Source organism: Panthera uncia, chromosome C2 (assembly GCF_023721935.1).
Source record: "Panthera uncia isolate 11264 chromosome C2, Puncia_PCG_1.0, whole genome shotgun sequence".
NCBI lineage: Eukaryota > Metazoa > Chordata > Mammalia > Carnivora > Felidae > Panthera > Panthera uncia.
The window spans coordinates 49,031,719-49,103,807 of NC_064810.1; the positions used below are offsets into that span (position 1 = coordinate 49,031,719).

Consider the following 72,089-nt stretch of genomic DNA (forward strand, 5'->3'; position numbering starts at 1 on the left):
TAAATTTAAAGAAAAGAAACTGATGATAAATATCAGCCAAAATAACACCTTTTTTTTTTTTTTAAATAACAGATGATATTTAGGTAGTGTGTATAGCAAATGTTAGCAGAAATACCCGTTGAATTCTGGGTTCCCCAATTGTTTTCCATGGCACTTAACCTCCCTGAGACTTATTCATCTTTCTCTGTACATGGAGTAATAATTCCAATCTCATCCAATATGAATGGGAGACAATAGGCAAGTGACCTGGCACACAGTGCCTTGTTTGTGCATAGTGTCCTCTCAGTAAGTGTTTTTTTTTTCTCCTGTGAAAGAATATAAAAGCTAGACAGCATTTCAGAATAAAAATAACTCATCAGTGAAAATTCCCCACTCTGTGAATCACTATGCATGAAAGGTATTTCTAGCTTGGAAGACAATGATGTGAGTCTAGAGTCTCCAATGCCTCATGGGAATCAACGGGACCCAGCATGAGAAGGGTATGGCAGAGCATCTACTAGGTGTGTGTGTGGTGGGATGTACTGCTCAGAAACAAGCTGCTCTCTTTCCTACCAGTATTCCAAAATCTCCAAGAGATCAAGGCTTTCTTGTTTATTTGAGGTGTCTTGAGGAGCTAGATGATGACACGGTGCAAATGTGGCCAAGAGAGCCTGGATCAGATATTTGTGTGAACTTTTTGTTTACTGAATGTCCTAGAGAATCAGAAACAACTAGACATGTGGCTGTTCTCCCAAAAGTCATGAGGTTCGTGCCAGAGTAGCATGTTATAATGCTGAAGGAAGTTCCTGTTGAATTAATATTTTTCAGTCTATTTTTAAGAGTAAACTCATGCCTTCCTTTCCCACATCCTTACCAAAGTGACTTTGTTCACCATAAACTTGTTACACTAAAATGATGGCTCAAAAGCAAGATGTATTTCCTTCCTTTTGCTAAACACTTGATTAATCATGTAAGGAAAGATCTTTAAGGGCAGCTAAAATACCATAACCCCTTCCCCAAACCCCAAGCTTTTAAAATGCACTAAATTATTTGAGTAAACCATTTATAATTTTATTTTCTTTTTGCTTTTCACACACAGACCAAAACCACCAACCCAAAAGATTTTTTTTTCAGTGCACAAACTATGCTCTGAGAATAAGTTGGGTGCTTCTGGAAGATGGTTTCACTCTATCTGGCCAAAAAAGGGTATCCAGGGGATAAAATATTAAACACCAGACTGACTGGTATTTAATTTTCAAAGTCAATTTATATTTATTTGTTCAACACACAATGACAACTTAAAAAATCACTTTCCATTACTTTCTCCTAGGAATTCAAGGTGTTCATTTATATGTATTAGTCCTATTTATTCACCAATGAAGAGTTATTGGATTCATGATGTCAGTCTACACATAGTATTTTTCTGTTCTTCCTTTTGCTTTAGTCCTGTGTTTCCTGAAAAAAAAAAAATGATACACAAACCACTGATTTTGAGAAGTAGCAATAGTCTGGAATTCCTTTGTTGAGGGGAAATTTTTCCTGACATTATTTAGTCATTAAGAATATTGAGAATCCTCTGAGAATCAAGTACTGAGTGTTGAATCCCTTTTACTTCATGAATATTGGTGTTTTAAAGTATAGAGTTGTCTCTACATTGATTGGTTGTCTAAGTACATTGTTTTAATCTGTGAAATATTTGGTTTGACTTCTTCCTATTTATAATACATTTTCTTTTTCAAACTTTATGACTATTATATATCTTCGTTCTTTCACTACAAAAGCCTGGATTTGTCACCCTTAGCAAACTGACGCCAAAGAGTAGAAATAATTTTCAAATATTGTAACCAAAATTTCTGCATTGTTGCTGATAATTATTTCTCAGAATCCTTAGTCCCTAAATGAGCTTTGCCTGTACGTATATAGACTGCCAGCCTATCCAACAGTGAGCTCATATCAGCCTCAATCTTTTCAGTAAGTAAGAGTGAAGGCTGATGGTGTCCACATGATAAATAACTCTTTTCCAGGTTTTGCAATGGAACGAATATGGTTGCTGTCGCTTCTAACAAGTAGAGTGCTTCTGGGGTCTGCTCAGTTTAATGGCTACAACTGTGACGCCAACCTCCACAGTAGATTTCCTGGTAAGTCTGAACCTAATCTTTTCTCTAATTATATCTTGAAAGAGTGATTATATTTGAATAGTAAGCCCTTAAATACATATGGAAAATGGAGGGGGGTGGATATCCATCTACATTAAGTGGATATTAACAAATGGCAAATGACAAAAGACATTTTTCTGGAGTTGTAATTTATATCCACATTAACATACAAAGTGTTCATCATAGTTAATATTATTATAATGGCTGCTCACAAATGTGAAAAATATTGGTTATTGGGTGATAGAATCGGGAGAGGCTAATTTCATCAAAATTTGCCTAATTGATGCCTTTTTCTTCCTTGTAAGTTAATTCAGACTTTCAAAACTGCCCTTATATGCTAATAGATTTACTTAGGAATAATACTTAAGAAAATGTGAAATATAGTACATTACTCAAAAATATTATTTCAGTGCAATGACGGTCATTACCAAAATACACAGGCCAACTTCAGTATGCATAACACAGCAACCATCAATATTGTGACAGATATGAGATTTTTGACTATATTGATGGACACGTCCCACAGGTTTCTAAAATCTACACTCAGTGAGAAGATTAATTACTGAATTATCAGTGTTTCATTTAAGTATTCATCATTTTTATATCAGCTAAAGTTAGAGAATCACAGTTAAACACTTACAAAATAAAGACTAGAGAGTCTGAAATCACTTTTCCAAGTTTGCCATGCAAATTGAAATGCTTTCTGTCATGTTTTATATTTCTCAAACCTGCCAGTACTCCTGTGTTCAGAGCATGCCTGAGCAACAGCATACTTGGATATAGCAATCAGTAGGTAGTTATCTAGTTGACATGGGATTTCTAATTTTTATGAAGAGAGGTAATCTGGATTGCTCTCGAACAAGAGCCAGAGTGTGCAGGAATGTCTTCAGGAGCCCAGACTTAGTATGCAAGTGCTGGGCAGGTTAAGAACGACCTGGAGTTCAGGGTGGGGAATATCTGAAGGTAAGTCTAGCAAGGTATTCTAAGGCAGGGTTGTTAGTGATTTTGAGTACCATGCAGGAGGGTTTTTTAAAAAATGTTTTTTTGTAATGGAAAATTCAAACATATACAAAAGTCAAGATTAGTAAAACAAGTAATTGTACTGACCATCCAATTTCATCAATTATCAACACATAAATTTTGCTTCATCTCTCTCTCCTTCTTACCATTCCCATCCCTGGAATATTTTAAAGTGAATTCATTATTCATGTTTCAGAATGTATATGTGATGGAAAGGAACTCAAACAAAATCTTCACCCTTTTGTATATGTCTAATAAACTTAACGATAATCCCTTAACATATCATCTAATACTCAGCTAAGTTGCCTTTAAAACATCCACACAGTGTATTTGTTGACATGTGTCTTTAGTCTATTTTAATTGATAACAGTTTCTCTCTGTCATTTGCTTTTCTAAAATGCTGCTTATCTCTTCAAGTAATGTGGAATTCTGACTTTGGATCTGGTTGATGCAGCTTCAATGTGTTTGTTATTTAACATTCTCCCCTTTTTCCGTATAGCCTATAAACTAATTACAGCTAGAGATGAGTAAATTCAGGTTCAGTTGTTTGGACAAGAAGACTTTGTGCGTTATTTGTGGACAGTATTTTGTCTTTATTTTCTTGGTGATGAAGACACATTAAGTCCTTTTAAACACATTTTTTTAAGGATCTTACATGGTCATGTTTTGTTTTATTTTTGTTTTATTTTTGTTTATTTTTTATTTTTTATTTTTTATTTTTTAATATATGAAATTTACTGTCTTGTTTTAGAAAGCCAACCTTGGGAGAAGCAAAAGATAGAATCAAGTTGGAAGAAACTAGAGGCAGAGAGAAATGTCACGAAGGCTGTGTCAGTGGAAACAGCAGCAGGAGACAGCTCTTAAGAGATATTTTTGTGTTGGACTTAACAGAGTTTGAGAACGGGTTCAATTGGGGAGGTGAAAGAGAAGATGATGATGATGTCTTAGATGATGTTATGAACTTGGATAACTGCATGTTGATACTGCTGACACCAAAAGTTTAGGGCATTTGCATGTTTTAGAAAGGAAGTTTAGTCTGGGAAATAATGAGTTTGAGGAGCTTCTAGAATTTATAATGACAGCTTCTATCCAATAGTAGAAAATATGGACCTGGGTCTGAAGACAGAGGTTGCTCCAAAAGATAACTGTGTGGTATCTGAGTCCCTGTGCAGTGAGTGAGTAATGAGCGGGAAACAGGAAACTGAAAGGTAGGAAAATAGACTACTCTTTAGATAACATTGGTGGTGAAGGAAAGAGAGGAGTGACCTGAGCCAGCAGTTTAGGATTTAGGGATTAGAGGACTAGAAGCAATTTAGTATACACGAGTAAAGGAAAAGTATTCAGAGATCAGGATTACCAATAAGAAAATAATTGATGTAATGAGGAAAGAAAATATGGAAAAGAGCAAAGATACAGGTGGAGGAGTTGACATTGGGAAACTGGTAATTGTTTCTTTGATTTAGGAGAGAAGGAAAAATAAAAGACATGGGCAGGGAAGTTGAAGAATACTAATCGTGATGTGGAAGGCAGAGGCCCTCAGGAGAGTGAGGGCCCAGAGAGTGAGGTCAGGACCTGGGGAAAGTGGTCAAGCCTTACCCTGTTATGCATGAAAAGAAGGCCAAAAGGTAAAAAGATTTCCAGGCAGAGAGGATCCAGCTGATGTTGTACTTAGATACTTGTAAACAAAAGATGTAAATGAGCCAGAAGTGAGTAGGACAGCATAGGGAAATACATTACATTTAAAAATGATGTTAAAACATTCAATTACAGTGGTGCCCACTGACCACCTGCATCAAAATTACCTGGGATGGTTATTAAAAGTGTTTTAGCCCCAAAGTGTTTACTCCACTGTTTTACACCAAATATAGTGTCCAAATCTCTGATTGTGGTGCTGGGAATCTATCTGTATTTTAAACCCTGCAGATGAGTCTAATATGCATTCATGGTTAAAAACAACTGACATAGTATATACTATTAGTTTCTTTAGTCCATTTTTCTAATTAAAAGCACAGGTCTGTGTTAGGAAATAAAATTAAAGATAAAATCTTCCCCCAATCCAGAAATGCTCTCTGCAAGGCAGTAGAGATGAAAACACTTATCATTGAGCGAGCATTAACCAGAATGTGATGCTCATTGTAAGCAATCCATCAAGAGATTGCACAGAGAGAAATCTTGGTCTTTTATATAGCCAAGCAGATGCAACCCATTACATATATTTTCAAGATAAACCATAACTAGTCCTCAAATAAGAGGACTTGACAGAACCATTTGTCACGTATAGTTCATTCTAAATATACCTGGTGATTGGGATGACCATCTGTGTTAGCATATTGGCTTTATCTAGAGGAAAAGTAAACTTGTATCTTCCCAAAAGGAAGTACTTTTGTAATTTTGAGCCATGTTTTCTCTTGGTTTAGGATCTCGCACTCCCATAGAAACTGTGAGGTAGGAGTGTTATTTTCCTGGATGTTTGTATTTTCAAAAGATGGTTCCCAGATCCTTGAAAAAGATTCTCAGGTCATAAAGCTGACAGAGGCCTTTCTAGTCTTCCTAGGATTCAAGGAAAGGCGAAAGTATTTAGAATTATAAGTTGTCTGATGTAAATGGTTTAAGAAAAGGGAGGGAGAAGTTCCTTCCCTTATTTTAAACAGGGAGAATTAAACCTCTTATTTTTAATTTGTATATGACCTTATACATGTTAGCACTTTTAGTACTGTTCCACTTAGACAGAAAATACCCAGACTTACCAAATGCACACGCACATGCATGCATACACACATACACACACACACACACACACACACATGCGTGCGCGCGTGCACGCGTGTGTGCAATTTATTTATTGCAATATAAAATCTGTATTTAAAAAATCTAAGATCCAGATAACTCCAAAGTCCCAGGAGAGGCTTTAAGTTTATATGGATATTATTTTCAAGTGAGCCCACTTTTGCAGGTTGTTTGCAGAAGAAGACCAGAATGAGCAAATAAAGCATAAAGGTTAATTGCTTACTCCCCTCTTGACTTGTGGCTTCTCTTCCACATCAGGATCACCCTTGATATCATCAGGAGCTCCACAAGCTGCTCAGATACTAAGCAATGGGATAGAATGAGAATGAGTCTGGCAAAGGAGAGGGGCTATCTAAATGCAAAGTAATGCTAATAATGATGAAAGTAATCATCTCACCCTATCTGACCTTTGCTGTTTTATGACATTAGAACTATTTTCTTTCATTTCCATGGCATTTATCCTTGGGCCAAGGGAACTGCCATGGTCTAATTCATTTTAAATTTAAAGGGATACCATTTTATTTTAAAGGTAGTTAACTCTTGGCTATCTAAGCCAATAGCAGGGAACAGACCTATACTCCACTGGCATTATGGTAGTGCTCTTCCCAGAATAAAATTCAAACCACAGTTTACTTTTAGAGTACCACAGAATTATTTGGCCTAAATTAAATATATGGATAAATGCATTTGGCCTCTATGACTGACACACACCTTCTGGAACTATCTCCTTTTTTTGGAAGATGGTAGCATATAAGGGTTAGCCTTAGCTTCTAAGAAGTCTTTAATGACCATCAAGGAAAGATTAGGTTTGTGGCACCAGAAATTTGGTGGCCTGACACCATAAGAATGGTGAACTAACCACTCATGGGAAACTGAATATAAGTCAGTGTTACATAACTTGTCATTTTGTATTCTATTTAAACTATTCATATTCTATTTAAACACTAATAAGGAAGAAACCAATGGGTTCAATGTATTGAGTGATATACACATTACTAATTCTTTCTTGTATTCCTTAGATAAACCTATAAAATCTTTTAAAATCATTTTACAATGGGGAAATGGAGGATTAGCGTTTGTTTAATGATGCAAAGCTAGAAATTGACAGAGATGTAAAACTAAGACTCTTGCCATCAAACCATGATGCCTTAAAGTGAATTCTGAATACTAAGTTTAACAGAATCACAATGGGAATTACCACAGTAATGAATCTGAAAAATCATATAGTAGGAGAATTTGTTTAGCCTTTTTAGTGCCTACTTGACTAAGGAAATCTTTTTTCCCTAATACCTATTAATATTTCAATAAACACCAATGTTCCAAAGGAAATAAAATTAAGCATCACAAATTTCACAGAATTTAGGGGTGGGTCAAACAAAATGAACTCTCTATTCTTGTGTTAGGCTTTGCTTAATTAACCATTGCATTTCTCTGTGCCCAAAGATGAAGTCAGAGTGGATAATGGACTAATTATTCAAGGGAACATGTTTTGGCCTTTCTATGATAAGAAAGACGAATTCTCCTGCCTTTCTACATAGTAGTAGTGTTTTGGTCTCCAAGTTGTCCGGACAATGCCTGCCTTCTGCTTTGCACCTGTGATTGCAATTACTAGACCAGATGAGGCAGAAGAAGTGATCCAGGCAGGGACCACTAATCACTTCCTGATTAATCTAAATGATAAAATGCAGTGGCAAGCAAGTCCAGTAACTGAATATTTCAGAGTCCATCCCCTTTTTTATTTCAATAAAGAAGTTTTTTATTGCATGAGTTTTTCGCTTCCTCTGCTTGTATAAGTAAAACCCATATGCTTTCTCCTGCCTGAAAAAGATGACCAATCTCTTCTGGTTCCAGAGAATGTAGAGGAGCTAGTGCAAATATAAGCCTGCAAAATTTGCCTCAAACTGCGTATGAATTTCCTGAGGCACTAGACACGACAGCTTGTATTTGCTAACGAGAAACAGATGTGAAAAACCAAGGTGGCAAGAAACCCATTTGGTGTAGAGAGGAAACTTGAGTTCCTAATCCACCTTAAATTCTTCATCAGCTGCTGGTATTTTGTGTAGATGAAAATCAATACCCCTTTAGGAGTTCTTGCTCTTTTAGCTCCAAAACCTCAATATCGTATAAACTCTTGTCAAGGGTAAAAGTATCTTTAAAAAATGAGTTAAAACAATGAACATAGCATCTGTTCTCTGAGCAGTTTTAAGTTTATATATTGCCAAATATTACTCCTCTCATTTTAGAGAGATAGAAGTGGAAGTGATATGTAAGTTACTCTTATAATCTGCAAGGATGGTATAAATTAGTTTTGGAATGTCTATTGGAGTTCAGGAAGTAAATTATTTGCAGGTTAGATTTTCTTTTTTTTTTTTTTTAAGAGAGCACCAATTTATTTATTTATTTATTTATTTTAATATATGAAATTTATTGTCAAATTGGTTTCCATACAACACCCAGTGCTCATCCCAAAAGGTGCCCTCCTCAATACCCATCACCCACCCTTCCCTCCCTCCCACCCCCCATCAACCCTCAGTTTGTTCTCAGTTTTTAACAGTCTCTTATGCTTTGGCTCTCTCCCACTCTAACTGCAGGTTAGATTTTCTATGGCACTACAAAGCAGTGTACTCTTCAGTATACAGAACAGACTCCTCCTATTACATTGAATAGGTTTTGGTTCATACTATCAGTTTCAATGCAATGCTACTTTTAAGTGCATACAAACCAGTCCATGAATAGAGATACAATTCTAGTCACAGGAGTACCTGCGTCTGACCTGCACAGAGCCTCCACCTGCTCACAACAGACCCCCACCCCCACTCCGTGTGTCCTTCATTTGTTCTGGCGAGTGCCCACAGCATGGTTGACATTTGAGGTGCTCCTCCGGTTATTAAACTGCTATGGTTTACGGAATGGGGTAGAAGTGGGGGCAGAATACTGATCCTATTCCCAACTTTGTTTCACACACAGCCACCTGAGCACTAAAATAAATTTGTTTGGACTCAGGCTCACAAAGCTTTTTACGAACCCTCTTTCACTGAGATTCAAAACCAGTTCGGCAAACCTGGTGGCTCAGTCGGTTAGGTGTCCAACTCTTGATTTCAGCTCAGGTCATGATCTTGCTGTTCATGAGATTGATCCTCATGTCAGGCTCTGTGCTGCCATGGGATTCTCTCTCTCCTCTCTCTCTGCCCCTCCCCCACTCTCTCTTAAAAATAAACAAACTTAACAAAAAAAGTTCCTCACACAAGGAAAGGAATTTTCTCCTTCATGATTCCTCCTCCCCTCTCTCTCCCTTTCTCTCATCCTTTTTCAACCGACCTTCTCCCTCTTGCCAGCATATAAATCATACAAATAGGTATGTGGTGGCAGTGCTTAATCCCACCAGATAGCATCCACCCCAAGGGTTAGCTTCTGCCCAAAGTATATGGATGTGACTAAGCAGTTCAATTGATTAAGAGACTTGAAGCATTGGCATCACCTGGGGGCTTGTGAGAAACACATAAATCAGGTCCCATCTCAGAGCTACTGAATCAGAATCTGCATTTTAATAAAATTCACTGGTGATATATATGCACAATGTAATAAGTGCTGCTTAGAGCACGGTACTCATGATGTCTTGCTTGCTTTGTGTTGTTACATAACCACACTGTGTATATCAGCCCCAGGTGGCTGTCATGCCCTTGCTTGCTATTAATGACAATAGGAATCAGCAAATCTATCACTGTTAAAGGAGAATAATTTTAAAAAATCATTAATAATAAGGCAAGATAGTAGGCTACCAAGACTAATTTATTTTAAAAGGTTAAATACCCCCCAAAATATAAAAAAATCTATCAATTTCATAATACTTAATGGGTTGAGTTTTCTCAATTGGAAGTCAGAAAATACCTGACATTAAAGATATTGATGCTTGTCTAAAACTCTAAAAACAGGAATCATCTCAGGCACGTGGCAGAGTACAGATAGGAAATATGAGTTCTGGATGAACAGTAAACATGAAATCGTATTAATTGCACACATATTTGTGAATCTTAGAACTTATTAAAAGTTAGAAACCATGTGTGCTGTTTGTGAAGGAATTGAATTAAGCAAATTTTAATAGACATTTGTTGAGTATTTGTTAGGCACTCTGGGAAAATCCAGAGCTTTCAATGAGTTCATAATCTACTGGGAAAGCAAATATCCATTCCCAGATATAATATAAGCAGAACAGTAGAGTCACAGTTAAATGGATGCAAGGTAGAGCCCCAGAGAACTATTACTCTCCATTGGGAAAAGAGGGAAAGTCTCATTAATGGACAATGTATATATTATTTTTCTGTTTTCAGCTTATTTCTCCTCTTATTTGAATTCTATCATTGGGTGTTTCATCTATTATTATTGTTTATGAGTGATACATTGAGTATTTGGTATTCTTAAATTTATATTTTTCACTCTTTTCTATTCTCCAAATAGTAGACTCCTATTTCTGACTACCTGTTGTACATTTCTGTTGAGTGTCCCACATATACCTCAGCCTCTCAAAAACTGAGATTTTCATTTTTCTTTCCTGCATTCTTTATCTCAGGAAATAATCTAGTCACCCACTAAAGCTAGAAGTCTGAGTATCAGTTTGAGATCTGTTCATGCCATCATCTAATCATTTTCTTATAGAATTTAGACCATTGGAATTTATTTTTTCTCAACAATCCCTTCCAAGCACTCCTCCCTTATAGACACATGGTTGTATATAATATGGTATATAAGCCTCATCTTTAGTAAGCTGCATTATAATCGTCTAGTTTTTCTGTCTCCTTGAATTAAACATGAGCATCTTGAAGTAAAGGAGTGTTACTAATGCCTTTATCTTCAGAGTCTAGTACAGAGACTGACGTGTAATATGTATACAATAAATGGTTTTTAAAAATACTTTGTTGACATGAACTGGCATGTAGTTTAGGTCTTGAAAATAAATAGGAACAATAGCCTCCAGCTTGTATAAAACTTATTTTGTGTTTTAAACTCCTGTGTACTTCACCTTTTTTTTTTTTTTTTAATATTATGCACTGACCCCAGAGTTGCTGATTTTCATGCAGATTTTTACATTTTCAGGTTAGGGGTGAAGAACATTTTGAGCCACTGCTTTGTGGGGCTGAGTACCAGTCTACAGCCCAATTTTTGGGGGTGTTGCCATATTTGTATTGTAGAATATGTGTGTACAAATTATTTGAACAACTGTATTGACCTGTGCTCTGATTATTCCAGGTAACAATTAGAAAATGTTAAAATACATATTCTGATGCTAGTTAAAGAAATGTAGGTCTCAACAGTATTGAGATGAGATGAAAATCATTCAGTCTATCAAAAGCTGGGGATCTTTAGTCTCATCTATATGCCATTGAAATTAAACTAGTTGCGTATGGAACTGTTGAGGAAAAGAACAAAGTTAGATATACTTGTTAGGTATATGAATTATATGCTACAAATATATTGTCAGTGATTGTGCCTAAAGGGAAAAGTGTAGTTAGGTTTTCTAGGAATGGAACTTTATTGGGAATGAAGTAGAACGAGATTTTTATTCATATGGATAATTGGATTCATCCTTTCTTTATTCCCATTTATATGGTAACAATGCTCTCTCAACTCCAAATCTGGACACATTTTTTTATGTCGTAAGAGATAGTTGACAGCGACAGGATATTTAAAATTTGCATAATTTTCAAAAATGTGAGATAATCTCATTGCCTGATTGATAGGTGAGAGAAGTGCAGAGCACTTCTTTTTTTTTTTTACCTGAGTTCGACTCAATACTGCATTTTTTTAGTCTTGTGAAACGCTTAACTTGTTTAAACCATCAGGGGAAAAATAGCCATTCTGGCAGTATAACTGCATATAAGCTCTAAGCCGGCCTGCCGTTTTAATAATGCTTTGTATGTTTAAACACAAAACACTAAAAATCAAAAATCTAAAGGTATTTATTTCTTGATATTTTTGTTTTTAACTTGTAATCATTGAGTTGCTTCATACTCAAGTGTTGTTCAAAAGGATATACCAACTCAGTCCAGAGGTTGGACAATAAAAAGGCTCCAAAAAATTTAGTTGTTGAGAACAACTGTTATTCACTAACTCTGAGGAAAAAATTTGTCTTCTTTTTGCAGAAATTGCCCTTCAGCAACTTAAAGTATCTCTTCTTCCTCCTCAAAGCATCACAAATGGAAAAAGTTGTGCTGAATGGATGTCTACAACCAGGAAAAAATGTATTTCTCAGAAGGGACAGTGAAAAGTCTTTAGAAAACTGGGTTAGGATGGATTTGAACAGATCTCTTTTCTTACACTGGGAAAAGCGTTTCTCTTGTTATCATATCTCCTAGTGAGATCAGCTTGTAGCAAATTCAGTTCCATTTCAGGAGTTACAAGCCTTCAGTTAAACACAGAAAACTGAAGAGAGCTGTACATCTGGACAAAGTAATCTTTGCCATTTATGAAGCTATTCTAAGTATCAGTTAATTCCTCTCAAAGGTGAAGAAGCTGAAGTCTTTAGGTGGTTTAAATTACAGGGAATGATACTTCCCCTTTGTAACGTATTTAATGATATATATTCACTTTAATACATTTGTGATATTACATGTAATGCAGTGATACTAATTCCCTATCTACTGGACATCAAGAGAGTTCTTAGTGAACTCCCTGGAAGCTAAGATTTGATCGACATTGAGGTAGATATTTTGTTATCTTACAGAGACCATTTTGTATGAAAAGGTTTCCTGTGGTTTTGCCCTTGTGTTTGCCACTTGACCTCATTTTCTACCATTTCCTCCTTTGTATTTTAAATTCTAATGACAACATAATTGTCCAGCTCTCAACCAGGCTTCAGCATATTTCGCACTTGTATCATTATTCACACTGTCCCCTCTGTGTTATAAAATTTCCACTCCTTTATATCACTAACTCCTATTGGTACCTCAAAACTCAAGTCAATGGCATCTTCTCCAAGAGGCTGTTCCTAACCAGCTGGCCTAGGTGAGGTTCACTTTCTGTACTACCCCATAGCTCTCTGCCCAATCTTTCTGTCAAACTGGGTCATGACTATTTCCTCTTATGGACTATGATCTGAGAATAAGTACCACTACTTTGTAAATCCTCAGTTTAGTCTATTGTTCCAATATTTCATGTGATTAAGTAATTCATTACTCACATCAATGAATATTATAGCTTCCTTCTTTCTGGGACTTTCAGTATATAGAGAAGATAAATATACAAGTACACAAATACATACATGATTTTAAGGCTATATGACAGCATAATGGAATGACATAATTTAGATTTTGGATCAGGAAAATCTTTGGGGAAAAGACAATGAAATTCAAGACATGAAGAATAAATAGGAGTTAATTACACAAAGACTGGGGGTATGAAGACATCCTAAGCAGAGAAAAGAGAATTAATGGTCTTGTGCAAATCTGTACTAGGCTTTTTTAAATGCTCACAGCATTTTGTGGAGGAATAATTTATATAAAATAAGATGCACCAATTTTAAGGGTGCACCTTGCAATTGTTTAACATATGAATGTACTTACGTAACTACTAACCAGATCAAGATAGAGAACATTTTTATCACTCCACAAATTTTTCTTGTTTCTCTTATTCTAGACAATTCCACCCCAGGAGGTAACAGCTACTCCGGCTTTCATCACTCATTGTGATGCATTTAAAAAACTGAAAAAAAAAATTCAGTGAAACAAATATAGGGAGCAAGGGACTAGTAGGGAGAGAGATGTGAATGCAGAGATAAGAAGATGGCAGATCATGGAGAGTCTTGAGGACTTGGTTGGATTTGGAATTTTGGTCTGAGTGAAATGAATAGCTTTGAAGACTTGAGGAGAGGCAACATGATTAGATTCATGTATTAACAGCTATGCTAATTAGAGAGGGTTAAGAGTGGAAATAAAGGAGTCAGTTAGGAAGCTAATATAATATTCTAGGCCGAGAGATAATGGTGGCATGAGCCAAGGAATAGCATATAGATGGAGAGCAGTCAATTGATACAAGATGTGGGAGCCTGGGTGGCTCAGTCGATTAAATGCCCAACTCTTGATTTGGTTCAGGTCATCGTTCATGAGACTGAGCCCCACATTGAGCTTTGTGCTGACAGCACAGAGCCTGCTTGGGATTCTCTCTCCCTCTCTCTCTCTGCCCCTTCCCAGCTCACATGTGTGTGCACACACTGTCTCTCTCTCAAAATAAATAAACATATATATATATATATATATATATATACACACACATATATATACACATATATATATACACATATATATACACATATATATATACACATATATATACACATATATATATACACATATATATATACACGTACATGTATATGTAATCTTCAAATTACATAATATATATATACACGTACATATATATACGTATATATATGTACGTGTATATATATATTATGTAATTTGAAGATTCTAAACACAAAAATTTATTAAAATGAACTCTATTATTTTAGTAAAGATCATCATTAAAAGTTATGATTGTATTTAAACAGCTAATGTGGCTGAAAACTGATAGACATATTCTCCCAATTTTAAGTAGTGCTTATTATTTCCTCTACTGTACTTCATAATGAATTCACCTATGAAGGGAATATTGCTTGAAGTTTTCTATAATAATTAGGCTAATGTATATCTTTTGGCCATGAAAAAGATTTTCCATCTTTCTCTCTACCTTTAACCATGAAAAAGATTTTTTCTTTTTGTAATGAGCTTAAAATCATAACCAAACATAGAAATTTTCATTTTTACTTATTCACATTTTCAAAATATGACTCACTTAGCCATCAAAAGCCACCACGGAGAATGAATACTCCAAAGAAATATGCTGTTGAACACTTTTACCCTTAGATTAGAATTGTGGTATTTAAGTGAATTAATTCTATGCCAAAAAGTCTTGAATGATATTTGCATATTACTTAGGTGAACATCATCTCATTTAGTAAAATTATCTTTTAGTTTGCTTGTTTTCTTTTTTAAACAGATTTATTTCTCCAAATAGCTTAGTCGGTTTTTGTTTTGTTTGTATCCACATTTAGAAAATCTGATGCTTATTTTTGATTCTTTAAAAAAAATTTTTTACATTTATTTATTTTTGAGAGACAGAGTGAAACAGTGCACGAGTTGGGGAGGGGCAGAGAGAGAAGGAGACACAGAATCTCAAGGAGGCTTCAGGCTCTGAGCAAGCTGTCAGCACAGAGCCCGATGTGGGGCTCGAACCCATGAACTGTAAGATCATGACCTGAGCTGAAGTCGGACACTCAACCAACTGAGCCATCCAGGAACCCCTTGATTCTTTATCTAAGTGGTAAAATGGAGTGTTAAAAAGTGGCAAGCTTACTGCATTAATGTCCTAAGGCTGCCATAACAAAGTGATACAAACAGGGTGACTTCAAACAGAAACTTATTGCCTCATAGTTCTGGAGACTAGAAGTTCAAAATCAAGGTGTCAGCAGGGCCATATTCTCTCTGATGCTCTGGGTAGAATCCTTCCTTCCCTGTTCCTAGCTTCTGGTCATTTGCTGGCAATCTTTGCATTCTTTGACTACTGATGCATCACTTCAATTCTGTGTCTTCACATGACATCCTTCCTACGTCTCTGTCTTTTCATATGGCATTCCTTTTATAAGGACACAAGTCATTTTGGATTAGAGACCCACCCTATTCCAGTGTAACCTTATCTAAACTAATTACATCTACAATGACCCTGTTTCAAAATAAGGTCACATTCTGAGATACTGGGGTTTAGGGCTTCACTGCATCTTTTGGCACATGATTCAACTTGTAACAGATACCAAAAACAATCAAAGTAAGTTTCTGCCTCTGGGGAATTGCCTAGCAGCCAACCTCTCCATTTGCTGCATATATTTTCTTCATTACATGTAGAAAAATAACTACATAGAGGTATGAAAACGTGTGTGTGTGTGTGTGTGTGTGTGTGTGTGTGTGTGTGTGTGTATGTGTGTATGCTCACCTGTACAGACCTGATAACTCATAGAGTAATCATGGAAACTGGGAAAATGATGTTTTAAATTTCCATGCGTAGTTCATTCCTTTTATTTTGGCATAGTTACTGGCAAAATTTTCTTAAAGCAGGCTATGCATGTTTTTTGTAGTATCAGCACATTTGTTTTCATTCCTTTCTCTCTAGAGTAATTTAATATAGGCAAAATAAAATGGAATTCTGACGGATGGCTTATGTTTCTCCATCCTGGGTAAGATGGCTTACAAAACACCAAAATGCTCAGCAATATGGCTTATGAGGGATTTTAACTGCTTCTTCCTTATACTTGGGAAAACTTACCACTTGCAGTGAGTCTCACTACTCTAGACAGGTTATCTGAATAATTCAGGTAATTACTCTGGTTCTGAATTTTCTCTGCAAACCTGATTTTGCCCCTTCAGTTCTCTAATCATTCTGTAACACTCAACTGACATTTAATGCAAATCTACTGTGTATCAAACACAAAGAAACAGAGATGTTTTATAACTCCTAAATAGCTAAATCTAAGACTATTTTCCCTGGCTACTTCTCTTAACAACCTTCACATTGGATCATGGTGTATTCAAACATAGGAATGAGTTAAACAGGCTGAGGGATGAGTAACTACATTAGGAGATGTTATAGTTATTCTTGTATCCTGCACTGTGCTTTTGTGACTAATATTAGCTTTCTATATATTTTTATTTCAGCTGAAAGAGACATCAGTGTCTATTGTGGGGTGCAGGCCATTACAATGAAGATTAATTTTTGCACAGTGCTTTTCTCGGGTTATTCTGAAACAGATCTGGCACTGAATGGAAGGCACGGGGATTCCCACTGCAGGGGGTTCATCAATAACAACACCTTTCCCGCGGTGGTCATTTTCATCATCAATCTCAGCACCTTGGAGGGCTGTGGAAACAACTTAGTGGTAAGATGAGTGTAAAATCCTGTGCTAGGTTTGGGGTCACAGCAAAAATCTCTCCCCGTTTCATGAAATCATCAGAAGCCCAATCTGTCTTTCAGGAAGAAATTCCAATAAAACTGAACAAATCACTTCCGTTGCTTGTGTGAGGCTTTAAACATACAATTTTATTTTCCAATGATAGTTCCCCTTATTGTAGCTGAGCAGTAGAGGGGCTCGAGATCAGCTACACTACTCTAAACAACATTATTTGTATGAGTGACATTGATAAATATTTCTCTACACTTTATCATTAGCTATGTTTCTCCTGCTTTTTATGGAACTGTCTTATCATGCAGAAATTGTTTGCTTCAGTGAGTTGGACAATGGGTCCCTTGGCCTATTGCCTCTTAGTGACCTCATTCAGAAAAAAAGATGAAATATAGAATGGGAAGCCTAGACTCTCCTAAGTTTCATGTTTACCGTGGAATGATCTACACCAGTGTCGTGTGAAAGAGGGCTGTCAGCATTTCCGGTGTGATTTTCTCCATTGTGTGGGACTGTCCTTTGAATTTCAAAATGTTTTTCATACTCAGTCTTACTCATGAAATCCCAGTAGATTGTTCAGAAAAGGAAATCTCTCTAGTCATTGTGAAAATCAAATATTTCCATCCCCAAACAGAGTCACTAGTCTTTGCGATTCATTATGTATGCTTGCATTGAACACACACACACACACACACACACACACACACACACAGGAATTGAATAAGGAATTGATTCTCCCAAGAATTAAAATTAATTGAAGTATAAATATTGTGATTTGAGGGGTGTTACACTGAAATTCATTGAGCACTATTTTTCATTTTGCTTGTTTAAATATATTCTTATTGGTAAATCTTAGCACAGACAAAAAGGAGATCCAATGAGCGTGACACTTAGCACAGTGAATAAGGAGAAACTGGCTTTTCCTCTTCATAAATTATTATTTGGGATTAAAGAGGAAGGCTTAATTTCTCTAAGGACAGAGTTTCTAAGACTTGATGGGGGATGGGAGACAGGAAAAAGATTTCTCTGATTTCCTTCTTTATCTTTTCCCAGAGGGTAGTTAGAATATTGTGCCCATGACCATTTCAAGCCTGCAGCTTGAGTATTATTGACTCTTTTTATTAAAAACATTTATTCATCTCTCTGAGTTGTGCACAGAGAGGTTATGAGGTGGGCCTGAGGGAGTGTGACGCAGGCTGGTTATTATATGTCTGTGTTTCCTTGTGAAAGGAGAAACCCACGTGGAGAGACAGAGTTTCCCTCCCCCCACCGTACCCTGGGGTCTTTCCTTCATGGCACTTTCTTCTCTGGATGTAAGTCTTGCCCTGCTACCAAGAAAACAATTCAGGAGAAATGCCAGGCAAAGCATCTGGGTGTGTGTGCACATGTGTGTGCGTGTGTGTGCACACCTGCTGTTTACTTTTTTAAAAAGTTGAATGATTTCGGTATAAAAGTTGCTACATATGTGTACGTGTGTTTTATTCTGTTTTCAAAGAATTGGTATATTTAGCTAGCCAGTCAGGCAAATGTGAGAGGAGGGGAAGATTTGCATATATTTTCATTTTTTCATAGACGTCCCAGCTTTGGAGTTTGCTCCAAGGACAATCCTACATGGGAAAAATTAAGTAGACTATTACGTCACTGGATTAGGATAAAAAAATTGTTTCAATTATAGTAATTCTGGCCCTGTTCATGAATTAGCTAGATAATTGCCTCAGCTTTGCCTATGTACTCCAGGTTCACACATAAAGTTTATTCTCTTGTTGAAAAGTAAGTATTATAGGTTTCCATAATACCTGCTAAAAGTATTTATTGAGCATCATACTGTAGTTGATGTAATGGGAGGAGCTGTATTCTATGAAAAGTATAGAGTGTTATTATGAAAGTCGAGAACATTATTATTTCTATAATGGTGGCCAAGAACATTATTATGAAAGTCAAGAACATTATTGATTATTCCTAAAATGGTGGTTCTTAAATCTTAGTGGGATTGAATAATCCAGTCTCAGGAAAATACACATATGGACAATATTTTAATATAAAGTCTGGGAGTTCATCCCCTTGAAACCTGTCTATGAACTGTTACCCTGGGAGGGGATGAGAATCTCCATGTACGTACCACAAAGGAAGACCCTCAGATGGTCACATCAGAAAAAAAAAATTTGAGCATTTGCTCAAAATTTATCTCAGGGGCCCCAAGCTGCTGGTGTCACTGTGTGTTGCTGACCATGCAAAGGCAAAGGCTAAGGGGATCCCCTACCCACAAAGAGTTCTGATTATGGTGAAGGGGACTGCCAGTTTAAGAGACCGCTCATGCACTGTGACTCCTCCTACGATGGAGATGTGCATTGAGGTAGGACAGTCAGGAGGTTTCCTAGGGAAGCTGATGAGACTCAGGGAAAGAGTAGGATACATCATGGTGAAGCAGGGGAGAAAGGAGGCAGAGAAAGAATGTGCAAAGCCTTAACGAGATCCTTGTGACTGGCTGGGGCATTTTTTTTTTTTTGAAATTTTTAAAAATGTTTTTATTTATTTTGAAACAGAGAGAGAGAGAGAGAGAGAGATATGCAGGGGAAGGGCAGAGAGAGAGGGGGAGAGAGAGAATCCCAAGCAGGCTACCCCGATTCAGGACTCAAACTCACAGTGAGATCATGACCTGAGCCAAAATTAAGAGTGTGATGCTTAAGGGACTGAGCCACCCAAGCGCCCCTGCATCTGGGACATTGTTAACCAAGTGTGTGATTACAGGGATATGAAGCGAAAGTGGGAATCAAGATAAGGTTAACAGGAATATTTTAAGCCATGCCACAGAATTTGGACTTTACTGGTGAACATTTTGAAATGACTTATTGTAGCACTCTGAACATGTACTCTCTCTCCTTTCTTACTTATGAAACATGAATAAAGTGTCTTTGGTGAATATGAAGTTTCATTTAGTTAAAAGACATATTGATCACTTATAAATGGCATTATGTGCATATAATCTCAAAGCCATGGCATGTTGTAGTTGAAACAGATGCTAGAAAAGATCTGGTCTAGGGGCGCTTAGTCAGTTAAGCCTCCTACTTAAGCTTAGGTCATGATCTCATGGTTCATGAGTTTGAGCCCTGTGTTGGGCTCTGTGCTGACAGCTCAGAGCCTGGAGCCTGCTTTGAATTCTGTGTCTCCCTCTCTCTCTGCCCCTCCCCCACTCACACTCTGTCTCTCTCAAAAGTAAATAAATATTAATTTTTTTAAAAGAAATAAATGATCTAGTCTAATGTTTTATTTTGCATATGAAATGCCTGGATTTATATGTAGCTATTTAATCATTGAACTTGATCTACCATTCCAACAGGTATCCACAATTCCTGGAGTCAGTGCTTATGGGAATTCAACTTCAGTACAAATAGGAAATATTTCGGGATACATTGATACTCCAGACCCACCAACAATCATCAGCTATCTACCTGGGCTTCTTTACAAATTTAGTTGTAGTTATCCATTGGAATACCTGGTTAATAATACCCAGCTTGCCTCGTAAGTTCAAGTTCTATTCTTACTCTCACATTCTGTCTTTATATTTGAGTCATTTTTTTTTTTTCCTGAAGGGACTTATCAAGATAGCAGGATTTGTTGAGAATAGCCAAACTCAAGGTAATGGAAACTATATTAAGTCCTTTATCTATCTATCTATCTATCTATCTATCTAACATTGTTATGACCCATATCAACAGATCAGATGTATATATTTTCCCCCAAATTAAAACTGGCTCCAACTAGTCAAATGTCTGCCTGGGGGTTCTCCTCACTCCCTTCAGAATTGCCAAAGACACTAATTGCCCAAGCACTGGAGTGCTTATGCAGTCCAGAAGGTGTACTATTTCCAGTGGATAGAACAGTCACTGCATTGTTGGGTCCTGCTTGGCTTCCGACTCTGCCAGATGCTCTCACTGTGGGACTCTGCTGCCTCAGAATCTGGGGGCTCTGTGCCTCTTGCTGAGGTGTCAGCTGCATCGGTGCTGATGGTCCCCCAAGAAAGGTGGCCTCACTCAGATCCCAGGAACTTCAGATATGGACTGTTTATAGTCATGTAGTCATTCATTTTTCCCAGAGGACATACTCCAAGACAGGGTTATATCCACATTACAACAGAGTCACTGGATTTGTCAAATATTTTTGATAAAGTGGGGTGATTGAAAACTTTCTCTTCTCAGTTCTAGGGTTTGTTATCACAAGGGTGTAGTTATTGTTTAATCTTAGTCATGAGGGAATGCGGAGGCCACATTCTGTTTCGGTTAAAAAATAGTCACAGCTGGTTTCAATGGCACAATGATGATAAATATCTTGGTGAAAAGTAAGACTTGGAAAACAAGTAAAGAAACGCTTTGAGTCAAAAGGATACAGGTGTAAAGGGAAGTGGGCCATGAGGGTGTCACAATCTCACTCTGTTCCACCTTACTTTCCCAGTAGACACATTCCTGAGTTGTGGTGTATATGGAAATTCATTCATTTATTCAATAAATAATTATTATACTTCTATGTGCCATGCAATGTTCCAGCAGTGAACAAAGTAAAACAAAATCCTTGATCTTATGAAACTTCTAATGGGATTGATGAAAATGTATTTGTTTCAGATTCAAATTATATTGGAATGACATTTTTCTTTAAAGTCTCATATATATAATGCAAAATGGAAATAATGCCTTTATAAATAAAAAGATAATAAAGAACAGTTTGTCTTTATTTGGTCTCTTTTGCTTTTTGATATATTCAATGATTTAAATCGTGTGCCTACTCCAGACCTAGGTAAAAGTATGTCAAGCTTACTCACGAGTTTTAGTGCCTTAAATCTAATATTAAGGTATAACTGAAACTTTTAATTTAAAATCTATCAATGCTTTCCTTTTTCTAAATCTGTTTTAGGTCCTCAGCTGCTATTTCTGTGAGAGAGAACAATGGTACATTTGTCAGCACTTTGAACCTGCTCCTTTATAATGTAAGTTGATGGGTGATGGATGTTATGTTCTCTCTCATCATACTGAGGAGCCATTTATGTGGATGGATTTTATATCAAAATCTACCAAAGGCCACATTAACCCTGTTATACTTTGGTAACATTTATCCACCTTTACTACCATTTTTATATATCCTAGTGATAAAGGTATACTAAAAACTCCATTGCTTTCTAAAAGTTGATAAATGACTTAGATTTTATTTTGTAAATGTGATTCTACATAGTTATTCCAAGTGTCTATCTACATTTATATGTATATATTTATTTGCGCGTGCGTGTGTATGTGTATGTGTGTGTGTTTAGCCATAGTCAGGGTCAAGATGTTAGGAGTAATATTTTTGTGATAATAAGATAGGAAAAGTCCAAATGCTACTTCTCTTGAGGGCACGCTTGGTGATGAATGTGTTAATATTTTCAAAATGGATTTTGGCTGATGACAATTCTGTCACATTTGAAATAGTTTGGGTTGACTACATAGTATTGTCTAAACTCTTGTCATGTAAATATCGACAGTGGCAGGAAAACGTAAAAAATACATGGATTTCTATTTATAACTCTAACATTAATCCCCCAAATGATATTTTCATGTTGATTAAAAATTTTTATTCATACATTTTAAATGCCTGATTTAAATATCAATTTTTCAATCTATCAACCAACATTTTGGTAAATTATGAATCTGATTTTTACATTATTATTCATGTCATCATGGCACTGAGTTATAATTCATGCAACTGATTTAAAAGTCAGTGCTTTATACTTTGAATATAATGAGCTATAAATATTGTAGTAGGACATTTTCCAAAGGCATTTAAAAAATCATGTTTATAAGTTTGTAGTCTGACACCACTGAGTACTAAACAACAAATTAAAATGTATTGGAATAAAGATGGCCTTTCTGTCATTTCTAAACTTTCCTCTGCAAGGAGAAACTGCCAACTTACTTGGTTCTATAATACTCAGCAAATATGTGCCAGTATTCATTCCCAATATGAACAGATATTTATTATTGTTTTGAGCAGTATTTTTAAATTGGAAAGTTCCTATCTGCTGATTTATACATGTAAGCTCCCTGAGGTAGAATTGAGGTGACTGGTTTGGGTTCAATGTTATTGGTTATTTTTGAGTGAAACAAAGATGAAAATTCCTGATTTTAAAAAAGTAAAGAACATGCCCAAATGGTATTTAATGACACCATTATTTTTTGTGTGCAAAATTAAACTATTCCCTTACTGGAAAAGCAGAAAATAAAACTTTAGAAGTTTGGACTTGTTGAGAGCTTTGCTGTGAGGGTCCTTCTTTTATCATTAGAAATAGTATTCCTCTATTGTTAACTAGACATAATCCTTCAAAAACTTTCTAGCATCTTTTAAAAAAATTTTTAATGTTTATTTATTTTTGAGAGTGGGGGAGGGGCAGAAAGAGAGGGAGACACGGAATCCGAAGCAGGCTCCGGGCTCTGAGCTGTCAGCACAGAGCCTGACACGGGGCTCGAACTCACAAATCCTGAGATCATGACCTGAGTCGAAGTCAGATGCTTAACTGTCTGAGCCACCCAGGTGCCCCCAAAACTTTCTAGCTAGCATCTTAATGCTAAATAAAAGCCTATAATTTGGTGATAACCTTAAGATTATAATTCTATGGTAAAAAAGGCAACCAATTATTTAATATCAGACTATAAATGAACTAGGTAGTGTCAAAACATCTCATTTTTTTTGATGTCTATGCTTTTTATTTGACAAGACTTAACATCTTAAGATCTCTGATGAGAATAGGATGTGGAAAAATATTTCAGAAAACAAAACAGACACATCTCATTTTTAACCAGTTTGCAATAAAGGTATCATTAATGGTGGAATTAAAAAGTTAAATTGAATTTTAAAAGTTATTTACTGGACAATGAAATAAATAATAAAATTGAGCAATTTCTCCACAAATTATGTTTTTTAATTAACAGACCATTTTTTACAGCAGTTTTTGGTTTACAGAAAAACTTATCTGAAAGTAGAGAGTCCCCACAGACTTCTTGTGCCTGTACACAATTTCCTCTATGATTTACACCTTGAATTTGGGGGTATATTTGTTATAATTGATGAACCCATATTGATGCATTAACTGAAATGTATCGTTTACATTGAGTTTCACTCTTCCTGTGTATTTTGTGAGTTTTGACAAATTCATGATGACTTATACCCATCATTACTGTAACATATAAAAGAGTTTCACTGCCAAAGACTACTTTGTTTTTAACATGACATGGTCATAATATTTTGTCATGTTACAGGGCACTACCAAACTAGTAATTTATACATGCTTCCAGTTATAAATAAGTCACAAAGATGAAAAATACATTATAGGTAATATAGTCAATTATATTGTAATCATGAGAAAAAAAAAAGCCCTAGTAATTTACATGAGAAAAAAAAATTTGGTTTACTTTCACTAATTGATCCAAAATCATATTTATTATTTGTTTGAAACACTAACATTTAGCTGTGCAAGTGTTATTTGATTGCAGCGTTTCAAATTACGTATCATTACACAAGTATTTGTGGCCAAGTCTTCCTATTTCACATGCAGTTTTTGAATGATGAAAAGTTACATTCAATACCTACTACTCTCATTCTCTGATTAGTTATTTGGAAAGGGAAACTTATATCTAGTTCAGTGCAATTGTTCATATCTATGTATTCTGGCACTCAGTAAATGTACTTAGGAAAATTTTATGTATAAAAAATAATTTTTATATTAATAATTTATAAAATAATTTTATTGACTATTCAGTTTCCATCTATGTGGATTATTTCAAGTTGAACTGTGGCCTTATTTTTGTGTAATATAAATGTATCGGTTTTCTTCTCTGTGGAAAGCAAAGATGACTTTGTGAATTTGAATTGTATCTAAATATTAGTGTCTTCTGAGAGGATAAAGAAAGAGTAAACCTGAAATAGTGTTACAGTAATATGAATGTCTTTTCAAAGTTGAAGAAAAAAATCTAAAATAAATATAATTGATTTTAGGGACAGTATAATAAGAGTAAAAAATAACAACTATACAAAATAAAGGAAAAAAAGTAAGGTAAAAACATTAACTTTTAGAAGCAATTTTAGAAGGAAATATTTGTTGATTCATTTGCAAATGACTTAGCAGTATAATAATTCTAACAAAGTCAACATTCTTCAAGACACTACTGAGGCAAGTATATAATCTCTGGCGGCCCCTGGCGGACTCAGTCGGTAGAGCATACAACTCTTGCTCTTGGAGTTGTGAGTTCCAGCCCCAAGATGGGTATAGAGATTACTTAAAAATAAAACTTTTAAAAAATAAAATAAGGATCTATATATTTAATGAGGTGTGGAATACTTGGAGAAGTTTTTAAAGAGAACAGGAAAGATAAATAAAAGTATCTATTGGAAATGGTTAGAGGAGCTATTATCATTTATGATAGAGAGAAGTACGACATACATTCCCTCATTTATCTGGCTGTATTTGGGAATGAGATGTTTCACATGAGTGCAACCTTTTCAAGAGTAAAGCATTCATACTATAATTTTAAAAATTTGTAATTTTAAAAATTCAAAACCTGTTGCTTTCTTCCCAGCCTTCTTAAACAGAATATGCTCTGTATTTTGCCTTTGCTTGATGACTTTGAAATTTCATAATGAACGTTAACATTTTTCCTTTGCTGCAAAATAGATTCAAGGTTACTAAATTTGGGAGAAGCAATTTGCTTCCATGCCAATTGATTTTACAGTTTACATTTTTAGAAATTATTTTCTTTTCGTTTTCTTTTTTGCATCTTACAATTTTTTTCTGTTTTTCTGTATTATCAAATTAAAGCTGTCACGTCTCAGTTTCTGACCTATTGCTTTAATACTGTAAATTGGGGCATGATATAAATAAGCTCTGTAGAATTTCTATACACTAAGAGGAAAAAGATAGAAGTGAAGTCCTGAGACACCTTTCTATAAGTAACTATCAAGGAATTTATGAAGGAAATATTGTGGCATGCATTTTGGCAACTTGGAGGACTCATTGGTCTCTTTTTTGGATTTCAATTAAATTTTGGTACTTTCCAATTGCCAGATAAGTGATTTGGGGCAAATGAGAGATTATCAAGAGCATAAGGACCTACAACCCCAATGGGAAAGGGCTTAAAGTAGATGAGAAACTGCATAACAGCTACTAATTTAATTTAAATAAATGAAGTATTAATTTAAATAAACTGAATATTAACAATTGATTATTAAACAAATTAAATATTAAACACTGACTATTAATCACTGAATGCGGTTTAAATACACAGAACATTAACCACCATATACGATAAGCTATGGAAACAAAAGGATTTATGTATGGAAATGAATTTGTTACTCGGATGTGGTTTAAGAACAGTTCTGCCAAGAAACTAGAGGATTAACTAGATCATTTTTGGGGTTAATTCTGTAGTTTTATGGTGATTTGCCCCCTTTTTTATATGGTATTATGGTTTTAAGTGGTAAATGTGCTGTTGTTGGGAAGACAATGATGAATTAATTTCTTATTTTGTTCATCATTAGGATTCAACCTACAGTCAGCAGTTAATTATCCCAAGTATAGGATTACCTTTGAAAACCAAAGTGTTTGCAGCTGTACAAGCCACTAATCTGGATGGCAGGTATTTTCGAACTCTTTAGTTGTTGTTGGTTAAAATGTTTTGACTGCACAGAGCCTTGTGAATCATAAAGTCAGCTCATTCATTTTTAATTTAAATAATGCTGCCATTGTCACACCATTTAGGAATGCTAATAAATAGAAATAGCAAATTACAAAGATGAATAGGGACACTTATTTTGTGTCATTAATTGGAAAATAACAAGTCTTCCCATAAAGAAGGAGGGGGAGTTACTGGAAGAGGGAATAGGCAGACCTATTGGAATAGGGTAACCTGTGGGATACCACAATGTTCTATTCTTTCATCTGAAAGATGATGAGTCAGATGTAGTCATTACATGAACACTGGTGATTTGTGCGCTTTTCAGTGTGTATGTTACTATTCAATAAAAATGTATTAAAAAACAGAGGAACTCTCCCCATTATGATCTGGGCCAGAATTATATAAAATGATCCTCAGAAACATCTCTGTAAAAAACCCCAAAGCGATCAAGCTTCATGTGACCAAGTTTTAGATAAACTAGAATGATCAAAATTGAAAGGGAATTCAAACACTGAAGATTCAATCCTACCCTATAATAACATTATCACATATAATATAATCTTTACATCCTGAAATCATCTTATCAAATTCAGGATTTAAAAAATTATTGGCATTTACTTCCCATAGGCTAGTAATTTCTATAACATCAGAGTTGGAATGAAGTAATGTTTAAATCTAGGCACAGTGTAGCCATATGGGGGAAGATTATGTATTTGCCTCATGGTTTTCTTTTACCTACCACAGTGTCATTCATGGACTCCTACTCTCATCCCCACTGATTCTGGCATAATTTTCAGTGTATAATTTATGCACCAAACTCCTTGCTGTATGTGATATTATAATATCCTCTGTCATTTGTTAGAGTCAGTAACTTCCAGAAACAGAATATTGCTGTGTACAGTGAACATAGACGTATCTATATAGCTTGCTTTTAGGTTTTGCTTCTTCACACTTAGACCAGTTGTTTTTTACACAATTTGTGTGTGTGTGTGTGTGTGTGTGGTGTGGTGTGTGTGTGTGTGGTGTGGTGTGTGTGTGTGTGTGTGTGTGTGTGTGATATTAGCCTTAACTCCACTTGATGCAGGATGGCAATTTGCTGCAGATTTTTAAACATCTTGAGCTTAAGAGAATGTTTCAATAAACAAGAAGCCTCTGAAATAACTAACAAAAACATAGTTCTATTTTGTGGGGGTGAGGCATTTGTCAATATTTACTTCCCTAGGATTAGTAACTAATACCCAAAAGGAGATTCTGACTCTATATTATGCTTACTTCTTTCTGCAGATGGAATGTCTTAATGGATTATTGCTACACAACCCCATCAGGGAACCCAAATGATGATGTTCGATATGATCTCTTCCTCAGGTAAGTCTTGTATTGAGAGCAAAGATCCAATTGTAGATAATTGAAATGAAAACTCCAAGTTATATAAACAAATTGTAGGGCACTTCTGTAGCTTTTAAATGTAAAGTTTTATATTTTGAGCTTTTAGTCCTTATAAAGCTGGAAAGATAAAAGTTGAGAAGAGTTTTCAACACAAAATGCTGATAAAGCTATTGTTGAATGAGAATTGCAAGTAAGTTAGGTTCATCAAAGATGTTTTATTCATGTTTAGGACATGTGGGAATATTTCACTGTCTTAGAAAAAGCATGGTTAGGATATTATTGGCAATAAGAGAAAGGCAGTGGGAGGTACTATTTACCCACAGCTAGACTGTCTCATCATATGTCAAAAGAGAGTAAAATTAAAGTAATGGTCTAGATAATTTAGACCCCAATATGCTTTTCTTCATTTATCAGTATTTAAATGAAAGTATGATATAGCCTACTACTCCTTTTTTTTAACAGAGCCAATAACTTCAACTTCATTCTCCAATAGACAATGATAGAGTGAATGTAATCTACATTTGGGGAAAGGGGACATTGATCATAAAAGCATTCAATCATCCCAGTTTCCTTTCAGCATTTTTATCTGACAGCAGAACAGACTTGAGAGTCAAGAAATGGCTTCTAATCATGCAACAAAATGCAGTTGGCTCAGATCACTGCTGCTTATTAACACATTATGGGAGTAATATGATGGGAACCAAAAGATTATGCTTTATCAGCTAATCAAGGTTAAGATGATGTCCAGAGACTAGGTCAAACTGATACTCTTATATCCTATTGCTGGAACTGTTAATTTAGGCAACATTTTTGGGAAAAACATGTCAGTATATATCAAAACCTTAAAAGATTTTATATTCTTTGATTCTGTATCTACAGGTTTGAAAACATACTCTAAAATATTTATGATTTTATGGTTTATCAGTGATATTCAAAATAGTAAAACTCGGGAGCAATGAAGGCTATTCAGCAATGAGGAAAGGAAATGACTAAGTGGATTGTGGAGAACTAGTAATTTGGGAACTCACACAGACATTAAATTATATAAAGTTATTTATAAAACAGAAAAAAAAGATTGGTTCTATTCTATCTCCTCCCTTTCTGTCTTCATGGTATTTTTATGCTTGGAAATAATGTGGCTCTTTAAATTTTACATGAATTGAAATATGAAGTGAAATAATCAGCATATACAGTTTTATGTACAATGGACCTCATTTGTATAATATATGATAGAAAAGACTGTAAGGGAATCCATCAACAGGCTCCCAGTGGTTATTTATGCACAGGAGGATTGTGAGTCATTTTGTTTTGATGTTTTTCTTATTTTCCAAAATTTCTATAATGATCACATAGTGATAATCTGGAATATGATCGTCAGACTTCTAGTATGACTATGGCTTCATGCTAAATCTTTTCAGTGTTCTTATTAGAAACTATAGAGAGTGAAATAGTTCCTAAATGAGTCTCTCAGATGTCAGTTGCAGTGAAACTAGGTGGAAAAGAAAACTGAGAAATCCCCAGATAGGTGTGAGTGATAATAAAAACAATTAAGATCAAGAGCAAATGGTGCAGAGGGAGGCCTGCAGGAAGTTCTGTGGGGAGAGGTGGTGGGAAAAGCGGGGAGGAAAAGTCAGTGTTAAGGGGTCCTGGTAGTGGCAGATTTCAGAAACAGCCAGGAGAAATGTGCAACGGAAGGAGAGGGTACTGCTGGGAATGGGAGTTGCTAGGAACAGGGTTGAGGCCCAACAAGCCAACAGCCCTGGGGAATATGGAGAATGAAGGGATAGAGAATGACTAGAACCTCAGAAGTGGCGGATCTCAGAAAGTATCAGGAAAAGTACATCTTCTAAAGAGTGGAGGATTCACCTGGGAAGATAAGGGTCTTGGAATAGGCTTGTGAATGAACCTGAAGAACATGGGGCTGATTGTAGAATTCTTGAATATCTTTAAGTTCAGAAAGGCAGAGAAAACTCAACTACACAATTATGCCACATTCAGTGGAAACTTGTTGGCCATTGTAAAACAAAAGTGGGAGAACCTTGAGTTGAGGAAATCCATGAGAGAGGTCACTACCATTCCACATTGCCCAAAGAGTCCTGGAAAATGACAAATCTAGGGAAATCCAACACTTTCAAATGTGAGTGGTAAGCAAGTGAAGATACTGCTTACAGTGTTCCAGTATACTACCAGAAAAATGTAAAAAATAGCTGAGAAAAAATTTTAAAGATTAATTAAACTCATTGGAAAGCCATTGCCATGAAAAAGATAAGATTTGCAATTAAACACTGCAACATTATTTTTTTTAATTAAAAGTAACCATAAAGCAACAAAAGCAGAATTGAACAAGTGGGATTACATCAAACTAAGAAGCTTCTGCACAGCAAAGAAAATCATCAACAAAATGAAAAGGCAATCTACTGAATAGGAGAAAATATTTGCAAAACATATATCTGATGAGGGGCTAATATCTAAAATATATAAAGAACTCATATAACTTAATAGCAAAAAAACCAGACAATCTTATTTAAAAATGGGCAGAAGATATGAATAGGTATTTTCCAAAGAAGACATAGAGATTGTCAACAGGTACCTGAAAATATCTTCAATACCACCAATCATCAAGGAAATGCAAATCAATACTATAATAGAGATATCACCTCATACCTGTTAGAATGGGTATATCAAAAAGATAAGAAATAACAAGTGTTGGTGAGGATGTGGAGAAAAGGGAACATTAGTGCACTGTTGGTAGGAATGTAAATTGGTACTGCCACTATGTAAAACACTATGGGGCTTCCTCAAAAAATTAAAAATCAAATCAACATTTGATCTAGCAATTCTGCCACTGGGTACGTATCCAAGAAAATGAAAACACTAACTCAAAAAGATTTATACACCTCCGTGTTCATTGGAGCATTATTTACAATAGCCAAAACATGGAAACCTGTGTCCAATGATAGATGAATGGATAAAGAAATTGTGAATGGATATCAGATGGGAAAAGAACCCTCATAGATATCATAGACACAGGGAACAGATTAGTGGTTGCCAGATGTGGGGACTTGGGGGTGGGAGAAATGGGTGAAGGAAGTCAAAAGTTAGAAAAAAAAAAAGAATAACTGAAATGGGAAAATAGAGAAGGACAAAAAGAGGAGAGAAAGAACAAGGCAAGACAAAAGAGTAGAAGAGTAGAGGGTGAAGAGAAGAGACAAGGGCAAGGAAAGGAATGGAAGAAAAGGGAAGGAAAGAGAAGGGAAGTAAACAAATGAGAAAAAAGAAAAACTTACATTTTCTTTTTTAATAAAAATAAATGTCCTGAAAAAATTCCTGGGAAGATTGAGTAGATATAGTTTTGCCTATTCCTCCTAAGTGTGTGTGTGTGTGTGTGTGTGTGTGTGTGTGTGTGTGTGTGTAAGCTCTGAATATTATATACAAAACAAGTATAAGAATAAAAAAATATATAGAGATGAGGTTAGACCAGCTAGGGACTCTAAGACCTAATGAATTATGGTTTTCTTTTTGCCTTTTATATCCCACACTTAGAGCTGAAGAAGTCAGGAACTCAGATATATCAATGGCTACAGATATAAATAAATGAATGGGTGATAAACCCATTTGAATGAATGAATGAATGAATGACAAAGCCTGTCCTCTCAAGACAAAAGACTAGGAAAGGAGTAGCTTAGTAAGACAGAAAGCTTTTACACAATAATTGTACTATTCTAGTCTAATACCACATCCCACCCACGCTAGCAAAGACTGAGTGGCGAGCCAAATTTCTACCCTTGTCAGTAACAAGGTGTCCCAATATCCCATATGGGATGATTTCAGAGAAGGTGGAGTGGGGTTTCTGTACTTCTCCCCCCTGGCAATAATGAGATACCCTTACATGCCCTATTGGGTTGACATCAGAGGAATCCTAGTGGAAAGTCAGGCCATTTACTACAATGCCACAGTAACAAGGCCATAGTCTTTGTGGTGTTGGTGGAGGCCACTCCTACCCTATGTAGTCAGGGAGATATCAGTGGAGGCCCAGTGGAGAGTAGAAACTCTCACTCTATCCAGAATTAACAGGATCTCTGCTCCTTGGGTGTCAAGAAAGGCCAAGGGGAAGTCTGGAATTCTACTCCTATCTGGCAGTAATGACACAGCATCCCTCCTTCCTTGATGAAGTGTTGGAAAAGGAAGTCAGCTAAAATACAAGGTTTATATAAGATCCTGAGTCTCATAACTAATAGTCCAAACCCCAACATTCAGTAAAAATCACTTGACACAGCAACAATCAGGAAGACCTCAAAATAAATGGAAAAAGAACAAAAATAAATGTGATGGAGAGTTTAGAATTATCTACAAAAGACTAAAGCAGTCATTATAAAAAGTTTTAACAGACAATAGCAAACCTGCTTATAACAAATGGAAAAATAACAATGAAATGGGAAGTCTCTGAACAGAAATGGAAGACATAAGGAAGAGACAAATGGAAAATTTAGAACTTAAAAATACACCAACAAGAAAACTAAATATGCAACCACCCTACAATCTAGCAATTACATTTCTGGACATTTTTCTCAGTGATAATGAAGTTTATGTAAGAGGATCACACACACAAAAATGTGTGCACAAATATTAATAGCAGCTTTATTTTCATTAGCCAAAAACTGGAAGAAAATAATATTCTTCAATGAGTAAATAATTAACTGTGGTGCATCAATGTCATGAAATGCTACTTCTAAATGAAAAAGAATGGATTATGGGTATACATAACATAGGTGTATCGCTAGATAATTACAGTAAGTAAAAAATCACAAAAGGTTACATAGGGCATGATTCCACTTATAAAACACTTTGAAAAGACAAAATTTTTATTAGGCAGGATATTCCAATGGCTAAATAAAGGGTGTAGCCCTAACAGATATTATACTTAATAATAGCTCTAAAATTATTAAAGGAATGTGATATTATGCAAGATTAGTCACGTACACAAAAATTAGAATATTTTATTGAGTTCAGAAATAGATCCAAAACATATGGGAGTTTACAATATGATAGACTGTGATATCACAAATCAGTGAGATAGACAGATTTTAAAAACAGTGCTGGAAAGTGGGTAACCATGAAGAAAATATTGCATTGGATCTATAGTTCACTCAATACACCACAAAGACTTTAAATAGATTATTAATTTGAATGTTAAAAATACAGTTTTAAAAGTGGTAGAAAAAACCATATTAACATAAGAAATATTTTTAAAACTTTGATGGAGGGAGATGGATGGGAGATGGGCTAGATGGGTGATGGGTATTAAGGAGTGCACTTGTGATGAGCACTGGGTGTTGTATGTAAGTGATGAATCACTGAATTCTGAAACCAATATTGCACTGTATGTTACTAACTAAAATTTAAACAAACAAACAAAGAAACAAACAAAACAACTTTGGTGTAAGGAAAATCTATATGTGGCCCAAATACAGATATACCTTGGAGATGTTGAGGGTTTGGTTCCAGATCACCCAGTGAAATAAATATTGGTAATGAATTTTTTTATTTCCCAGTGAATATAAAGTTATGTTTATACTATACTACAGTCTTTTAGGTATGCAATATCATTATACCCAAAAAACAATGTACAACTTTACAATGTAAAGTTAAAATATACTTTATTGCTAAAAAAGGCCAATCATCATCTGAGCTTTCAGTGAGTTGTAATCTTTTCGCTGGTGAAAGGTTTTACCTCGATGTTGATGTCTGCTGACTAACCAGGGTGGTGGTTGCCGAAGGCTGGGATGGCTGTGGCAATTTCTTAAAATAAGACAACAATGAAATTTGCCACGGTGATTGAATGTTCCTTTCATAAATGATTTCTCTGTAGCATGCCATACTGTTTGATTTTGTCCGCATTTTACCCACAGTAGAAATTCCCTGCTGCTGTTTTATCAACTGACTTTATGGAAAATCCTTTGTTGTCATTTCAATAATCTTCACAGCATCTTCAGCAGGAGTAGTATCCATCTCAAGAAACCACTTTCTTTGCTCATCCATAATAAGCAACTCCCCATCCATTCGGGTTTTATCATGAGCTTGCGGCAATTCAGTCACATCTTGAGGCTCCACTTCTAATTCTAGTTCTTTTGCTATTTCCACAACATCTGTAGTCACTTCCTCTGTGGATGTCTTGAACCCCTCAAAGTCATCCATGAGGGTTGGAATCAATTTCTTCCAAATTCTGTCATGTTTATATTTTGACCTCTTCTTAATGGCATCTAGAATGGTGAACCCTTTCCAGGATTTCAATTTACTTTGACCAGATCCATCAGAGGAATTACTATCTATGGCACCTCTAGCCTTGCAAAATGTATTTCTTAAATAATAAAACTTGAAAGTCAAAATTATTCCTTGATTCATGGGCTGCAGCATGGATGTTGTGTTAACTTCTGGATAACTTGCTGCAGTTTCTGTGTCAGCAGTTGCTGATTTATCTTTTATGTTATGGAGTCAGCTTCTTTCTTTAAACCTCATGAACCAACCTCTGCGAATTTCAAACTTTTCTTCTTCATCTTCTTTACCTCTTTCAGCCTTCACAGAATTGTAGAGGGGGCCTTGTTCTGGATTAGCTTTTGGCTTAAAGGAATGTTGTGGCTGGTTAGATCTTCTCTCCAGACCACTAAAACTTTCTTCATATCAGCAGTGAGACTGCTTCACTTTCCTATTATTCATGTGTTCACTGGGTTAGCACTTTTAATTTCCTTCAAGAACTTTTCCTTTGCTTTCACAACTTGGCTGTTTGTCACAGAGGCCTAGCTTTCAGTCTGTCTAGGCTTTCAACATGACTTTCTCATTAAGCAAAATCATTTCTGGCTTTTGATTTAAAATGAGAGATGTGTGACTCTTCTTTTCACTTGAATAATTAGAGGTCATTGTAGGGTTATTAAGTGGCCTAATTTCAACATTATTGTGTCTCAGGGAATATGGAGGCCTGAGGAGAAGGAGAGAGACAGGGAGGAGGGGGAGGTTGGGGAACAACCAGTGGGTGAACAGTCAGAGCACACACTTACCAGTTAAGTTCACTGCCTTATAGGGACACAGTTTGGGGGGGCCCCAAAACAATTACAATAGTAACATCACAGATCAGCATAACAAATATAATAACAATGAAAAGTTTGAAATAGTGTGAGAATTACCAAAATGTGACATGGAGACATAAAGTGAGCAAATGCTGTTGCAAAAATGGACCGACAGACCTGCTTGGTGCGGGGTTGGCACCAACCTTTAACTCGTAAGAACCATGGTCTCTGCAAGCACAATAAAGTGAGCACAATAAGGTAAGATATGCCTTACTAAAAGCCATACAATAAAATATTGAAAATTTAACATAAAAACAAAGCTTCTGTGTGTATATGAACACACACACACACACACACACACACACACACACACACGGGCTGAGCAACAAAGTAAAACAATTGCAACTTAGATAACAAGCCGGGAGCTAGTCTTCCTCACACATAAAGAACTTAGAAGAATCAGGAAGAAAAGACCAACAACAAAATAGAAATTTGGGCAAAGGACATAAACAATTTTCAGATAAAGAAATGTAGTTGGCTCTAATATGTATGAAAGGATGCGCATAGTCATTTCCACTGGCAAAAATGCAAATGAAAATTATATGGTGATAGTGTCTTTTTCTTACCCAAGAGCAAATAATCCAGAAATTTTTACATATACTTTGTTGATATAGTTCTGGGGAAATAAGGAGTTTCTTCATATATTACTTGGGAAGTACAAAATACAACAATATTTATAGAGGGCAATGTGGCAGCATCTATTAAATGGCCCTATAGATACATTGTACAGATAACCTGCTTATGTTCAAAATACTGTATTATATTTCACTCTTATTTGGATCCCGAGAAACTTAACAGAAGACCATGGGGGAAGGGAAGGGAAAAAAATAAGTTAGAGAGGGAGGGAGCCAAACCATAAGAGACTCTTGAAAACTGAGAACAAACTGAGGGTTGATGGGGGGTGGGAGGGAGGGAAGGGTGGGTGATGGGCATTGAGGAGGGCACATGTTGGGATGAGCTCTGGGTGTTGTATGGAAAGCAATTTGACAACAAATTTCATATTTAAAAAAACCCAAAAAACAAAAACAAAATACTGTATTATAAGGCTATGCATTATTTCTTTGTAAAAAGCAAAAGATTCAAAACAATGCAAAGGTACTTAAATAGGTACCTGATTAAATAAATGCTGGTACATGTGTGTGATGGAATACTACACAGTGTGCAAAAAGAATGAGGTAGCTTGCTAAATATTCATATTTATAAATGTGCATTTACATTTTATACATTCATAATGTCTAAAATACTGTGCTAAATTTTTAAAAAGGGAAGGTACAAAACAATGTGGATAGTGTGCTTCTGTTTTTTTTAAGAAGGAGGAAAGAATAAGAATTCATTACTTTAGCTTTAAACATATATACCCTGGGAGGATGCAGTAACAAGTGAGATCACCTCTGGCAGATTCGAATATGTGTGTGGAATGGTGTGGACAAGGGCAATCATGGGAGGGAGACTTTTCACTATATACCTTTTATTCTGTTTGGATTTTTGAAACTTATGAAAGTATAATCCCTCTAAAATTTGATGGTACTATTATAATCAGAAATTGATCTGTTTAAATTTTCTGATCTAGGTCACTCTTGGCATATTTGTTGAGTTAGCTTATGCTCTTATTAAATATCTGTTACATGGCATGATTTGGTTAGCTCTTAATACTGCAGAAATTAATTTATAATTTTCAGCGGGCTGGTAATTTCCAGTAATATCCTGTTTTCACATTCCCTAAAATATAGCTGCGACAAAGATCCTCAGACCACTGTCATCGAAAATGGCAGAAGCCAGCAAGGCCGGTTTTCCTTTGAAGTGTTCCGATTTGTGAAACACAAGAATCAGAAAATGTCCACCGTCTTCCTGCACTGTGTTACCAAGCTCTGCAGAGCTGATGACTGCCCCTTCCTTATGCCAGTATGTTTTTAGCAACTTTATTCTAAATTGTCAAATTGATCTAAGATGAAGGGTTATCAAGTGTTAGGAACTAACTTCTATATGGAAAGTGGATATGCAATGGGTCAAACAGTTTGAAGTAGGATTTATTTACTTATTCATCCAGTAAAGATCTATTGAATGCCTATTTTGGGTCAGTTTGAAGTAGGATTTATTTATTTATTCATCCAGTAAAGATCTATTGAATGCCTACTTTGTGCCACACATAACACTGGGAATACAGCCTTGTGTGCATGATTTTCTGAACTCATTTAGCTTATCTTTGAGGACCAGGAGACAGTAATGGAAGAAAATAAGACAAAAATGTTATGGTGCAAAAGCAGATTGTACATATAGGTTGTAGTAGGAGACAGTATTTGCCTTTGTGAGAGAGATAGAACAGGACAGATTGGGAAGTCTGATGGAAGATATAAAACCCAAAGTGTGATTTGAAGATGGATGAATCACAAAGGGGCAAAATCAAGAGTGAGAGACCCTCCATGCCAAAGATTGACCAAAGTCACAGACATATAAGACAGAGTAATCAGGGAACTACCAGGCCTTCAGTAAAGTCATAGAGCAGAATAGAGGATGATTGGAAAACCTGGGAAGGTGCACAGGGCTAGCACTAGAAAGGTAGATTTGGCCCTGATGGCCAGAAATCCCTTGGATTACAAGTTAGAAGTTCTAAAAGGTGAGGATCTTAATTGCATACAGCCATCATTAAAATACAGATCCATTTACTAGTGAATAAAAAAAAAATCTATTTCTGGCAGGCCCCCTGAGGTCACATCAATATTAACCTGAAAAAATGCAAGCACATTTTTTATTTGAAATAGCTTTAATATGTTTTTATTTATGCTCAAATTCAGGCATTTCTTCACAATTGATTGCTTTCATCCTAACTAGCAATATCAGATGGGGTTAAATGGAGGATCCATATTATCTTGTCTCTGTGCTGACCAACAATTCAGGAAAAGATTTATTAAAGGCTTGAGAGATATAAAAGTGCAAAACTTTGATAAACACAGCTCTTTTTCAGGAGAACCATTGAGCTATGTAAATTAATGAGGCAAAGCACAATTATAACGGGAGGAAATAAGAAATGTGGCCCAAGCCAGAAAAAGAAACACTGTAGCAGTTATATGCAAAGTAATTAAATAAATGCACAGAAGTAAATGAATAAAATTAAACATGTGGTATCTCTTCCAAAAGAATCTGCTTTCCAAATGGCCATAAAGAACCAATTTTGTGCCGGTGTGGAATTTCATTTGTTTTCATTAACACCTCAGATTTGCGGCCACAGAGAAAGGAGGGACGCAGGGAGGAGGACCACTTGGAGCCCCCAGAGCACGTCTGGAAATGCAGTCCTCTCTGCTGGTCCCATCATTACTCGGAGTGGTAAGAACGCTCCTCCTTTTGTGTATAATAATAGACTGTTCCAAAATGGCTTATTACTTGGCTTCTAAGGAGAACTCAGAGTGGTTTCTAAACAGCACTAATTAACTGTGAAATAAGATAAACTGCTAAGCAACTTCAATTTCACAGTAGTTTCCTGTTTACTCAACTTTCACACAAAGGGCAATATTGGCTTTACAATATTGGCCTTTTTACACATGCGCATGCACGCATTAGTGCGCGCGCACACACACACACACACACACACACACACACACACACAAGTATACAAGTATACGATGCTGGACATTTTTCATTCTCCCTACCCCTGAAGACTGGCCTACGTGAATTGCACTCATCTGCTGTTTTGCCATCCGGTCTTTGGTTGGGCTTGGCCAGTAGGTAGTGCTATCAGCGGATGGAAGTGTCCACATAACTCCTCCCAGCCAACTTTTCTACAGAACTAGAAACCCTCCCTTTAACCCATAAGCCAGGGAACTTCTTGACTTTCTCTTGTGAATTCCCTACATCTGTATAAATAGTCCCATTAATCTTTTCTTAAAATGCCCAATTTTAGTACCATTTGTTTCTTCCCAGATCCTGAATATTACATATCCCTTCTAGTGCACTCTGCCATGGTCATGAATCTAATAGCCACAACTGTTTATACACATATATTCTCATGTATACAAGTATTTGTGTACACACTCTCCAGAGGAATACTGCTTTAAGTCCGCGTGAACCCAGGGACATTTGGAATCAATTGGATAAAACAGGCATGCAGTGTAAACAACACAAACTTAAGTCAGAAGAACTGGTTCTAGCTCCAGCTTTTGTCTAAACAAGCTATGTGATGTGGGGTTGTATGCCATTTCTTGGGGCAAGTGTTTTTTCGTCTTTAAAATGAGGGGTTTGAAGAAGTTGCCTTTAAATTTCTAACTCTATAGCTCTAAATTTGTCTTTAAAAAAAGCAGAATTCTGGTTTGGATTATATTCTAATCATTGTTTCTCAATTTTATATAAGCCATAAGGCTATTACTGTATTTCAGTTAGATTATTTTTACTTTTTCTCCCATGCATCCTGTTCCACAGTGAAAAGAAAGTTTTGTGTGAAATAGGTAATTAAGGAAAATAAGGTTTCGGCCTAAAAAGTTTAGACAATTTCTTGAATTATTTACTCCTCTGGTTTGTGCAGAGCATTATTTAAAAACAAGCTAATAGGTTTTTTAAAATAATACAGAAATTTATTAAATATGAAATTTCAAACTTAGTCTGCACTCCCTGAAGTTTGGTATGTGTTTTCAATGGTTTGAAAATGACTGGTTTGTGGTTTATGAAAGTCCCAATTCTTATCTAGCTGTCAGAAATAGTTCATAGAATTACACTACATGGAAACTCAACTCTTGTTGCCAATAATTAGGAATACTTTTGGGAAGGCACAATAAGAAATGTTTTTATTTCTATGGAACATATCTAGTGTTAGTTTTGTAGAAGAAAAAAAATCTTGAAAGCGACATTTCTCTGCCCATGTTGAGTAAATGGCTTTTCCTCTTTATTAGCCTCCTTGCTTCCTTCTTACCTGGGCCAAAACAAATATAAATATTACAAAGTTTAAATAATTTGTTAGTGTAAGATATGTTCTTATAAAGACGAATGTTTCTAAGGCTCCCAAGTCCCAGTAAAGATTACCGAGTAGAAGTTTCTAATTCTACCATAGCTAACAGCTAGACAGGTTTGGTAGGTTTCACCTAAATCATATTCAGTTGCCCAAACTATCTATGATAAAACCTCAAAGAGTTAATGCCTTGATCACAATGTCTCTGATATCGTGTCTGGATTTCTTCTCTTCCAATTTCAACCTATTTCCACCTTAAGGATAATATTCATTTTCTCACAGAATAGTTTTGTCTTAGTCACCCTGGTCTCTTCATTGGCAAAGCCCCCAAAGGATCATGTTCAAACCTGCCAGATGCCCTTCATTCCTCTGTCACTCTCTGTGGATTTATTTTTTATAATTTTGATAAATGGTCATAGGACGGTGCTCATTTGAGGGCAATCATGGTGGCCTCACTGTCTAGAGGGCCATATATGACCGTGTTCACATTATGATACTTACGGTATCCAAGCAAAAAATATTATTTTAAATTCTATATAAACACAGAACTCAGAAATCAAGCCATATTCATCCACAGGAAAATCCTATGTGAACTTCATGTCTAGCTTAATGACCAGGGCTACCTTCTTTTCTCAGTTTCACCTCATTTTTAACTTAGGTCAGCTAGAATTTATCTCTCTAGATCCTGTGTCGGGTTTTATATAGACAAGTCCAATTTCAGGCTTGATTTGCTCTCTTCAAAGCTCTCTGGTACTTGGGGATTTTTGCTTTGTTTACTCATTGAACCACTCCTTTCCCCTAGACAACTGACTTATGTCAGGTTTAATAAGTTGTTAAAGCACAATACTTTTGTTTTAATGAATCAGACATTCTGCTTATACTTACTTAACATTGTTAATCCTTTTGTTGGTTGATTTAGGAAAATATTCACATCTTTTCAAGCTTAAAATCTTCAAAATTCCTGAAGTGTCCTTATTTTACATCCCCATGTGCTAAAATTATTCGGTAGGGAAATGCTTATCATGGGGAACAATTCTGGAAATTCACAAGTGCAAGCACTGGAACACAGTAGTACCTAATTGTTTTATTACATAAATTCTGATGGGGAAGTCCAAGCCACGCTATTCAACTTGTGTCATTGAGTTTTATGGGGAGTTAATAATTCATTCAAGCCTCCACATGGGACAGGCACTCTGCTAGGAACTGGGAATACCCCCAGAGAACAGGCCACAGTCTTTGCTCTCAGGTATCTTAGCATTCAAAGGTAGAGATAGACTATTAACAAACATGACACAATGGAAGGTACAAAATTTGGAGGTTCTAAATTTGAAATATATGGTCCATTTTACCACAAAGGTAGTTGAAGATTAAAAAAATAGTTTGCTTGTGCTAAGAAAGGAAAAATATTTATTCGGTATATATCTCACACTGATATTTACTTTTTCCATTTATTTCTACTACTTATATGAGAGAAAAGCAGAGAAAAACAATTTATCTTCTACTTCTGGCTTTCAAACAGCTGTGGTATTGCTGCCCTCACTTTCTTCCTGTGGGTCCTCAGCTAGCTGTATGTTTTTTGAAGAGTCCACCAAGTTTAGTACTCCAATCTGTTTTAATTCCAGGATGTTTCTTTTAGCATATATGTATATGGTAAGACCAAATGGGTGTGAGAGAAAAAAAACAGAGTTTGTGTTGAAAAAAATCTCCTGGAAAATGTCTACCTCCCTTTTGGAGCTAGATCAAACTTCAGTAGATGGGAAATTGATGGATAGTGGAAACAGCAACCAGATACCTTTATCCACTATTGAATACAATTCCGAATAATATTCAAATATTACATGCTTTGATTTTAGTCGTCTGCCAGAGGTAGGATGCTTTTGATTTTTCAGCATCTTGGAACCTGTAGCTGGTAGGACTCATTTGACATTTTGTCTCAGGTGAAGATTTTGTCCACAGCCCAGTCCTCACGAGTGGCACCTGGGATATTTATTGTTCTTCCGGAAGTGTTGGTGGTAATGTGGGAGAGAAGGAGGATATCCTGACTTCTTTTATTAACTTCAGGATGCAGAAAATAGTAGGGGCATCCAGTCCTAGGATCACCTAACTTGGTCGCCTAACTTGGGACACATAGGAGGATGGAGCTCTCTATTCTTTAAAAAAAATTAAAAGCAAGTAAATGTGATTTATAAACAATGAATATCTTTGAAAAAGGAATTTTAGATCATTATATATTCTCTTCCATGTTTCAGTGAGGCAGCTTGTCTTGGAAAGGGAGCATGCATATATTTTGGAAGAATTGTTCACAGTTCATTCATTTTATCCATTTCCATGAGAAACAATGTCTTTATAAAGTAGTGTGGGTTGGAGATTAGGGTTTTCCTAAGGGTGTCCCTATTATGAAAATTTATGCTGCCCCCCTCCCCCCTTTTGTCCTATAGTGGTACACTGCACCATTCTAAAGAATGCTATAAATGAGAATTCTATTAATTCAGGCATTGCACTTCAGACTCAACAGCAGAATCATCATTTATGCCAAGACTCATATGTCTTAAAAGAAATGGCATCAGATAGCTTATAAATATCACACCAGGTTCTTCCAATCAATTGTTTCAAATACTAATCTTGGAGTTTCATATAGCCTGAGTTATTCATCTTTATAACTAAAAATATTCTCCATACTTGGCTAGTTTATATGATTTTAGGAAAAGGATTCTGAAATTGAAATTTTATTTAAACATATGCTTACCTTATCACAGAGGCTGTGACAGATGGAAGTTTCTTCTTCTGTAAAATGGGGGCAGCAATAATATCTAAACCATATGGCTGTTATGAGGACAAAATGTGATGACATATGAAACAGCACTTTGTAAACTTTCTGGAATTACACACATGTTCATTGTAATAATATTTATCCTCCAAAATCAAACCGGCAACTGCACACCTTTTATGGTTCAAATAACGGACACTCACAGACACATACGCACCCAAATGTTTAAGGACAGAAATGAAATCCACTACATTGTACAGGATCAGGGGTTAATGGCTATATGATTACAAAATGGGTAACACAAGTTGGGAAGCCAGGTGAATGCATTCATTCCATCTATTATTATGTTTGCCAGGGATGAGTAAAAAATCAACAGCTTTGATCTTTTACTTAACAGATACAAAAAAAAACCCCTACAACTCAAGCTTAGGAGTCATGTTTTCCTTTCATTTAGTTATCAAGTGCGAATTTATCTTCTTGGAACTTAAAATGATGTTTTTGCAGATTATGATGGGCAAATTGGCAATGCTTAAAATAAAGTGGCACTAAATAATGAATACTTCTCTAAAACAGAATAACAAATGGCAGGTTATAGGGCTATAAAAATTGTAATAGCTGTTAACAATTACTGCCCCCACTAACCTGACTAAAGAGATAATGATGAAGCAAAAGTTGGCAAGAAAAAATACAGTACAGTATATTTTGTGATTCTCCTTGTGTGCCTGGGGCAGTGGCAGGGTGTGGGCCTGGGGAATGGATAGATAATAAAATCTTGGACACGTGAAACAGAAAATGTGAAAACAGAATTGTTTCGGAAGATTCTCATTATTGCCTTACCCATGAGGCTTGTGGGTGAAGGGAAGGGCACATGTAGGTAAAAAGTAATCACATAATTATAATAAACCTAGGTAAATATTTAAAGGTACAATATTGCTTTCCTTTTTCTTTTCTCCTCCAGATGAGACTCCAACCAACAATTCACAGCTTGGTAAGATAACAAACATATATTGAAAATAAAAGTATGATTTAAAAAATTTTTAAGTATTTTTTGATGATCAGTTGCACAACTCTAAACGATGAAATATAATGAGTTCTGGTTTTACAAGTTTTTATATTTTAAATAATAGTTCACTGAGGATTTCTGGACTCATATGTGACCTGTTGGTCAATTTTTATAGCATTTTATAGATGATTTTGTTTTTGACTGCTCAGGGGATACCTGACTTCTAACCCACGTAATCCTTTGGTTGTTGGATTGAATTATAGTCAAATAGATTGTAGCATGAATCATTGTCATGCTGTTACTTTGCAAGATCGTAATGACAGATGTTTTGCAGGTATAAATTGGGATGAAGTGAGATAAATCTGACAGTGGACCTTCCCACTGTTTGTGTTGTGCTTGCAGGTTCTCCAAGGGAACCTCCCTTCCAGCTGAATGCCATCACCAGTGCACTGATATCAGGAATGGTCATCCTGGGAGTGATGAGCTTTTCCCTTCTCCTGTGCTCACTGGCCCTTCTATACAGGAAGGCACCCACCAGTCTGGTGTTGAATGGCATAAGAAACCCAGTCTTTGACTGACTTTAACAGGTCCCTTCTCTCAGGAGGACTCACTGACTATACCCTGTGTTACTGCAGTCAGTGTTTTCATCCAAATTGAATGCCAGCCAGCATTTGATATTTGTAGGTTTGATAGATTTCACAGTGTAGTTCGTCAGCATGATGATAGTGAAAGAATTTGGGTGGTATTGTTCTCGTCGCGTAAGTATGTGGTCAGCCCTATTTGTATGGCACCAATGGGTAGAATGACAACAAGCCAACCATATTCAGGACTCAGATCTTACAGGATCAGTCATATTTCATTTTATTTCAATTTTCTTTTGATAATTGGTTGTTATAGAGATAAAAGGTGGGCATAGAAAAAATATACATTTGTTGCATTTTTCCCCCTAAGCATTTATACCCAGTGTGCTGGCATTTAGATTGTTTATGTGGTCCTAAATTGAAAGTTACTTTTTTATTTGTTTTTTTTATTCCGGATAATTCCAGCTTGGGGATATGTTTTAATTGGACTGGTCGATTTGGACACCTGAGATTTAATTACTCTTTCTGTGACCTGAGTTTTTGGCCGATTTCCATGTCTGATGACATTCATTTAAAAAACAAACAAACAAACAAACAAACAAACTCAGGAAATGTGTCTTAACCTGGAGCACCTACTTGTGTAGCAGAATGTAAAAATAGTTGTTAACCTCTAAAGGAAGCCAAGTGACCCTAGGTCATGATTCATTTACATGGGAGTGGCTGTGCTCAGTTTTCTCCTGGTTCACTGAGAACGTCAGCACAAGTTCACTTTCCTCCCAGGTAAACAAGTCAGCTGCATTTGCAGCTGTGCTTCCAGCAGTGAGGCAGCTGCAGAGATCATTCTTCATTCAAGAGCCATTGCATGGGAAAACAAACCATAGTTGTGGGAGTGGACATTGTCCTCATACATAAGCATAATGTTCCCACGGGGTTTTTAGCAACCTAGTTTCCTTTTGTCCCTATGACAAAGAGTAAACAGGGTAAGTGTGTTTTGCAGAACATTGTTGAGTCTCTATGAAAAAAATGTCCCTTTCCCACAAATTTCTGATGCTAGCAAAGCAAATAATCTGGAAGAGCCCTACTTTTTAAGGTGTCTTCTTGAAAGTGTCATGATGGCCATGGAATAAACAGTATTTTCCTGTAATAGTAAACTGCAAGAAGTTGTGATCCTTTGTCAGTTTTTCAAAAAAATGTTTAAAAGCCACGTATTAAGCAGCCTCTGTTCTTACCAAAAAATCATCCTTCTCTTTGTTCAGTCTATTCACACAACTGAATAGAACAATTCAGTGACGGGCATCAAAGCCTCGCATGTGTGGGGCGCCTGGGTGGCTCAGTCAGGTGAGCGTCCAACTTCGGCTCAGGTCATGATCTCGCAGTCTGTGAGTTCGAGCCCCATGTTGGGCTCTGTGCTGACAACTCAGAGCCTGGGGACTGCTTCAGATTCTGTGTCTCCCTCTCTCTCTGCCCCTCCCCCGCTTGTGTTCTGTCTCTCTCTCAAAAATAAATAAACCTTAAAAAAGTAATAATTTAAAAACCTAGCATGTGTGGCTATTACAAGTGCTATGTTAACCATAACAACTGCTGTAGAGACTAATTTCTGGGGGCGCCTGGGTGGCTCAGTCGGTTAAGCATCCGACTTCAGCTCAGGTCATGATCTCACGGTCCGTGAGTTCGAGCCCTGCGTGGGGCTCTGTGCTGACAGCTCGGAGCCCGGAGCCTGTTTCAGATTCTGTGTCCCCCTCTCTCTGACCCTCCCCCATTCATGCTCTGTCTCTCTCTGTCTCAAAAATAAATAAATGTTAAAAAAAAATTTTAAAAAAAGAGACTAATTTCTGTTCCACATTTGTGACCCATTATTCACGACTTAATTTACTATATTATATGCAAATCACTATACAATTTTAAATTTGTTTCAAATGAAGTACCTATGCTCTAAAATTAGTAATTAAATCAGTCACCAAATCAAAATACATCTTGTCTCCAATTGCCTCAACAGACCAGAAGTGTTTATATTATAATTATTAGTTATCGGATTGCCTCAACTTTCTCTTTCAAGGTATAGACACAAAGTGAAATGGGATCTGGAAAGTCTTCAGATAATTTAATCAATATGAAAAAGTCTAACACTTAAAAAAGCAATCTCCTCTTCCCTTTGTTTCTTCAAGATCACTTTGAAGTGACCATTCTGAACTTTGATCTGTGTAAAAGTTTATTTTCTACTTTAAAGGGAAAACTCCTACAGAAAAAAATGTATGGACCATGCATGCTACTTATGTGACCTTGTATGTGTACATGAATAGTGCTAAAATAGTCTAGTAAATCTATTTCAGATACTTTAAGTGAATTGCTATTAATCTGAGTATTAAATCCTGTGCATAGAATACTGTCATTGAAACCAGTTTGTCAGTTTGATTTTTGTGCTTTAGGGATGGCTGCTGTTTCAGGTGTTGCCCTTTTACATTCCATATACCACTTTTAAAAACTGAATAATGGACACATCATTTTGCAAGCAACTTACATCTCACATTACTTTTTTTTGCCATCCTTTCATCATAAATGAGAGGCTCAGAGCTATAATGAGACGAACTGGGTTTGTTTTATACAGCTTTGTTCTTCTCAACCTGCTGTTATGTGTAGTATTTAGTTACACTGAATATTTTGGTTACTATAGTGTGAAAACCTTACGAAATATGTGCAAATGTTCCTTCAGTTTTAATACCTCAAACTGTTTTTTTGCACTTCAGGGGTAAGGTCTGATGACATGTAAAAGGTGATTGTTTAATAAAATGATTGTAAATGAATATCTTTAAAATAGTCACCTGGTTTTTTTAAAGATATTTCTCTTTCCTACCCTCAACATTCTCTTCCTGCTTTCAAAAACATTAAGAAATATTGAACTTAAGCCACCTAACGCAACAGGGAAGGGCGTTGATCTCCGAAGCTAGATGAAGCTTGCTCTCTCCATATTGAGCTCCCTGGTTACGGCTCTGTCTCCATCTCAGGAGACATATCCCAGAGATCAGCTGACGGTAAAAAAGCGTTCTTTACCTTGCATGTGAACACTGACTAAAACTGAGCCTATAATTTTTAAAACTTTGAGGGGAGAGTAAGGACTGGAAGGACAAGTATTCATCTGCCCAGAGTTTCACAGGCTGTCATGACAGCTCCATCAGGGCCTGGCTGTCGTCCCTTGTTTGGGAAAGTGACACAGAGTTGAAAAGAGCTTTTCCTGACTCAGAATCTAATCTTACAGAAGTGAGTGCTACTCTGGGGCCTTGAGTGCTGGCGCTTAACTTTGGGAGCATCGCAGAAATGGTGGTTCATGAAGGGACATTGTCAGCTGTGGAAAATATAAGATAGTAAACTTCTAGAAGTGAGAAAAGAGCAGGAGAAGTCCATGGGGGACAATTGTTTGTGAACATATATGAGGCATAGTTTCAGGGATTTCTAGAGAACTTGGCAGGAGAGAATTATAACATGGTGGAGAGGCTTCTATTATGACTGTGGAGGCTGTTAGGCTAGCACACATTGGCTTTCATTCCATATTTATAAGGAAAAAAGCAAGCTGATCACAGATCAATTGCTTTTGAGATGAGGTTCATCAATTATTTACAAGTGAGAGACATTTAATATAAAACAATCCAAATATGTAATTTAGAAAAGAATGTAGTTGGGTAGTAAAGAAAACAAATATCAGGGTTACCTATGGTATTAGGGCTTTCCAGAGAAAAGGAACTAATGGGCTATATGTACTGTATATGAAGAGGTGTATTTTAAGGAAGTAGTGTGCACAATTCGGGAGGCTGACAAGTCTCAAGATTTGCAGGCAGCAAGGCCCAGTGGAGCTGGAGGTGTAGTTCCAGCCTGGGTCCAGAGGCTTGAGAATGAGGAGAGCTGATGGTGTATTTCCAGTCTGAAAGCTAGCAAGCTTAAGACCCAAGAAGAGCTATTATTTCAGTTTAATTCCAAAGCCAGGAATGAACCAGTGTCCCAGGTTGAAAGCAGTTAGGTTGGAAGGGATCCTCTCCTGGTCACAGGAGGTCTTTTCAGCTTTTTTGTTCTAGCCAGACTTTCAAATGACTACATGCGAATCACCCACATCAGGGAGGGCAATCTGCTTTGCTCATTTATTCAAACGTTAGTGTCATCCAGAAACATGTCATAGACACACCCAGAATAATGTTTGACCTAATGTCTGGCAACCTGTGACCCAGTCAAGTTGACACAAAATGAACATCACAGATGGTAAACTTGTAAACACACCATCAGTATGTCTCACACTGCTGAAAACCAGAAGTCCTAACCAATCTAATAACAGTAAGGGAATGAATAAACAAAAATGTTACAACAATTTGGCAATCTACGACTGAAATGATTTTGAAACACTTAATGTCTAGAGGTAGAAACTTATGAGCAGAGAGGTCCTCTTTTATATTAGCTAACAATATGGATCAGAGAAAAGATAGGGCCACGAGTAGGTGGGCAGTGATGAACTCCTCATGCCAAATTATCATATACATCAGGAGTAACAGGGCAGGAGGAGGCTTGGCATCAAAGCACTGATGGAACCACATCCCGCAGGGCTGGCCCTGGTGCAGAGTGGGTGACGACATCAGCAGTGACAATAGGCCAGAAGCCCTGAAGAACATAAAACTGCAAAGCAGAGATATTGAGGGCAAATGCAACAAAGGAAGTGCTGGATGCTGGGAGGAGAGGCACCTTCTTAGTGGGAAGGAAGTCACTAATAGGAGACCAAAGGAGAATGTTTGGTAGATGTTACCCACATTTCTCATGATGGTGGTCCATTTCCTCCAAAGGCTCAGAGGAAGTGGAAACTGGATCAACATGTTACGTTTTTGTGTTTGTGAGACTCTCTTGCCTGATTGCTTGTTGGTAAACAGCATCAGTCTCTACAAATTTGAATTAACACAGGAGAACTAAAAAAAAATAGCCTTGGTTAATGCCAGTTTTTGCTGAGATAGCAGGGAGTGAATTGGTTTGGGGCCTTCTAGACATGAGATTTGGAAATCTCTGGTCAGGAAACTTTATTTTCTTTGTGTTCTTGAAAAAATGAAATTGAGAGCTCAGATTATCTACATAGTTCAAAGCTCCAATTCCCCTTACTCAAGTATCTGGATATTTTCTGTTTTATTTAAATTGCCAACATAATTACCTCAATTTTCCGTTTCCCTTTTTACGTTGAAAAGTGAAGCGTCATCATTATATGTTTAGTGAAAGTCAATGTGGCCCAAATTTTGAGGTTAGTTTCCGTCAGGGGTATAGCTCTATTAGCATTGCCCAAAGCAGAATCCATTACTGAATAGTCCTGCTGGTTTGGCTAATCAACTAACACTGGAAGATCCTGGGAGAGTTGTGGCTTGACAATTTCATGCAACTTTGCCTCAAAGTTAAACAGGTCCTTAAGCTATTTCTCCTCTTGTATGTAGTTTGTAACTTTTTTTTTTTACAGTAGTGAACTATTGACTAAAATGAAAAATAACTCGAGATAGAATATAGTACTTTTTAGAAATTATTTACCACTTGGGAATTGGAAATGATCTGCTCTTTAAAAACATACTGTTTGGCTAACATATATTTTGCTGTTGCCAGAATGAGATGGCAGAGAATAATGCAGAGTGCTCTCTCTGGGCACCAGGAGAGAAAGAGAACCCAGGAATCTCCCTTAAATCCTATAGGGATAAATCATGTTATTTTGGGGGGGCATCACCCTCACTCTAAAATAGAGTATTTTAGATGGCATCACCATCACACTAAAATAGAATAATAGAGAACAAAGGTGATTCACTATCTCTCATCAAAAGATTTATCAAAACTGTAATGCTTTTTTCCAGTTTGTCAATGGATACGTAATGAGAATTTCTCTCATTTCACTCTCCACCATTCTTGACTGTAGCCCTTATCCCATGATCCAAAATGGAGAAATGGCCAAAAATAGAAGCAAAGGGCATATAGCATCAGTAGTGTAAAGCAGTCTCCTGGAAGCTGCCACAGGACACTTTCTTATTCCACCGGCCAGAACTCAGTCACATAGTCACAGTACTAGCAAGGGTGCCTGGGAAATGTATCATGGGTCTCCACGTGCCCAGAGTTATCAGAGGATCTGACTTAAACCTATGTTACTCAAATAATGTCATTATTTACTCACAGTCTTAAAATATTAACTACATTGATTTATGTACAGGGATATTTATCACTGTTATTTTTAATAAAAAAAGTATTATATGTTAGTTAAGTGATCCCACATGCAGAAATCTTAGATGTATTGTGGTACTTTTCTGTGATATAAGGATATGTAGACACTGAAAATTAGTTATAAAAAACCTTTACCAAATAAGAAAATGCTATAATATGAAAAAAAAAAACAAAAACAAAAACAGCGTACAGGACCATATCTATAATATGAGCTCACACAGAAAAAGACAGGAAGGAAATTGATAGAAATGTTAACTAAGGCCAGTAAGAAAAAAATAATTGGTTTTGTTACGAGTCTTCTTATGAGACTCTCTATCATGTTTTCTTTTTTAAAGCAACTATCCACGTCATTTAAACCAAAAGTAATTTTGGTTGTCTAATAATTTAAAAGTTAAGGAAAGTGAGTATATTATTGAGATAATTGCATCAATTCTCAACTTTATTTAGTTTCAGCTACTGAAAAAAAAATCTTTGTACCTAATTTAATAAGCAGACACATGAAGAAAAAAAGCCCAAAACTTTCTGAGAGATAGCGAGAATGTAACTGCCTTGCTTATGCCTAACATTTTATTCAATTGTTAATTTTAACATTTTACTCAATATGCAAATGGTCTGCAATGCACTTTAGATTATACAAAGGCAGATACCAAGCAGATTTGGGGGAACTCTGGCTTCTATTGACAGCAATGAATGAACTATCTAACTCATTGTTTTTCATTTGTGCATTTGTTTTTCCCACATCACTAGCATCCGTTGTGGTCAGCCGGGCTCACACTGAAAATGAGTTTATGCTCTGGGAAATGGTTGAAAAGCATCATCATCTTCATTATGTCAACAATGAAAATTATGTTTGTCCATGCTGTCTGGAGTTGATGGCTGGAATGTTTGAAAACAAGATCCAGGCATTTTCCCTCTCACCCTGAGGAAAAAAAAAATATCCATGCCAGTGTTATGTTTTTATTTTACAAATAATCTGTTTTCCCCTTGCCCTTTAGATCTGAGAAAAGCTGCATGTAGTGAATGCTATTTGAACATAGAGGCAATTTCCAGAATGAGTATAACGCCACTGCCTGTCGATTCTTGAGAGAAATAGCGTATGAAAAACATACAGAAATTCTCAGGATAACCCCCTTCAGCTGAACACTACCCATATTTCGAAGTAAACAAATAACTATTCTCTATGCATTTTCACCTCACCCCATCTCCCCTTCAGAACAGTGATAATTGCTTTGTCGACACTTCATATTTCTTCCATTGCCTATTAAGTATTCCTGAGAATGGGTGGACAGAAATTCATTATAAATATAAAGCCTGAATTCCTACAGATCTGAGGAAAAAGGTTGCAGTGGCTTTCCTCCATTAACTTATTAACTCTTTAAGTTAAATTTTTTTCTCAACAGTGGATCTTTGCTCAAATGGCACCCAGTGAAACTAACTTTATACATACCCAGAGGTTTTGAAATAATGCCTTAAAGACTGTGGTTTTTCCTAAATTGTCAACTGTACTGTTCAAAAGATATCATATTTTGCCTCAACTTAAAATCAACATTTTTCTTTCTTCAGATGGGATTAAGGGAATAACAGAGCCAAGGATAGCACATAAATGTGTATCTTTTGCTCTTCAGCCTAAATTACTTCCCCCAATATCTAAACTCCTTGCTAACTCTAAATGGAAGGCAAGAAGTAAAGAATAATGTGCTATCTTAAATGTAGATAGAAGATAAGATGTTGAGACTAAATTTTAAAAACCACACCAGGATATATTCATTCCACTCTCACATTTAAATAATACTCACATTAAATAATTGTTCCAAAGGAACTGTCAAAATGAAACAGTCATAGCTTTCCCTAGCTGAGCTCTGATAACTATAAAAGTCTAATGTTCACAGTGAAGCTATGAAAATTATTAAAAAAATCATCTGCAAAACATGAGCAAAACCTTATTTCTATCTGATTATTGACAGAAAAATGAACAAGTCCAAAAATATTGTTAAGGTGAAACTTTCCAGATTATATTGATTATCAGGGCTAACCCAAGGAATCTAAACCTTGTAGGAAAAAATAGAGTTTTGTTTGTTTGTTTTGTTTTGTTTTTGTTTTTAAGTAGGCTTCACACCCAGCATGGAGCTTGAACTCATGACCCTGAGCTGAGATCAAGAGTAGGATGGTAAACCATCTGAGCCACCCAGGCACCCTGACAAAATAGAGTTTTGAGGACCTATACATAAGCTGCAAAGGTACAAGCATTATTTATTTTTTTTACCTTTGATCTGAATTGTCATCTATATATGTGCTTTCTGTGTTCAGGGAAAATGTGAAGCTCAGTATGAAATGCAGAAGCTCTACAAATCAGTACTGAAAGTTTCCTGGGGTCCTTAGAGTCAAGGAATTGAACCCTTTGCTTTTTAAGTAGATTGCTCATTCCTGGTATCATGTTATGGCCAATATTGGTCTGGATTAAAGATAAATGAATTAGAAACGAATAGTCCTTAAAGTATGGTCTCCAACTAGAATCATCAGTCTTACCTGGGAACTTGTTGCAAATGCAGCTTCTCAGGACCCAATCTAGACCGACTCAAGCAGAAACTCTGGGGGTGGAGCCCCATATTTTCTGCTTAGGAAGCTCTCCAGTTGATTCTGCTGCATGCTGAAGTTTGGGAACCATACCTCTAGAATAAGACTGAAGGCAATTCCAGAGAGCTGAAAAGAGATCACCGTAGATATGTGGCATCATGTGCATATTATAGAAAGGAGTCATGCTACTTTAGTGTCTAGAACTGGAAATACAATTGATTACACTTTCACTTACTGATCACCAGGGCTGATTCAGATGACCTGGACAGGTGTGTACTTTCTCTTTCATACTTCCTTGTATATTCTCTGGAGGCAGTCATTTATATGCTTAGATATAGGGGATGAACTTTCCAATTAGAGAAAGACTGTTCTTTGATCAAAGACATATGAGTACTAGAATTCTTCTGCTGTCTGTTCCACATCTCTTAGAGACAGAGACTGCTCCTGTACATGGAAAATATCTGTTATCTAGACTGTATAAATTTGGTCTCTGGCAATATTGTGTAATAGAAAAAAAACGTGCTTGGGGATCAGACCTGATTTGAATTATAGGTCTATCATTTGTTAGCTGCATGACTTTGTGGAAGTCATTTGGCTTCTTTGAACTTCACCTTCCTTATCTATGAAGAGAAGATACTCACATCAACTTTTGGGGATGTTAAAAGATACAGTGAGGCATGTTAAAAATTTTAAGAGTTTATTTCAGCTTGAGTCATTTGAATCGGGCAATACCAAACTGGAAGTGGTTGGAACATTTTGCCAACAGGAGCCAGGGGAAAGACTTCTGTAAAGAAAAGGCAGAAGCAAAGAAAGGAAATGATTTCTTGGCTGTAGCTTAAAGCCTAGCTGGCTGTTTGTGATTGGTTGTCCTCAGCATTTCGATTTCATTACCTTGACGCATTTACCGAGTTGGATTTTGGTTCTCTCAGTTTGGCCTCCAGCGCAATAGAGCCACCTCAGTCTAATGGCCTCATTCTTTAATTAATTAATAGGGTTAATTTGAGGACTGGGGACAATCTGTGTAAAGGCCTGGCACTCAGTAGATATTAGACCTTCCACCTTGCCTGATTTCTCCTGACTATTGCTTCTGCTCTTTGCCATTGTTATGACTTCTAACTTCTTTGTTTGTTTCTATATCTGTATAGTGGTGGGAGGTTAAAAGTATGGCTTGCGAATCAACCTACCTGGGTTTGAGTCTTTTCCCTGAAACATACCTTGTAGTTTCCTCACGTGTACAGTGTGAAACATAATTCTACTTACCTTCACAAGTAGTTCTGAAGAATACATGAGTTTAAGTTGCTTATTCAGCGACTGACATATAGCAAGCGTGTAACTCATGTTAGTTGTTACCATTAGCCTCACTCCTCCCTGTGTGTCTTCACTTTTCTTCCTTATCCTGCTTCCACCCAAAAACATAGTAATTTGGTGGAAAAAAATCATCTACTAATGAATTCATTTAGTAAATCTTCCTGAGGATCTACTATGTGAAAGGATTTGAGCACAGATAAATCCCTGCCTTGAGTTTTTAAAGTGTGGATTTGCATTTACCACTTACTGCTTCTCCAAGTTAGTTTTCTAATCTGTAAAATGGGGATAATAATAATTCCCTCTGTATTTATGTTAAAGTGTTGCAAATAAAGTAATAAATGCGATTCCAAAAATTGAAATGAAAACTTTCAAATGCATACAAATATAATCAAACCATAAACACTTCTCTGGATAGCATAGCATCAAGGCAGAGGAGTACAGATCTTGTTCCTCCTTTCCGCGTATATCCCCCAGCTTCCTATTTGTATTTTCTTGGGAAGCCTCAGTGCTCTTATTAGAATGAGACAAGGGAGAAGAGCAAATTATTTAACAAGTAAGAAATAAATAAAAGGACCAAATTCACAAGGTTTGGCTTTTTTCAAAAGCTTAAACTAAAGCTACAGATATTACTTTAAATATATTGTATATTACCAAGGTAATATTTTGGAAAAAATGTTTAGCTACTACCAAGACTCTGGAAACAAAAACGTGATTTATGAGCATCAGGCTAGAGGTCATTGAATGACATTTGAGTGCCTGTGTGTTGGGGGAGGTGCAGGTCTCTGCTTGCTCCAGGCTGCTGAAATGCAGGTTATGGTAGATCCAGACTAGAGCCAAGGAAGAGAAATGTGATGGTATAGGGGTCCCTTCTCCATCCTGGGTGATGGTCTTAAGTTTGTCTTGCTTCTTGTAAGACCCATTGCCATTGGATCTCTTGGAATTCTCCAGTCATCTGTGTGCCCATCAGGCTGCCCTCTTTCCTGATACTTGTCACCTCTTGTAACTGGACTTCAGTTCTAACCTCTGACTCATTCTGTACTTAGACTGACAACCTGCATAGCACTTTTCTCTGCCTCTCTTCCTATCAACTGCTGCCTGGGTCTCGTCCTGCTAGAATCATGAGCTGCTGAGCTCCTTGACCAAGCCCCAGTATTAGAAGATTCTTCTTTCAGGTCTTCTCCTCTATCACTTCTGTCCCTTGGAATTTATACAAGCCGAGATCATGTCTAAGTCCTCTGAGGTTTGATTTTGAATTTTAGATGGCGGGCCAACCCCCCGGGATCCTGTTCATGTGGATTTGTATTCATGCTTATTCTCAGCTAACTTCTCTCATGCTGTATTCAGCGGAGCAGTCTCAGAATCTCTTACAGCCTAGATCCTGTGGGTCAAGAGGGGGAATCTTTCGAAGAGAAAAAGTCATTTCAGACTTCCCTAAGCAGCAGTTTCAGAGACCCAGGCCATTCATATATAACATTTCTAAGAAGGCAAGAAAAAATATTATTAATTAAATGTTTAATCCTTATTAAAGCTAGCATATTAATTTTAAGTAGCTTTAATTTATAGTATAGCACAATATTATTTATGGGCAGCATGTATACTTTATAGCATAGAGTGCCCTCTTATATAATCGATGTGTATAGGATATTTATGCTCATTTTATTGGACTCTGAGCATAATTTTACTATTAAATATATGGAAGAATTTTATGTTTGTTTTTATGACATCGTTGGCCTAAGCTAGGCTTACTTTTATGCCAAATCTCTTGTCAAGAACACAGCTCTCAATTTCAATATGGTTTCTATGGGAAAATACATAAATACATAGCCTTTCATGAACATCTGCTTATCTATAATTTTAATAAAGCTAATGGAGTGAGACCTGGGTTTTCTTATTTCTGTTGAAACATTTTTCCTCCTTGTGTTTCCCTTTCCCTCTTGGGATAATGATTCCCCTTGAGGTTATGTCGTTATGTTATATGGTGGTCAAGTCTTCTACTATGAATGAAACACTCATTTCCTTGAGATACAAAATTCTCAGGAAACTAAAATTTTTAAAAATGCGTGCATGTGTGTATAGACATGGGGGTTGTATGTCTAAATGTATCACAATCAACAAAATCCTTAATTCAAAAACAATTTCAATTAGACGCTTTTATTGTTGGTGCTTTAACTATTCTTCTATCAGCGTATTTCACTTCGTAGCCTGGTTCAGAGATCTAGATTTTATTGGTCAGTGAGGCCTGAAAGCCCTTCCCCTGGTTACCTGGAACAAGATGGAGTCTGACAGATGTAAATGTGGTGGAATTACAAGTCATTTGTGGTCAGTAATAAAAGTAACCTATACCACGGATTTTAGGTTGTATGCAAAGTGGGAGGAATTAGTGATATGTTAGAAAAAATATTGAGTGAAACTCTTGGATACCTATGTTCACTTTGGTAAATCATAATGTCTCTAAATTTCCATTGGATTCCTTATTGTTATATGCTTTATTAATTTCCTATAAGAAATGCAAAAACCACATTTCTTCTACTTCATAGGTCAAACTACTTCAATATATTAACATCTTAACAAAAGTAGTATAATTACAGTGGAAACATATGCATTGTAACTTTAAGTTTTCCACACTTGAGGAGAGAATATCTGTTGAGCCTAACCATGTAGCCTTGGGTTAAACCAGAAATAAGTGTAATTTGATAATTTGAAATTCCCATCTTAGACTTTATATAATAAACCAAACATACTAAACTGATAAGATCTCTTAAACAGCAAATACATAATCATCTTTTGTTTGTTATTGAAAGCCTTTAATTTTATGCCAGTTGTTCTTTGTCATTATATATTTTAAGATGCAAATCCTCACAACCATGTTTTTATACTAATGAAAAGTCATATAAATTTAGAAACTATTTCATTGCATCCATGCAATGTTCATTTCAATCTGGGGTAAGCAAATATTTCACATGCACACAGTGAATCTCTTATAGTCCCATTTTAAGCTTGTCAAGTATTCTGATTTCAATCCTATTTGACCAATTTAAATTGCAATTTAAATGGTTAGATTCTACCATTAGATTTTAATTACCTTCAATTCTATCAGAGTGGGTTCCAACCCTTTGTAGCAAATTCATTTCCTGCTTAACCAAAGAGACAATACACTTTAAATAGACTACCCCTTCCCCCATCAGTGCTTTCTCTGGAAAGGGTTTTAACATAGACTTGTTTATTTCCTCTCTTACTACAGGAAAAATTTATGAATAAAATAAGTGACACACCTATACAAAGGAAAGACAAGATGACAAACATGATAATATTTACTTTATGGAAAAAGATGCTCATCACTTCTTTAACATTTTGTGGCTGAGTGGCTTTATCTTTTTTTTTTTTTTTTTAATATATGAAATTTACTGTCAAATTGGTTTCCATACAACACCCAGTGCTCATCCCAAAAGGTGCCCTCCTCAATACCCATCACCCACCCTGCCCTCCCTCCCACCCCCCATCAACCCTCAATTTGTTCTCAGTTTTTAACAGTCTCTTATGCTTTGGCTCTCTCCCACTCTAACCTCTTTTTTTTTTTTTTTTTTCCTTCCCCTCCCCCATGGGTTTCTGTTATGTTTCTCAGGATCCACATAAGAGTGAAACCATATGGTATCTGTCTTTCTCTGTATGGCTTATTTCACTTAGCATCACACTCTCCAGTTCCATCCATGTTGCTACAAAAGGCCATATTTCATTTTTTCTCATTGCCACGTAGTATTCCATTGTGTATATAAACCACAATTTCTTTATCCATTCATCAGTTGATGGACATTTAGGCTCTTTCCATAATTTGGCTATTGTTGAGAGTGCCGCTATAAACATTGGGGTACAGGTGTCCCTATGCATCAGTACTCCTGTATCCCTTGGATAAATTCCTAGCAGTGCTATTGCTGGGTCATAGGGTAGGTCTATTTTTAATTTTCTGAGGAACCTCCACACTGCTTTCCAGAGCGGCTGCACCAATTTGCATTCCCACCAACAGTGCAAGAGGGTTCCTGTTTCTCCACATCCTCTCCAGCATCTATAGTCTCCTGATTTCTTCATTTTGGCCACTCTGACTGGCGTGAGGTGGTATCTGAGTGTGGTTTTGATTTGTATTTCCCTGATAAGGAGCGACGTTGAACATCTTTTCATGTGCCTGTTGGCCATCCGGATGTCTTCTTTAGAGAAGTGTCTATTCATGTTTTCTGCCCATTTCTTCACTGGGTTATTTGTTTTTCGGGTGTGGAGTTTGATGAGCTCTTTATAGATTTTGGATACTAGCCCTTTGTCCGATGTGTCATTTGCAAATATCTTTTCCCATTCCGTTGGTTGCCTTTTAGTTTTGTTGGTTGTTTCCTTTGCTGTGCAGAAGCTTTTTATCTTCATAAGGTCCCAGTAATTCACTTTTGCTTTTAATTCCCTTGCCTTTGGGGATGTGCCGAGTAAGAGATTGCTACGGCTGAGGTCAGAGAGGTCTTTTCCTGCTTTCTCCTCTAAGGTTTTGATGGTTTCCTGTCTCACATTCAGGTCCTTTATCCATTTTGAGTTTATTTTTGTGAATGGTGTGAGAAAGTGGTCTAGTTTCAACCTTCTGCATGTTGCTGTCCAGTTCTCCCAGCACCATTTGTTAAAGAGACTGTCTTTTTTCCATTGGATGTTCTTTCCTGCTTTGTCAAAGATTAGTTGGCCATACGTTTGTGGGTCTAGTTCTGGGGTTTCTATTCTATTCCATTGGTCTATGTGTCTGTTTTTATGCCAATACCATGCTGACTTGATGATGACAGCTTTGTAGTAGAGGCTAAAGTCTGGGATTGTGATGCCTCCTGCTTTGGTCTTCTTCTTCAAAATTACTTTGGCTATTCGGGGCCTTTTGTGGTTCCATATGAATTTTAGGATTGCTTGTTCTAGTTTCGAGAAGAATGCTGGTGCAATTTTGATTGGGATTGCATTGAATGTGTAGATAGCTTTGGGTAGTATTGACATTTTGACAATATTTATTCTTCCAATCCATGAGCAGGGAATGTCTTTCCATTTCTTTATATCTTCTTCAATTACCTGCATAAGCTTTCGATAGTTTTCAGCATACAGATCTTTTACATCTTTGGTTAGATTTATTCCTAGGTATTTTATGCTTCTTGGTGCAATTGTGAATGGGATCAGTTTCTTCATTTGTCTTTCTGTTGCTTCATTGTTAGTGTATAAGAATGCAACTGATTTCTGCACATTGATTTTGTATCCTGCAACTTTGCTGAATTCATGTATCAGTTCTAGCAGACTTTTGGTGGAGTCTATCGGATTTTCCATGTATAATATCATGTCATCTGCAAAAAGCGAAAGCTTGACTTCATCTTTGCCAATTTGGATGCCTTTGATTTCCTTTTGTTGTCTGATTGCTGATGCTAGAACTTCCAGCACTATATTAAACAATAGCGGTGACAGTGGGCATCCCTGTCGTGTTCCTGATCTCAGGGAAAAAGCTCTCAGTTTTTCCCCGTTGAGGATGATGTTAGCTGTGGGCTTTTCATAAATGGCCTTTATGATCTTTAAGTATGTTCCTTCTATCCCGACTTTCTCAAGGGTTTTTATTAAGAAAGGGTGCTGGATTTTGTCAAAGGCCTTTTCTGCATCGATTGACAGGATCATATGGTTCTTCTCTTTTTTTTTGTTAATGTGATGTATCACGTTGATCGATTTGCGAATGTTGAACCAGCCCTGCAGCCCAGGAATGAATCCCACTTGATCATGGTGAATAATTCTTTTTATATGCTGTTGAATTCGATTTGCTAGTATCTTATTAAGAATTTTTGCATCCATATTCATCAGGGATATTGGCCTGTAGTTCTCTTTTTTTACTGGGTCTCTGTCTGGTTTAGGAATCAAAGTAATACTGGCTTCATAGAATGAGTCTGGAAGTTTTCCTTCCCTTTCTATTTCTTGGAATAGCTTGAGAAGGATAGGTATTATCTCTGCTTTAAATGTCTGGTAGAACTCCCCTGGGAAGCCATCTGGTCCTGGACTCTTATTTGTTGGGAGATTTTTGATAACCGATTCAATTTCTTCGCTGGTTATGGGTCTGTTCAAGCTTTCTATTTCCTCCTGATTGAGTTTTGGAAGAGTGTGGGTGTTTAGAAATTTGTCCATTTCTTCCAGGTTGTCCAATTTGCTGGCATATAATTTTTCATAGTATTCCCTGATAATTGTTTGTATCTCTGAGGGATTGGTTGTAATCATTCCATTTTCATTCATGATTTTATCTATTTGGGTCATCTCCCTTTTCTTTTTGAGAAGCCTGGCTAGAGGTTTGTCAATTTTGTTTATTTTTTCAAAAAACCAACTCTTGGTTTCGTTGATCTGCTCTACCGTTTTTTTAGATTCTATATTGTTTATTTCTGCTCTGATCTTTATTATTTCTCTTCTTCTGCTGGGTTTAGGCTGCCTTTGCTGTTCTGCTTCTATTTCCTTTAGGTGTGCTGTTAGATTTTGTATTTGGGATTTTTCTTGTTTCTTGAGATAGGCCTGGATTGCAATGTATTTTCCTCTCAGGACTGCCTTCGCTGCATCCCAAAGCGTTTGGATTGTTGTATTTTCATTTTCGTTTGTTTCCATGTATATTTTAATTTCTTCTCTAATTGCCTGGTTGACCCACTCATTCGTTAGTAGGGTGTTCTTTAACCTCCATGCTTTTGGAGGTTTTCCAGACTTTTTCCTGTGGTTGATTTCAAGCTTCATAGCATTGTGGTCTGAAAGTATGCATGGTATAATTTCAATTCTTGTAAACTTATGAAGGGCTGTTTTGTGACCCAGTATATGATCTATCTTGGAGAATGTTCCATGTGCACTCGAGAAGAAAGTATATTCTGTTGCTTTGGGATGCAGAGTTCTAAATATATCTGTCAAGTCCATCTGATCCAATGTATCATTCAGGGCCCTTGTTTCTTTATTGACTGTGTGTCTAGATGATCTATCCATTTCTGTAAGTGGGGTGTTAAAGTCCCCTGCAATGACCACATTCTTATCAATATGGTTGCTTATGTTTATGAGTAATTGTTTTATATATCTGGGGGCTCGGGTATTTGGCGCATAGACATTTATAATAGTTAGCTCTTCCTGGTGGATAGACCCTGTGATTATTATATAATGCCCTTCTTCATCTCTTGTTACAGACTTTAATTTAAAGTCTAGTTTGTCTGATATAAGTATGGCTACTCCAGCTTTCTTTTGGCTTCCAGGAGCATGATAAATAGTTCTCCATCCCCTCACTCTCAATCTAAAGGTGTCCTCAGATCTAAAATGAGTCTCTTGTAGACAGCAAATAGATGGGTCTTGTTTTTTTATCCATTCTGATACCCTATGTCTTTTGGTTGGCGCATTTAATCCATTTACATTCAGTGTTATTATAGAAAGATATGGGTTTAGAGTCATTGTGATGTCTGTATGTTTTATGCTTGTAGTGATGTCTCTGGTACTTTGTCTCACAGGATCCCCCTTAGGATCTCTTGTAGGGCTGGTTTCGTGGTGACAAATTCCTTCAGTTTTTGTTTGTTTGGGAAGACCTTTATCTCTCCTTCTATTCTAAATGACAGACTTGCTGGATAAAGGATTCTCGGCTGCATATTTTTTCTGTTTAGCACACTGTAGATATCGTGCCAAGCCTTTCTGGCCTGCCAAGTTTCAAAGGAGAGATCAGTCCCGAGTCTTATAGGTCTCCCTTTATAAGTGAGGGCACGTTTATCCCTTGCTGCTTTCAGAATTTTCTCTTTATCCTTGTATTTTGCCAGTTTCACTATGATATGTCGTGCAGAAGATCGATTCAAGTTACGTCTGAAGGGAGTTCTCTGTGCCTCTTGGATTTCAATGCCTTTTTCCTTCCCCAGTTCAGGGAAGTTCTCAGCTATAATTTGTTCAAGTACCCCTTCAGCACCTTTCCCTCTCTCTTCCTCCTCTGGGATACCAATTATGCGTATATTATTTTTTTTTTAGTGTATCACTTAGTTCTCTAATTTTCCCCTCATACTCCTGGATTTTTTTATCTCTCTTTCTTTCAGCTTCCTCTTTCTCCATAACTTTATCTTCTAGTTCACCTATTCTCTCCTCTGCCTCTTCAAGCCGAGCCATCGTGGATTCCATTTTGTTTTGCATTTCGTTTAAAGCGTTTTTCAACTCCTCGTGACTGTTCCTTAGTCCCTCGATCTTTGTGGCAAGAGATTCTCTGCTGTCCTGTATACTGTTTTCAAGCCCAGCGATTAATTTTATGACTATTATTCTAAATTCACTTTCTGTTATATTATTTAAATCCTTTTTGATCAGTTCATTAGCTGTTGTTATTTCCTGGAGATTCTTCTGAGGGGAATTCTTCCGTTTGGTCATTTTGGAGAGTCCCTTGCGTGGTGAGGACCTGCAGTGCACTTCCCCTGTGCTGTGGTGTATAACTGGAGTTAGTGGGTGGGGCCGCAGTCCGACCCGATGTCTGCCCCCAGCCCACTGCTGGGGCCACAGTCAGACTGGTGTGTGCCTTCTCTTCCCCTCTCCTAGGGGCGGGATTCACTGTGGGGTGGCGTGTCCCGTCTGGGCTACTTGCACACTGCCAGGCTTGTGTTGCTGGGGATCTGGCGTATTAGCTGGGGTGGGTAGGCAGGGTGCACGGGGGGTGGAGGGGCAGGCTTAGCTCGCTTCTCCTTAGGTGATCCACTCCAGGAGGAGCCCTGTGGCAGCGGGAGGGAGTCAGATCCGCTGCCGGAGGTTTGGCTCCGCAGAAGCACAGAGTTGGGTGTTTGCGCGGAGTGAGCAAGTTCCCTGGCAGGAACTGGTTCCCTTTGGGATTTTGGCTGGGGGATGGGCGGGGGAGATGGCGCTGGCGCCTTTGTTCCCCGCCAAGCTGAGCTCTGCCGTCCGGGGGCTCAGCAGCTCTCCCTCCCTTTGTCCTCCAGCCTTCCCGCTTTCCGCGCAGAGCTGTTAACTTATGACCTCCCAGACGCTAAGTCGCGCTTGCTGTCGGAACACAGTCTGTCCGGCCCCTCCGCTTTTGCCAGCCAGACTCGGGGGCTCCGCTTGGCCGGCGAGCCGCCCCTCCGCCCCGGCTCCCTCCCGCCAGTCCGTGGAGCGCGCACCGCCTCGCCGCCCTTCCTACCCTCTTCCGTGGGCCTCTCGTCTGCGCTTGACTCCGGAGACTCCCTTCTGCTAATCCTCTGGCGGTTTTCTGGGTTCTTTAGGCAGGTGTAAGTGGAATCTAAGTGATCGGCAGGACGCGTTGTGAGCCCCGCGTCCTCCTACGCCGCCATCTTCCGGAACCTCCTCTGGCTTTATCTTTTTAACTAGAGCACCTAAATGCTGGTAAAAGTATGATTCTGCACCTTTAAGCCTTTCTTTGTTTAGGATATTTTCAAATACAACCTCTCTGTAGAGAATGTGAGTGACTAATTAAAGTACATAGAGAAAAAGAAACCGTCACTAGGCAGCCTGTGATTTTAAGCATAGCATAGATAAAAATCATAGTCAATCTGACGTGCACACATTTACACTTACATAAAAATACACTGTAGAAGATGAAGCAATAGAAAGCCTCATTCTTATTCTTGATTTAAGCTATAACCAAGCATTTCTGGACAAGTCATTAATTGTTTCATGTCACCAGGGGTCCACTTAGTGCACTGAAGCAGTAACTTCTAAGTGGTCCCACTGGTCACAAAGATTTAAGGCAGGATCCAGAAGAAACCCATAATAGTTTATACGAGACTGCTGAAAGTCAGGCATGTTGGAAATGACTTTGTGACTGCAAATGGTGATGTTGGCAATGCAAATATTGTCACATGTGACTAGGTGGTAAAGGAAAATTATTTTCTTCACTTAAGGCTTAAGGAGTTTTGATGTGACCCACGTTTGAGAGTACAGGTGACTCTATTATATGCTACAGCATCTTGGCAGAAAAGCTTCCCATTATTTGTACACCATTTTAATCAAAATCTAGTTTGGTGAGAGACTGCCAAGTTTCTTTAAATGGGATCTGTTGCCATCATAATAAAATCTGACAGGCTCCTGGCTCATACTTTAAGGGAAAGTACTATTTATCCTTGAATCAAATAATGAATAGCCTAAAAAAAAGGTCAAATTAAATTTTTTATAAGATCTGCATATCTTCCATAAAACATGCAGATATAAACAGCGTTTGCTTTTATGGTTGTCACACAGACCAGTATAATGGAAGGTGTTACAGGCTAAAGTAGTTGACCTCTTCAGATTCAGACAAGTGTGAGCTTTGTCACTTGCTAGCTGTCTGATCTTGGACACGTTTTTTAATATCTGCTAAGCCTTGGTCTTCTCATCTGTGATCTAGGGTGAGCAACATATAGTTATTGTAAAGCCTAAATGAGATCACCTAGTATAAATTTTTAGCACAGGCCCTAACACCTCATTTGTCCTCAACGTGTTGTTGCTGGTGATGGTGATGATGATTGGTGACTCTCAACTCAGACTGAAGTCCTAGGCCAGTTTTCTCAACATCCATTCAAGTCAGTCTTCAGTTCAGCCTCCAGAGTGTCTCATATCTGTGCTTTATATTCAATCTGTCCTTTTACCTTATAACAGGTTGTATTCAAATGAGAAAATTCCTGTGAAAGAACTTTGTACATCCTAACACACTGAAGAATTATTAGTTACATTAAACATTTTATTGGAATTCACCAACACTTTAGTAATTAATTCAATGGTATCTTTGCCACTCCACGTTCCAATCCATTCTTAAGTGTGCTGCCAGATGTACCTTTTAAAGTGTATCGGGGCGCCTGGGTGGCTCAGTCGGTTAAGCGTCCGACTTCGGCTCAGGTCATGATCTCACAACTCATGAGTTCAAGCCCCGCGTTGGGCTCTGTGCTGACAGCTCAGAGCCTGGAGCCTGCTTCGGATTCTGTGTCACCCTCTCTTCTCTGACCCTCCCCTGTTCATGCTCTGTCTCTCTCTGTCTCAAAAATAAATAAACATTAAAAAAAATAAAGTGTATCTTTTTTTAATGTTTGTTTATTTTTGAGACAGTGCAAGTGGGGGAGGGGCAGAGAGAGGGGGACAGAAGATTCGAATCCGGCTCCGCGCTGACAGCAGCAAGCCCGATGTGGGGCTGGAACTCAGGAACTGTGAGATCATGACCCGAGCCGGTCAGACACTCATCCGACTGAGCCACCCAGGTGCCCCTAAAGTATATCTTTTTACATTACTTCCCTCCTCAGATACTTTCCATGGCCTTTCAGAATGATGGACAGCACTCTACTGAAGTGGGCCATTGTCTCTCTTTATATCTTTATCATCCAATATTTCCCCTCATATCACACCAACACTGTGCTCTTCAGCACTTCAAAAAGATGCCCTCCTCTAAATTTGTTCTAAGTTTGCCTCATTTTAGTAGTCAACTCTTTAATTGGGTAAATACTGATTGCACATTTTTCCACATGTTTTCTCTCTGTACCAAATTGTCTATTTCTCTTTCCACTGTTCAAATTTCTATCCTCCAAGCCCCTACTTAAAATTTTGGTTTTTTCGATGTAGCTTTTTGGATCTCCCAGGTAGGAATCACTCTCTCCCTTACCTGCTCTCCATTTTCTACACTATATCCATATTCACCCTTTTTTCTATGTTAGTTTGCCATTTACAACAGTCTGAGAAGTCTGGAAGTTAAGGACTACATCACCATTCCCCCAGCCCCCGATTCTATAATTCTCAGGGGAACATCCTTCGCAAGGAGGGTGCTAAATCAGAAGAGCTATTAAGTCTTTATTTACAGGTGTCTTTGTTAATACTAAACTGTACTAAGTGAATAGAAGTGGCTGGCTTAAAAACAAATCCCCCAACTCAGAGGGGATGGAGGTTGGCTTTGATGTTGTCTTTTTTTCACGTACTACTCTTATGCTGTACGTTCTTTTGATATTTATTTTAGCTAGAATTCACTAGGATAAAAATGTTAGGTGAAAGCCCTAGATAAAAGATAGAGGGAGAAACTACCAAAAGTGTCATCTGTGGACCCAAGTCTTTGTTCTGAAGTGTTTTGCTAACACCTATGAAAAATCCCCACTGTCATATAGCAACAACAAAAAGCACATCTATAACTCCCTGAATTTTGTTTGCCATTTGATGACAACTTGTATTAACCTGACCTGGTCAGCTAGGTATTCAGACTAAGGTGAAAATTCATCACAGAAAAGAAATGGCATTTTATCAATGGCCATTCTCCTCATTTTCTTCATCCTACCCTACCCCAATATTTTATGGTTCTCTTTTAGCCCTAAATTGCCTTTCTGGGTGAGATGTTGAAGATTGAAAGGCAAAGTTAGAAAATACTTTTCTGGCCTTCACCACCACCAAGGTGCAAGATTATCAATGTTTACCACGTCTATTGATCAGGTAACATTGCAAGGATGACTTCAGGCTTCTCAAATCTTATTTCATTCTTCATGTAAATCACAGGACACTACTGTGAACTGTGTGTAAATGTAATGGGAAGGGTTATTTGGGGACCACAGAATTGATGGCTGTGGGCAAGGTACTGTTATAAGTTTTGCCATATCTTTGATGGAGTAATTAACTGGATAAAGAACATTGTCCCTTTACGGATTTTCAAATCCAGCCAGAGACGTTCATTTTTCTAAATAAATGAATGAAATTGGTCAGCAGCTACAGTTGCATATTACCCAGCCTTATGGTCAATGAAAACTAATCATCTTCCACTATGAGGAATGAATGATCTTAATCCCGACTCTTTTTGAATACCGATTTAAACATAAGACTAGATAGACTAAAGTTAAAAAGAAAATATACTCATCCTCAAATTAGCATTTATGTTGGGCAAAACAAATAAGTTTGTTGTTGGCTCATTGCCTGACTGACAAACTAAATCAGACTGGAGAAAGCATTGTCTTTTTTCCCATGTGTCAAAATGTTGTTCTGGGCTCCTTGGTTCCTGAAATGGCCCTACAATAATGCTTTTCATTCTCCTGACATCCCATGGGTTTTACTTTGCATCAGATCAAGGTGAGGGATGTATTGAGTGCTTTTGTTTCTGTGATCAACTCCTCTCCTTTCATTTAAAGGTGCATTAAACACGGTTTACAAGGATATTCAAATCACACAGGTTTTCCTTTTAAAGTTTTCCACTTCATAGAACAGAGCAACCATATCATAGCTACATTGCTATTTGTATTGAATCCACTGTTTCAGAAAGATATTGCCTTCTAAACTGCTGCTAGCCATAAAATGAATAAAATATCAATGCTGAGCTACAAGGTACACACCAGATGTAACCATGCTTTTCTGGAAACTATGCCCACCAACAGGAACTATGTGAGAAATTCGCCCTGAGCATTTTCAGCCTCATAAACAGGACTCTAATTAGCACTCTGATAAATACTTCAACAACTAGCAGACAGAGTAAGCATTCTGTGGTCTAATTTATACAATTCTTTTGACATTCTCTGGTAAAGAATGATAAGCCATACTGCTGATACCAGGGATTCATGAAAGCAATAATAACATTAACCCAACTCTATTTACAAAATAATTTCATTACACCTCAATCGTGAACATCTCTGCAAATGATGAATAGGGATATCAGGGATAAATCCAACTTATGGATACTTATGTAAACTTTTAGCTTTTAGTTTTAGATTCCTTTACCTCTTATTCTTTTATTAAAACTCCTTACTATAAATGCAAATGTAGACTGATGTGCACTGTCACTCCCTTCTGTCTATGCTTGCTGAGGTACACTAGGCTTTTGCATATTCAGGAACCAATCCATTTGGACCAGATAGAACAAGTTGATTTTATTGAAGCTAACCTATGTTAGACTCGGGTTACAATGAGAAGTTATACATACAGAAAGGTATGCACCTTTTGGTCAGAATTCACACAGAGGAGTCAGGAAGTACTGAGCAAAGTCTCAACAGCTACATACTCAGGCCTCATGGAGAACTAGAACTCAGTAAAAATACTATCTGCTCTAGTGGTTCAACAACAATTCTGGTAATGAATTATTCCTCAACTCAGTTTATCTCTGTGATTCTTTCTGTACTTCTGTTTCTGCTTTTGATTGAGGTCAGGCCTACCTCCTGCTTTACTCATGGTTAAGATTGTCTAATGGCTCCTCTCTATTACAACCTATCTTTCTTCTTCTGTGCTACTATATCTTCTGAGTCTCTCTATACGTTGTATTCAAGTTTCTCAGGAAAATGATCTAATCGAGACAGATAAGCATGGTCCCACACAGAGCAACTATGATAAATAGATATTTAACTCTAGGACACACATCATAGGCTGTGTAAGCCATTGTAGGGTTGAGTGACTTTGCTGTAGGGGTTCTTCAACTATAACAAAGGTGTTGGGTGAAATTGTCCAAAACATGGTGACATGTGCATTGGAATAGAGCATCTTTGATTGTGGAGAAGACACTCATTTCATTTGTGAGCATTGAATTGTGAGCAGACAATTCCAAGAAATTGATGAAAAGTGATATGAAAGAAATGTAATGTCTAGGGGAGAGAAAGAGGAACAAATGGCTTGGGAAAAGTATATAAAATTAATACTTGATACTCTTTTTATGTTCCATTTCAAACTGATAATAAATATAACTTTCTAGGAAGAACTCTTTTTTAGTTCTTGAAGAAACTTAGGTATTAAAGAAATTGCCACCCAAATTGTCCACCAAAAATACATCATCTGTTAAATTAGAGCTGTGTTTGCATGAGTTTGAGAATGAACTTGGGCCTATTTGGTGGTCCTGCCACTCCAGAGAATGTCAAGAAGTACCTTAGAATCCCCTAAGGTAATAGCTGTAAGGGAATAAAAGATCATCGTCACCAAACCTCTTATTTTACAGTTGAAGAGTAAGTCTAAGTGAATGGTCCAAGATCTCACAGCTAATTATTTCCTAGGTGCTGCATCACATTATAAAGGACAGGTTCAGTGGTCTAAGAAAACATTTTCCCCTTAGATTCTGTGTTGCAGCCAGACCACTGTGAGCGGCACTTCTGAAAAGAAGCCTACCAGTTTCAAGTGATTACTCCATCACTTAAAACTCCCAATCAACAGACCAAAGAAAGGCCACAGAATTTATTTGAATTACTGACAAATGGCTGAGATAGCTACTTTCCCCCAGCTTTGAATGTTCAAATTCATTTAATTCCTCATGTTGTTTCTATAACACTAAAGAAACGTTAAGTTATAATGTCATTTGTCATTTGTCAAAGGATGTGATCTTACTGTTAATCATGGCATCAATAGAATGCATAATTATTCTTTGTTTCTGGCTTATATCACAGACCACATTTGAAGCTTTACAAAGATACATGCAAGGCCTTAGGCCAGGAATCAGAAGCTTTGGGTGAGGATTTCATATCTTCTGATTATCTTTTATTATGACATTATTTGTATTCACCCAATTACAATCCTGTAATTTTGCCTTCCATAGGGAATATGTCATACTAAGTCCGACATTTAGAGAACAAGAAATTAAATCAAAGTGAGAAATCCTGGGGTATAAACTATGTTCATTTAGACACTTTACAGTTACCCAATGTAAGCGATAGATGTCTTACTCTCTCAGGTTCACCTTTCCTTATCCCTATGGCAGCTCAGCTTTTTATTAGATTCTTGGTCCTTGACAAAACAAAGCCAAAGCCTCTGCTTCATTCTGGAGGCACATTCCTAGAGAGAAGATAAAATCATTTTCCGTATCACTTCCTAACACCCCAAACTGGGCAGAGAAGAACAGGGTTTTCAGGGTAGAAAAGCAATAGTGGAATCTTGTTGCCAAGGAAAGAAAAACATATAAACCTGTTGGAAAATAAAACAAAAACCTCTCACCCATCAAATGACCACTCTAGCCAGCAATAGAGTTTAAAATGCTTCATAGAGCCATACTAAGTTGGCAACAGTAAATTACTGGATTCAAATATATTGTTGGTATTCAAAGTCTCAGAACAATCCCCTGTCTCAGTTTTGCTCCACTTATGCTCATATTTTCAGTAAGTTATGGCCAACAATCATCTAATATGTTTTGACTGTCAAACTTTTATGCAATTGGTAATGATCCTTCCAAAATGGTTTCTGTGGCCAATGAAGCCTTCACCCATAAACCATAGACTCAGGAAGGAAATAGGGAATGACCAAAGCATTTTGTGTTTGCATTTGTATTCATTTGTATACAGGCCCATAATTCCTAATGGTGCATCCTTTCATTTTCTAAATGTCACTCTTAAATGCTACAGTAATGTATATGGTTCTAAATAACACCAAGCTTTTAAATATAAACTCTTGTCCTTGTCATATCTTGGAGTATGATGATACCAGCTGTAGCCAGTTAAGAATAAAGACATGGGGTTAGAAAGTCTCAAACCTAGGGACTATTGTTATTCTTAATCTGATGGTAAAAAGACTAATATACAGCAATATATTAGTATACCCATCAGTGGGTAGTTCATTCAGTAAAGCAGTTCTTAGCAGAAAAGTCCAAGATGTGATAATGATCAGGTATACCCCAATTATGGGGAATCTGGAAGGCTGGGAAGGCAAGGAGTTGCCACTGATTGCTTGAATCCTAGGTAAGAAGGGATTGCATACAAGCCACGGTTCAGAACAGGAACTCAGTCTCAGGAAGATGGGGCTTAGCTGTCAGGATTGTTCAAAGTGGATGGAGGCTGAAGAGAAGATTAGTGTAGTGGTTAATGTAGTAATGACACCTATGACAGTGATAGCTGGCATATTTAAAGCTCTTACTACATACCAGGTTCTTGGCTAACCACTCTTCCATGAACTGGCTTATGTATTATTGTAATTCTGTAGCTATCATTATTCCCATTCTAAAAATAAGAAACTAAGGTTAGAAAAGGAACTTGACTAAAGTTCCACTGCTTGGTTGCATTTTTATCTACTATTTTAGCTGTCCCTTATTCCCTTGGATTCTTCTCCACCTTGCTCTTTAAGGGGCTGACAGAAGGAAATGAAAGGGAGAGAGAAGAAGGGAGGAAATTTAGGTCAAAGTATTTACTCTTCCATGTTCCTCCCTATAGGATCATGTCAGGCTGCCTGTGTCGCTTGTCTCAGAGAGTATCTAATATTGGAGCACATGATGGAGTGTGGTCTCTAGGCAGTGTGAGATCCCCAGTTGTCATACTCTAGCAAGAGTTCAGAGAGAGCCGAACAACAAGGGTTGCAGAAACCCAGAATGTGGGACAAGTACTTAGATCTCCTTTCCTCTGATCACAGACCTGGGCTAGATCTACACTATAGGTGGAGTCAGTTGGCTTCATCTGAGAAGCCAGGAGAGTACCAAGGATTTAGGTAAGGCTCGACAGCAATTATGCTTCTCTTGATGTTGTGAGAGTCTAACTCTCTACTCAGTAAATTCCACTGGGAAACAATTTTGTTGTTGCTGTTAATTGTTCTTTTATCCAATTTCTGTTGGGACTTCAGGATATAGTGGGGCTTCCTCTAAGAACTTAAAAAATGTGTTTATTTAAATTCAAGTTAGTTAACATACAGTGTAGTATTGGTTTCAAGAGTAGAACCTAGTGATTCGTCACTTACACATAACA

General features: G+C 37.0%; 1 protein-coding gene across 1 annotated transcript; it reads left to right on the forward strand.

The window, feature by feature from the left end:
• Positions 1 to 2,008: 2,008 nt before the first annotated feature.
• Positions 2,009 to 47,119, forward strand: ZPLD1 (zona pellucida like domain containing 1). The gene is made up of 10 exons (XM_049628111.1): positions 2,009 to 2,117; positions 16,679 to 16,899; positions 20,258 to 20,439; positions 21,826 to 21,898; positions 26,476 to 26,573; positions 27,897 to 27,977; positions 36,850 to 37,021; positions 38,332 to 38,440; positions 43,778 to 43,807; positions 44,225 to 47,119. Exons 1-10 carry the CDS (start codon positions 2,012 to 2,014, stop codon positions 44,398 to 44,400), a joined length of 1,248 nt encoding a protein of 415 aa, XP_049484068.1. The 5' UTR covers positions 2,009 to 2,011; the 3' UTR covers positions 44,401 to 47,119.
• Positions 47,120 to 72,089: the final 24,970 nt, after the last annotated feature.

What these genes read in the sequence shown, in the direction of transcription:
- ZPLD1 (XM_049628111.1), top strand. Translation starts at nt 2,012, where the DNA reads ATGGAACGAATATGGTTGCTGTCGCTTCTAACAAGTAGAGTGCTTCTG. An exon ending in AATAATACCCAGCTTGCCTC is followed by an intron (nt 20,440 to 21,825) that starts GTAAGTTCAAGT and finishes AATCTGTTTTAG; the next exon opens with GTCCTCAGCTGCTATTTCTG. An exon ending in ACTGCCCCTTCCTTATGCCA is followed by an intron (nt 37,022 to 38,331) that starts GTATGTTTTTAG and finishes TTAACACCTCAG; the next exon opens with ATTTGCGGCCACAGAGAAAG.